Source organism: Eumetopias jubatus, unplaced genomic scaffold (genome assembly GCF_037043125.1).
Source record: "Eumetopias jubatus isolate StellerSeaLion01/CBP00866 unplaced genomic scaffold, mEumJub1_p1.0 scaffold_3, whole genome shotgun sequence".
Classification (NCBI taxonomy): domain Eukaryota; kingdom Metazoa; phylum Chordata; class Mammalia; order Carnivora; family Otariidae; genus Eumetopias; species Eumetopias jubatus.
In genome coordinates, this window is record NW_028274809.1 from 43,269,932 (window position 1) to 43,342,020 (window position 72,089).

Genomic DNA, 72,089 nt, shown 5'->3' on the forward strand with positions numbered 1-72,089 from the left:
CTGTGATATCATTTTCTTCTTCTGTAACATGATTATAATAACGTTGTCTATGGTGCTATGTGCCAGGCACTGTTCTCAGCACTTTATTTGTAGCGCCTTATTAAATCTTACAACAATTCTGTGAGGCACAGACTGGTCCTCTCCCGATTTTATAACTGAAGCCCAGAGAAGTTAAGTAAACTGAGGCAGGCTCAAGAGCCATGTGCTGGCTACGACAGGCCTTCTCTGCTTCATAGATAGGGAGGTGATCCAGGGAAAGAGAAAGCACAGTGCTTACACAGAAATGCTAACCTGCATTATTATTATTCATCTTCTTTATATACTTAATAAATTTATAGAATTGTCTTCATATAGGTCATGCATATTTCTTGTTAAGGCTACTCGTAAATATTTTATGCCCTTTCATACTTTTGTGCAGGGGATATCCCTTTTTTCTGTATGTTTTCTCTTTGGTTATTCTGAAATGTAGTGAAAGCTACTGACTCCTTTCTACTGTGTAGCTAAAAGAACCCTAGCAGCACATCAGCACAATTTAAAATATACCTCCAAAAAGTAATTTTAATTATGTTTAGTGCCCTTTTAATATCAAATGAAGTTAGTAGATAAGTAATGAAAAAAATTAGAGATCAGAAATAACATTTCAGATGCTTTTTCCTTTGGTTAAAGAGAAAAAAAAGAGGGGGAAATGTAGAGAAAAATAATACAGTCAGGTGAGAAGAGTACATAAGAAGCCATAGCATATTATCCCCACCCCCTCCAAAAAACCCACTTTATTCTCAAGCTCCTTTTTAATGTAATACTTCAGAACAATATTTATAGTTTAAATTGACTAAATTTTTGTTCAGTTTTATTGAGATACAATTGACATATAGCACTGTGCAACGTTAAGGCATACAGCAAAATGATAGTCAATTGTTTAATGTCTTTTCACCATTTGGAGAAGAGCAAACACTTCCTCTTACCTACATGTTGGCATTTTATGGTTCTTGTTAATCTAATCAGAAGGGGGGCTATTTCTTCTGAAAAATTGATTTCTCTTGAATATATAGCCAAGCATTGTACTTGTTGGAGGAGGGGTGTACGAAGATTTCCTCTTGGGCAAAACATTCAAAAGTTTTGACTTTTGTATAGTAAATATATTTAAAAGTGACCATGTCAGCTCTTTTGAGAACATTTTAGTGCCAGTGAAGATATTCCTGTGTCAATGTAACATGACTGATAGACTACCAGTCAGGAAGCCAAAGGGTAAAGACACTACAAAGAAGAACAAAAAGAATATTAACCAAAGGACTTTTTGCAAAAGGTGTGAGCAGGTAGAGGAACTTAATAAAGAAAGATAATTTGTTTGATCACTATTGGGAAATTCAGGAGTGCAGGTGGCTTCATATGCAGCTGGATCCAGGGACTCAATGGCAATTCTCTGTGGATGCGCAAACATGAGAAGAACACTTAAATCCGTCTCCTCATTTATTTTTCCCAATGGCAGAAGTGATCTGGGTCTGCAGGCCCAAGGGGATAAGTGGAGGTTAAAATCTAGCCGAAACTCATGTCACCAAACCATAAGCCATGGCCTGGGGAATTGGGAAAAGGATCTGGCATGTGGGCATGATTCAGCTCTTCCGGGGCCCTTCATTTTGTCTGATCAGATTATCTGTCTCCCAGGCTGCTCTCCTACCTTGTGCTAAGCAGTGTGCAGTGACGAGCAAAGTCTAAAGATTCCAGCCATGCCAGTGACTGGTTGTAAATCAAATTAACTAAGGAGTAGAGTGTTCGAAAGTTCTTTTGGGCGGCAATCCAAAGGCATGAGCTCAGTCGGCTGCTCAGTAAATGAACCCATTTCATCTCTATTTACCTGATCTCTGCATCTATTTCTCAATTGATTCTGAATTTAGGCAAAGAGGGATATTATATTTTGGACCCCTAAAATTTCCATCAGCAGCATTATCAGGATACTCTCTCTTTCCATCTCTCAACTGCACTTTCCTCTGTACGCTTCATTCTCAGGCAGATTTTCTTCATTTTGGAGCAGAGATGGCAAAGTTCAAGGTTTACACTGATCTTGCAGGTCACAAATTCTGTGAAAGGAAAATAACTCTTTCATGACCTCTAGCAAATGTTATGGGGAAATTTTTCATCGGTTCAGCTTGGGTCATGTGTCTATCTCTAGCTAGGAATGGAGCCCCCTGATTGGCCACACCAGTTGCTGGGGCATCAGTCAGCCTCACCTAAACCATACAAGGCAAGAGTGGGGAACGAGATTACCCTCATGTGCAGACTGAACGGACAGTAACTGATTTATTCTCAGTAAATTGCTAAGGACTTTGAAATGCTTTAAAAAATCATTTTTTTCAGGGCACCTGGGTGGCTCAGTTGGTTAAGCAACTGCCTTTGGCTCAGGTCATGATCCCGGAGTGCCAGGATCGGATCCTGTATCAGGCTCCCTGCTTGGCGGGGAATCTGCTTCTCCCTCTGACCCTACCCCGTCCTGTGTGCTCTCACTCTCTCTCTCTCGAAAATAAATAAATAAAATCTTTAAAAAATAATAATTTAAAAAATCATTCTTTCTTATTATTACTGGTTGTAAACTTTGGCTATACATTGGAACCATCTGGAGAACACACAATCCCAAGCCAATTAAATCAAAGTTTCTTGGGGTTAGGACCCTGACATCAGCATTTTTATAGCTCTCAAGGTCCTGCTGATGTGCAGCCAGGGCTGACAAACATCGTAGGCAAAGCATTGTTTCTCCGTTGGGGCCAAGTAAGAATGGCATTGATCTGTAGCCAGCTTTACCCTGTTATTCAAAATGGGAAGCCTGCAAGTGGATGGAGGTTCTGGAAAGATGCGAGTAACAGTGACATAGTTTTTGAATCTTTCTGTATTTCTACATAGAAACAGAACAACTAAATAGAAAAACCAAAAACCCATGAATGATGTATGCAAGCAAACTGTGTACAAGAGATTTCCACAGACCACAAAGTAAAAGAAGGTGAAGGCAAACCACAGACAGCGTCTGCATGAAAAGATACAAAGAAGCGACTGGGGATCTGAAAGAGTGAGACAAGGAGATCCACAAAACAGTGGGATAGGGCCCCACCCAGAGAAGTTCCTGGAAGGGGAATCAAATTGAACAGAACAGGGTTGATAAAAAATGAAGGAAAGATGGGCGCCTGGGTGGCTCAGTCGTTAGGCGTCTGCCTTCAGCTCAGGTCATGATCCCAGGGTCCTGGGATTAAGCCCCGCATCGGGCTCCCTGCTCAGTGGGGAGTCTGCCTCTCCTTCTACTCCTCCCCTGCTGCTCATGATCTCTCTCTCTCATTCTCTCTCCCAAATAAGTAAATAAATAAATTACTAAATTTTTTTAAAAAATGAAGGAAAGAGAAGGTTCCCCCCCCCAACATGGGGGAGACAGAGTCAAGAACTCTTCCAAACAAAATAGTCAACTCCAAAACAGGGAAGACAAAACACTAAACTTTAAGAAACAATTATATTCAGTGATAAAACTTCTGAAATTTTGCACTTCAGCTTCCTATGCTTCTAGTTTTTTGTTTGTTTTTTTTTAAGACTTATTTATTTTTATTTGAGAGAGAGAGAAAGAGGGGTGGGGAGGGTGAGGGGCAGAGAGAGTCTTAAATAGATTCCCCGCTGAGCATGGAACCCAATGTTGGCTTGATCTCAAGACTGAGATTACGACCTGAGCCGAAACCAAGAGTTTCGGCGCCCCTCTGCTTCTTGTTATTTAATACTTCTTTCCCCTGAGCATGTACTGCTGGAATAGCAAGCATGTGTTTTGTAATGTATATATGTTACCCAAGTCATATGCATATATATTTAAATTAATATGGAGAAATAGTACTCTAAAATATAAGCACCTGAACTAGCTTATATATCCCAAAGGCAGTGCAGGTGGGATCCACCTGGAGATCACAAATGAAACCTGGTATCTTGTTCACCTTGTGAACCCAAACTACGTAATCAAGACTGAAAGCAGGACACTCCGAGATTGACTGTATGAAGATTGACTGCATGAAGATTGATTGTATGAAGATTGACTGTTATGAAGATTGACGGTATGAAGACCAGCCTCTGGTGTCATAACTTTCCACAGCAGCCGTGGTATTGTTTAGACATTATGAAAGCAATAAATGCTAACCAAATGAATGAGTTTAAAATAAGAATGAATGTAGATGTAAGAAAAACTTTAAATCAGTTTTTTTAATGAACTTTAAAAATCAAGTAAGTATTTAAGGAAAATTATTTAATTTATTGAAAATTATTTAGAATGTGGAACTGGAGAACACTACCTTTGGACTCAATCACATATTGATGACCCTAAAGTCACGTCTCAGTCTTTTCTCTGCTGTGACAAATATATGAGACACTTCATGAGCATACATAATTTCTCACCATTGTCCGCATATTAACCATGATTCTAGCCTCCTCTCACCTTTAAAGCCACATACTAGAATGCAAGTGAGAGATTCTAGAGTCCCCTTTATTTAGGAAAAAAAAAAAAACTAGGGAAAATCTTGGAAAATTTCAGTACAACTATCGTCAATAACTACATAGTGGCTTAGGGCTTTGGCACTGGAACAGACTTATGTTTGACTGGTATTCCAACCACTGCCTCAGGCTATGTCTCTAGGTAAATGACCTTACAGCTCTAAGCCTCATTTTCTCCACCTGTAAAATGGGTTTAATAATGGTATGCTTGCTGTTGATAATAAGATGAAACCACAACTGTAAAGCATTTAGCACAATCCCAAAATGTTGGCTAATAATAATGATGATGATGATGATAATTTCCTGTAACAATCTCAGTATGAATGGCAATGCAGTAGGAAGAGGGAAAAAATACCTCTGGAAACCAATTAATCTAAATAGTCTGTTTCGTTCTTAATAAAATTCTTTCATTCTTTATGTATTTCTGTCACATAGTACTCAGGTTGATAAATCACTTATTATTAATTTTTAAAAATTATAAGTACCTTCTCTGTATAAGCCGCGTGGATATTTGATGGTAATTAGAAAATGTAGTATGAGGTTTTCTCCTACCTTATTTAGCTTATATTTGCATATTATTTAAGTTTCTGGGTACTCCTCAAACAAAGGATAATTTTCAAGCCCAAGTAACACCCTGAGGGGCAGAGGCTCATAGAGACAGCACATCTGCTTCAGAGCAGGACAGGGGCAGGCAAATGGGGAGCAAGGCTAAGCCCGCAGCTCCACAGCATGGGGCTCCTCTCCCAGTCCAGGAGTTGGGAGGGGTGTGGGGCCACAGATTCGCGAGCTGGTTGCCGAGAAGCCCTGGGCTCATCTTAACACTTGTGTTCTGAGTTGTCCAGGCCCCGGGGAACTGGGGAAACAAGCCACCATCAATTTTAGACCCTGGAGTCAGAGTAGTATGGCAACCAGCTGGTTTCCCGTACACACGGTTGCAAATGACTTATTTTGAGTTATTTCTCACCGAGACAACTAAATCAACTGGTGGGCTTAGCATTTGGGCAAAGACTTAGAACCTGTTTGGCGTGGTGTAATGTTAGTGTTTGTGATCTTTCCAGTCATTTTTGTCTACAAGCGGTTGGCCCAGAGAATTATTTACATTTTAATTACAAGTGCTCAACCCCCTCTAGGAGGAGAGTCAAGCAGCTTATTTACTTCCTATTGGCCGGTCTCTAAGGAAACAGCCAGGCTCGCTGAGCCACTGAACCAAAATGAAGTAACTTGTAGAAGAGCGGCACCAGGTCCTTATGGACCAGCTTTGCTTCTCCTCTGTGAGGCTTCTCATGGGGACCCAATGAGCTGCTCTGTGCAGCAATCAAAATACTGCCCCATTTTTCACCCTCCCTTTTCTCTGGATGAAACAAACTTCTAACAGATTCTATTTGCATATATGTATAGCGCTCATTAGTTGAGCACAGCAAGGGAATGAGTTTGTTCTCTGTGTGCCTTTTCAGATAAGCTTATCCCTTTAATCATTTAACCTTTTCCTTGTTTATGAAGAAATATTTAGGAATATTAATCAGCCTCATCCCCCATCTAAAACAGAATACACTGAACAGAAAGCAAACTTCCCTTGATGACACGTGGTCATCATTACCGATTAGTCACTGAGATGTACTCTGACTTCCACATGAGCTGGGAGGTGGGAGGGCTTGTTTGCCCCAACATTAAATAATCCCACTGCTCCATCTGAGCTTCCGGTTTCTACCTTTCTGTCTCTTCCTTCCCTGTCTGGCTGCCTGCTTCTAACAGCCCCTTTCTCCACTTCTAACATGCAATTTCTAATCTGCCATGACCTGGGAAATCAGATAAGCCTGTTTCCTAGAACTAAATGCCTGACATAATGTTCTGTGAACAGAGTACATAAACTTCAGTGCATACTTGCCTGTTAGTTAGGATGCTTTTGGCTGCAAATAATTGAAAATCCCGAGTCATCGTGGCTAAAGCAGTAAGGCAATATACTGTGTCATAGAATAAAGAGGTTCCAAGGAGGATAGAGTCCAGGCACAACACTTCAGGCCCCGTCTTACTCCTGGATAATTCTACCTGATCTGCTTTCTTCCACACTTGGCTTCATCCTCCAGCTGGTGGCAATGTGGCTGGAGTGGTCCCAGAGGCACATCCCAGACACAGCAATGTTCCAAGAAAGAGAAGAGAACATCTCCTTCTGTGTCTCTTTTAGGGAAAGGAAACCTTTTCCAGACCTACCCCACCTCCTAGTTCAGCCAACTTCCCCCTCAGGGCCCAGAATTGCCTTGCCCAAACCAACCTCTGACTAGGGGGCTAGAACTCACAGGATTGATGGGCTAACTAGCATTCACCCTCGACCAAATTCCAAGAGAATTCTTAGGAGAAAGAAGAGAAAAAAGTAGACTTTGGGAAGCGAACCAACAATGTATGCTAGAAATTGAAATGATTTGTCTGCTTATGATTTTTAAACTTTTTTTTGTAAATTTGCACCTGGGTCTATAATTACTTCAGATTTGGAGCAGATCATTTCTAGAAAAGTGAGGTATTGTTTAAATTAAAGTCAAATGGTAACCAGAGATATCTAGTGAACAACTAACTTTCGGGCTACATGTACCCATAAATGAAGACAAAGTTTGATGATTGCTTCTCTGTGAATATTATAACACTTGAATGACTCCACCTAGAGAAAAAAGACTACACAGCTTATTACAAAGAAGTGTTCAGAGGAAGGAGCTGTTGGGAGAAGGAAGGGGAGCTGCTATAGAGGTGACTGGCATGGCATGAAGACCAGGTACCCCTAAAATGACTGCAGGTAAATAAGTGATAGGAAGATCCTGGGAGCCAACATTTTCTTGGTGAAGCACATTAAGAAGGAAGTCTTCAGATCTAGACCATTCTTTAGGGTGTAAGCAGTCATGGATAAATTAGGCAAATTTATTTATATCTTCTGTTTCTTTTGTTGCAGCTCTAGAAAGCTTCTCCCTATATGAGGAGCGCAAATGAGTAGCTCTTCAATTAACATTAAGAATACCTAGAACTGTTCTTATAGATCGACTAAAGGACCCCTCTCATTTTATAGAGTTCAAGCTTCCAGAAGACATCAGCTCTTCCAAGTGGTCCCCAACCCCCCTCCCCACCTCCAAGTGGGATCTGGTGTTATTTGCCTTGGCTATCTTAGCACTCTGTGCACACTTCCAATGCCATACTTACCACACTGCATTATAACCTTTGATTTTTGTCTTTTTCCCTAAATTCCAAGGATCTTGATAAAGGAACCAAGTTCTACTTATTTTTGTCTCCACAGGGTCCTGGTGCTTAATGATTATCTCTCAGAAGGATGGATGACTAGATGGATAGAGAAAACTAAGGAACAAAGCCATCAATGACTTGTCCCATCCTACTCAGGAATTTTGCTGCAGAGTTAGGATAGGACCCTAGATTCCAGGGCTATTTTCCAATCCACAGATCTGCTAGGTCTACACAGATGGGTTTTGTTTTGTTGTTGTTGTTGTTGATTTTGCTTTTAAATAGCTCTAAAACTATGCCGGGGCAGGTAGAGTGTTTTGATACTAGAGGCAAAAGGACCTCGAAATCCCGGCATCAGGATGCACAGGGTTTTAAGAATAGCGCTATGGCTCAAAAAGACTTTTTATGAACAACAAAAAGACTCCAATTATCTTCTCCAAGTCACCTTTGCATACCAACCATTTAGGAAACTAAACTCTAAGCCTATCCCTTAACCTCCTTCTCAAAGGGCAAGCTGCTGTGAACATGAGCATTACATCCACTAGAAGTCTCCATCATTCATTTAGCTTTGTGACAACTTCCCCGGAAACTCAACATCTTGAAGGATGAAGTTTTTTTTATTGCAAAGTTTTAGTGTCACTTCAGACTTCAATGAGATCGTAGCACACTTTTCCTGCATTAGAACCAGGTAGAAAGTCTTAAGTCAGTTATAGCCAGAGCAGCCTCAAGGCTCATTATGGGCTAACTGGTCACCTTAAGTGATGGAAAAGGGGAATAGCTTATTCTTGTTCTAGTTTCTATTTGCCCAACATTCCATCAGAGCCACATACCTGTTGGAGAATGTATACTCCTCACTGCAGAATGTAACTCTTGCTTGTCTCTGAAATATTGGAACAAGCCATTACATTGAGTGGTGGGCATATTCCAGAAGGTAGACTGAACTGGCTTTCAGAACGGACAAAAGCTTCCTCTTTGCTTCAGAGTCCAGTACTTTTGTGAATTATCAGCATATCAAGCCCTGACTGGAAATGCTAAGACGTTTCAATTTTCACAAACTGCAGCAGATAATTTGACTGAAAACAATTTGGCTAAATGAAATTTCACCAAATACAAATTGACCAAATATAAAATGTGCTTAGGTATTTAGTTTCAAAGTAATTTGGTCAGTAGGCAAATTGGTAAAATAATATTTATATGAAAATGAGTAAGCCACAATGACTCTTTCCTTTAGGGTTGGGGATCTTGGTATGTATACCACGAGGTGACTTTGTAGCTCTCTGTGCAACCTAAGCATTTTTAGCTGGTTGTTATAAGTGGTCCTTTTTTAAAAAAAAGCTAATTACTTATGTTCTTTATTTCTTACAATACTGAAAAGTTGGGGGGAAAAGACTGAGAACAATGGAATGATGTGAATGGCCAACAAAAGTAGATTAGGTTAAAACAACGAAATTTCTCTTAATAGGAAAATTCAGTGAGACAGAATTTTCACATATTTTCTTCCATGCTTTAGTTTATTATTTAAGTTCTTTTGTTAATTTTCTCTCAGTATAAAAGCAGTGTTATATTACTCAACACCCACAAAAATTACAAAATGTAGACATGCAAAAAGAGACGTTATGAACACTCAAATTCACCTGTTCAGTTGAAACTTTGAAACCTAGAGTTATTTCCTTCCAGGACACACACACACACACACACACACACACACACACACACACACACAGAGATAGGTAGTGATGAGACCAATCTGAAAATTGGTCCACAAGAGATATGTTGCGGGGTTTGACACAATTACTCTACTTGAGCTGTGCCAAAGTGAAAAAGAAATGTGATTGTTATAAGAATCACATTATCATCTATAAAAATGTACTAGTTAAAAAGAAGTAAAAAGATTCCTGTGCTTAGGTCTAAGGGAAATTCTACTGCAGGTTTTTTCAAAGTGGGGATCCAGTGATGTAGGGGTTAACATTCTCAACAACATCCTGACTCTAAATAAAACAGTGTCCTCTACGGACTAGGATCTGGATTGGTAGGGAGGACAAAGCAGTAAGATTTCTTTAACAGTCATTTGAGATATTAGATATAGACTTTAAAGAATTTTTTTCTTTAATAGAAAAGAAGCCTAATTGTGGGGATGGGTAAAGAATGTTTCAGGAAATATTAGCATACCTGCCTTGCCAGGAAGGTTTAAAAATAAATTAAATCTGAGACAAGACTAACAGGCATGATGGACAGGTCAAGATTGTACAACTATTAGCCAAGGCTGACAAGTTTGAAGAAGAAATGGAGCAGCACAATGTTCTCTTAACATACACCCCAGGCTGCCAAATGTCACGGGCACTGCCTTTTTGTTTCCTTTTTATTTTAGTCTGTTAAAAAGTAGAGGAAAGGCCCAGCCCTTCCTGAGCAAAATCAGAAAGTTGCATAAGTTGTGTCTCCCATTTGCTTCCTTCTTGTAACTCTTTCCTCCTCCAACTTAAAAGAATGTTGCATCTAGACTGAAAGGAAGGAGTGGAAGCATTTAGTCCTGCATTCCTGATGCCCAACCTTGCTAGAGGGAGTCAGGACATAATCCTGAAGCCTGGAGACCCTTGGAAATGAGTCCAGGAGCAGAGCCAAACCCTCCAGGTGGCAGAATCCCATGGAGCAGAGGTGGGCTTACAGGAGCTCCTACTGGCAAAGAGAAAGAAGATCCTATGTGCTTACTTTATTCACAGGATCTTTCTCTGCCAAGCAAAGGGTAGAGAGGGGGTCTGTTCACACTTTAGATTCACAGTGTTCTCATGCCCTTTCACCCCAAGAGATCTAATCCTTTCTTGGTATTTACTTACCCTATAATATAAAGGAGGTTTTAAACGAGAACTGGCCCTTAATGAGGCTGCTAAGAGTCTCTCCTGGCATTTATGGATTTGGGGAGGGAGGGTGTATTGTCTAAGGACCCAAGCCTCCTAGTGACAACTCTAAGACTTGGAGCCCCACCAACCTGAGCACAGCTCTCCCAGCCCAACTGTTTCCCTCTGTCCTCACCCCCTTGTCTACTCTCTCCCTCTGCCCCAAGCTGCTGAGCCTATAGGACCCATTCTTCCTGTGACTTCTCCTGCCTGTGCCCATGTCTCCTCACCTCCTGGCCCCTCCCTGCGGCCGAAGCCAAGCATGGTATCATAGTCTTCCTGTCAGGGCTGGTCGTCACTCAGCCTCCAGACATTTGATCCTGGTTCTTTTAAAAGTGGTTGGGCACAATTGTAAATGGGATCGACTCCTTAATTTCTCTTTCTTCTGTCTTGTTGTTGGTGTATAGGAATGCCACTGATTTCTGTGCATTGATCCTAAAATTTGTATGGAACCAGAAAAGACCCCAACCAGAATAGCCAGAGGAATGTTGAAAAAGAAAAGCAAAGCTGGTGGCATCACAATTCCGGACTTCGAGCTCTATTACAAAGCTGTAATCATCAAGACAGATGGTACTGGCACAAAAACAGACACATAGATCAATGGAACAGAATAGAGAGCCCAGAAATGGACCCTCAACTCTATGGTCAACTCATCTTTGACAAAGCAGGAAAAAATATCCAGTGGAAAAAAGAAGTCTCTTCAACAAATGGTGTCGGGAAAATTGGACAGCCACATGCAGAAGAATGAAACTGGACCATTTCCTTACACCACACACAAAAACAGACTCCAAATGGTTGAAAGACCTAAATGTGAGACAGGAGTCCATCAAAATCCTAAAGGAGAACACAGGCAGCAACCTCTTCGACCTCAGCCGCAGGAACTTCTTCCTAGAAACATCACCAAAGGCAAGGGAAGCAAGGGCAAAAATGAATTATTGGGATTTCATCAAGATAAAAAGCTTTTGCACAGCAAAGGAAACAGTCAACAAAACCAAAAGACAACCGACAGAATGGGAGAAAATATTTGCAAATGACATATCAGATAAAGGGCTAGTACCCAAAATCTATAAAGAACTTATCAAACTCAACGCCCAAAGAACAAATGATCCAATCAAGAAATGGGCAGAAGACATGAACAGACATTTTTCCAAAGAAGACATCCAAATGGGCAACAGACACATGAAAAAGTGCTCAACATCGCTCAGCATCAGGGAAATCCAAATCAAAACCTCAATGAGATACCACCTCACACCCGTCAGAATGGCTAAAATTAACAAGTCAGGAAATGACAGATATTGGTGGGGATGTGGAGAAAGGGGAGCCCTCCTACACTGTTGGTGGGAATGCAAGGTGGTGCAGCCACTCTGGAAAACAGTATGGAGGTTCCTCAAAAAGTTGAAAATAGAGCTGCCCTATGACCCAGCAATTGCACTATGGGGTATTTACCCCAAAGATACAAATGTATTGACCCGAAGGGGTATGTGCACCCCGATGTTTATAGCAGCAATGTCCACAATAGCCAAACTATGGAAAGAGCCAAGATGTCCATCGACAGATGAATGGATAAAGAAGATGTGGTGTGTATACACACACACACACACACACACACACACACACACACACACACAGAGGAATATTATGCAGCCATCAAAAGGAATGAAATCTTGCCATTTGCAATGACATGGATGGAACTGGAGGGTATTATGCTGAGCGAAATATGTCAATCAGAGAAAGACATGTATCATATGACCTCACTGATATGAGGAATTCGTAATCTCAGGAAACAAACTGAGGGTTGCTGGAGTGGTGGGGGGTGGGAGGGATGGGGTGGCTGGGTGACAGATATTGGGGAGGGTATGTACTATGGTGAGTGCTGTGAATTGTGTAAGACTGATGAATCACAGATCTGTGCCTCTGAAACAAATAATACATTAATTGTTAAAAAAAAAAAAAGAAGATAGTAGGAAGGGAAAAATGAAGGAGGGGGAATCGGAGGGGGAGACGAACCATGAGAGACAATGAACTCTGAGAAACAGACTGAGGGTTCTAGAGGGGAGGGGGGTGGGGGGATGGGTTAGCCTGGTGATGGGTATTAAAGAGGGCACGTTCTGCGTGGAGCACTGGGTGTTATACGCAAACAATGAATCATGGAACACTACATCAAAAACTAATGATGTAAGGTATGGTGATTAACATAACATAATAAAATAATTTAAAAAAAGTGGTTGGGCGCAGCAGCGTGGAGGGAAAAAAGGAGCGAACCAAAGAGCCTCAGCCATGGGCCTCGCAAATGAGGAGGGAACAGGAAATCCTAGGACCTGCTGACGGCAAATCATGATGTCCACTTCCCTCATAATTCAGATTCAGATAAGGAGGCTGATATCTTAGATGACTGTTCCAGATTACACATTTGTTTATTGCCAAAGTCAGGATTAGAATCCAGCTTACATAAATATCCCCCACTTGATGTGGCTGCCTCCATCATGCCACGTAGAGACAGAAGGAAAACCATGATCTTTCCAGAAATGCTCACGCTGATAGGAGTCTGGGCAAATATTGAGAGAACTTTACACTGAAACTATTTACAGATACTATGAAACTAACAAAAGTCCAGATGGACACTGGGGAGGGTATGTGCTGTGGTGAGCGCTGTGAATTGTGTAAGGCCGATGAATCACAGACCTGTACCCCTGAAACAAATAATGCAATCTATGTTAATAAAATAATAATAATAATAATAAAAGAAAGTCCAGATTGATTTTTTTAAGCTTGCCTTGTTCATATAAAATATTAATTGGGGGTATATCCGTACAGGGCAAAACAGTTTATAAATATCATTCACTAGTGTGAAACATTAATTCTATATTTTTATAGTAACAGTCAAAGAGATGGAACTTCATCCTAGTTTTCCTTGCCTTCCTTCCTGAAATTAGGCACTGTTTTGATAAACCTGCTCAACTGAAAATATTCCTTCTATATCTGTCTATATATCTGAGTTGATAAAGGTTTTCTGGGAAAAAAACCTTGCTTTTCTGTTTTAAAATTGAATCACAGCAAGTATGCACAGACACCAATTTCTAGAAAGGGAGCTGTTTTTAAGTAGTACAGGGGGTCCATAAGCCACTTCACTGGTGGTCTTCCGTGCCTAAAAAAGTAATCTGACACTAACCAAATGATTTCAGTAGTCAGGCCAATTGAAGAAATGTTTTTAGTACTGAAGTGTCGGTTTTTATGTGGGACACAGGGATGTTGCTGTCTCGGAGCTTGCCATAGAGAAGACCGGATGAGGTAGGCGCAGGGAGCTGTCTAAGGAGACGAAGGTGGAATGGAGTAGGGTGACTGGCAAGAAGAGTGAAAAGTGCTTGGAGGATTCAAAGCAAGGAGGGAACACAAATATTGGTTGGAAAAAAAAAAAGTGCTACAATGAGTGAGAGATTTGGGAAAGGCAACCATGGAGGTAGATGCTTGAGATGAGCCGTGAAGGATGGGTGGGATTGGAAAAACAAAACAAAACAAAACAAACATTCCTGGGCTTTGCTCGGGAGCACGAACATTCAGAAAATGCGAATATTTAAGATAATGGTTTTTAGAAGATTGTGCAAAATATTTTCATTGAGCTTCTTCTAAAAACAATTTTTTTTTTTCCATTGTGGTGAACTTCTCTAAGTCCCTAGGTCCCAGCCATTTTTGGCAGCCTTCTAATATGAAACCAGAGGGAATCCCACCAGCCTGGGGACCTTTGTGCCCTTGTATCATAGACACTAACTCCCCACTCACCCCCTTCCTCCTCCACAGCTCACACTGAATCTTCATTTGTGTGTGTCCTGAAGATGTGCTACTTACAACTCAATCCACTGATTCGACAAATATTTATTGAACATCTGCTGTGTTCTAGGCATTGCCAGGCGCTAGTAATAGAAGACCAAATACAAATCATCAGGGAAATGCAAAATAAAACCACAGTGAGATATCACCTCACACCTGGTAGGATGGCCAGCATCAAGAAAACAGAAGATAAGGACTGTTGACAAGGATATAGGGAGAGAGCCTTTGTTCGCGGCTCGCGGGGAAGTAAAATGCTACGGCTGCTGTGGAAAACAGTGTGGCGCTTCCTTAGAAAAATGACAAACAGAATTACCATATGACCCAGCAATCCCACTTCTGGGTGTTTGTCCAAAATAAATGAAATCAGGGGCTCAAAGAGATATCTGTCCTCCCATGTTCATTGCAGCATTATTCATAACATCCAAAGATATGGAAACAACCTAAATGTCAATGACAGATGAATGAAGAAAATGTGGCATAAACATATTATGGAATATTATTTCATCTTTATTTTTTTTAAGATTTTAAGATTTTATTTATTTATTTGACAGAGAGAGACAGAGGGAGCACAAGCAGGGGGAGTGGGAGAGGGAGAAGCAGGCTTCCCGCCGAGCAGGGAGCCCATTCTGGGACTCGATCCCAGGACCCCGGGATCATGACCTGAGCCGAAGGCAGACGCTTAAGGACGCTTAACGGCTGAGCCACCCAGGCACCCCTATTTCGTCTTTAAAAACAAGGAAATTCTGCTTCATGCGACAACATGGATAAACTTGGGGGACATCATGCTAAGTGAAATAAGCCAGACACAGATGGACAAATACTGCATGATTCTATTTCTATGAGGTGTCTAAAATAGTCAAATTTGTAGAAACAGAGAATAGAAAGGTGGTTGCCAGGGTCTGGTGGGGGGGGCGGGGGAGTTGTTCAACTGATACTAAGTTTCAGGTACGTAAGCTGAAAAAATTCTAGACATCTGCTGTAAAACAACATGCCTGTACTTAACAATACTGAATTGTAAATTTAAAAAACTTACCAGAAGGGTAGATCTCATGTTAAGTGTTCTTATCACAATAAAAAAAAAAAAAATGAAAGCGTTCTTATTGTTTTTATTTTATTTATTTTGAAAGATTTTATTTATTCAATGGACAAAGAGAGAGAGAGCACAAGCAGGGAGAGTGGCGGGCGAGGGACAAGCAGACCTCCCACTGAGCCGGGAGCCTGATGCACAGCTCCATCCCAGCACCCTGGGATCACGACCTGAGCCGAAGGCAGATGCTTAACCGACTGAGCCACCTAGGAGCCCCCGGTGTTATTTTTAAAGGGCAAATACACCTTTAAAAAAATCAGGTACACACAAGAGAATCAAAGGACATGAAAATGAAATAGTAGCTGGGGCCATAGGGCACAGGAATGAGCCCACCAGGGCAAAACTTTCCCCTTAGGGGTATGGCTGGAAGCAAATTAAGCCACCCAGACTATACTCTCAGGCCCATTATTTTCTAAGTACTCCAAATTAGAACACTGTGTACTTTCTCATTTTCTAGTTTGCCACTTTGAAAGGCAAAAAATAGTTTATTTTTTTTCCCCTGGGGCTGGAACAATATCACAGACTCCTTGCCTAAGTTCCTGCTCTCCCAACTCCTGGCGGGTCTCCTTATGGGATCTGCCACCTTATATTTGGCTGTTTTGGAGCAAGCTCCAGGATATTTCTTCAAAGGCAACATCAAAAGCCCAAGTTAAAACCAGAAGATTCCCAATGGGCTTTCTGCTCTGTTATGGCCTGAAGACAGGACAGTTGATAAGAAAGAGATTAGTGGTCAGAGAAACTATCTCATTCTTTAGGTAGACTAGCTCCATTTAACAAGGAGTGTTTCTGTTTCCTGGAATCAAGATAGTGCAATATTCTACATTCAGAATAGTTCCCCCAGCACACAGATGACAACAGAGGCACATACTCCCCCAGAGACACGTCATTCCCTCCCAGGGCCAACCATATGAAAGGAAGGGTGGTAACTCAATGAACAAGCTATGTCCTTCCCTGCAGACTATGTAACTAGCATGCCTGCCGCCGAAAAAAAAAATCTGTCAATGCATCTGACAATGGGTTTGTCAGGCCTGATCCGGCCCCTGCCTCCTCCAGCACATATTTATCCACTCTCCTCAACTACTAATGACAAGAAGTGACTGGGTGACACCTAGCTGCACTGGGATCTGTAAACAGGCAGGGGAAACCAAAAGCTACATAGAATTAGCAGAGACTTTTATTTGTTGTGTTGCTTATATGCCTTAAATTCACCCACTTTGAAGCATACAATTTCATGATTCTTAGAAATTTACAGTTGTACAAAATGTGAAACTTTCCATCACTCCAAAAGGAACCCTTGTGTCCATTTGTAGTCACTCCCGGTTTCTAACCCCTGCCCCCAAACAACCACTGTTCTGCTATCTCTCATAAATTGGCCTTTCCCAGAAAAATCACATAAATGTTGTGTCTGGCTTCTTCTGCTTAGTACAACATCACTGGGACCTTCAGCCTTGTAGCATGTGTCATACCCCTTTACTACTTATCGCTGCAGAATATTTTAGTGTATGGACATACCACATTTTGTGTCTACAGTCACCAGTTGATAGACATTTGGATTTTTTCCAGTTCGGGACTATTATGAATAAACCTGCTGTGAACATTCTCATACATGTTTTTATATGGACATATCTTTTCCTTTCTCTTGGGTAGGTACCTAAGAGTAGGTTTGCGAGGTCATAGGGCAAGTTTGTGTTTAACGTCTTAGAAACTGCCCAACTATTGTCCAAAGCGTCTGTACAATTTCACATTCCCATCTACAACTCATGAGGCATCCAGTTTCCCTCCATCCTCACTAGTCGTTGTTACTGTCTGTCTTTTTCACTATAGTGTTTTTTTTTTTTAAGATTTTATTTATTTATTTGACAGGGAGAGCAAGAGAGCACAAGCAGAGGGAGCAGTAGAAGGAGAGCAAGAAGCAGGCTCCCTGCCAAGCAGGGAGCCCGATGCGGGCCTCGATCCCACTCGATCCCAGGACCCCGGGATCATGACCTGAGCCAAAGGCAGATGCTTAACTGACTGAGCCACCCAGGTACCTGATTTATTTGTTTTTAAGATTCAGGTTTTTCTCACTCCTTAAGTCCCAGAAACCAGCACAGCTAGGCATAAGATCTGGGCCATAACTGGCGAAGGCTTTAGAACTGTAGCAATTTAGGGAAGAGTTTGTAGGGGATGAACAACCACATGCTCGTGATTATAACAAAGAAGGGCTAGAGTGAGGCCAGACACCTCCTTTGTCCAACATATATTGTCCAAGCAGGAAAACTAGTTTTTCTCAAGACAAAAACTTTCCTCTATATTAGAAATGCTCTGAACGTGTTTGTGCAAGAATTAATGAACATTTTTATGAGCACCTGTGGTAGGAAAAAATGTATTCCTCACACAGTACATGGAATGAGAGTTAAATATTTTTTGACTATCTGTTGAGAACAGAACATCATATTGGAAGATAGAAGAGTAGCCCCAAATTCCTGATTAAAGAAGTTCAAAATCTACTCCCTCCTGTATATGGAAGAGCGAGAAAGGAGGTACGATGGGGAAGGGATAGCACCATTACCTCTCATTGATGAAAACTGCTGAGTCATGGACACCTTAGCACGTGTCTACTAAGTGTGTGCGTGCAAGGGGGTAGGGAATTGAGCAAATGCTTGAAAAAGAAATATTTTGGAGAGTTAATGACTGTAATCCCAAAGTCAGCCTGTGTGTACACATCACTAATTCCGAGAATTTTGAACTGTCTTCACATTAGTGACCCTTAAAACTTCTGAGTAGATCCATTTTATGACTCATTGCTTGTGACTTTAAAGCTATTTCAGGGTTTGTCAAGATCTTGTGCAATTAGTGAGGAAGGGCTGAGAGGAGGCAAAACTGGAGGTGAGACAGTCTAATGAATATGTGCCACAGGCTTGCCTTGTGCAGGTGGAGAAGCCATTCAGCGGGCTTTTCCATTCTTTACAAAATAATGTAACCTTGGGTTGTGAGCCAGACAGGTGCTGGAAACTTCTGAAGTCTGACTGACTAGCAAGAGCCAACTGTGTGCATCTCCTGACTCCACATTCAGGGAGGTCTAGAACTCGCAAACATGAAGGGTCAGGCATCCCCCCTCACCAATATTGAACACAAGCAGTTGTCCACTATTTGCCAGCATTGAGCAGTGAGCTGTACAAACTCTCTAGCAAAGCGTTCTGGGTGATCTTCCTTTGATCATAAGGAAGTCCTGAGGGTTACCATGGAAGGTGTGTGCAACAAACACTACAGAGGTCCCAAGTGGTTTAACAAGTAGAAAACAAAGACTAGGTACATTACATTTACTGTGGGAGGGATGGCTGCTGGGAATTAAGCCCACAGTCCTGTAAGACAGATGAAACAGCTTCATTAAGAACTATGACAGGAGGTAGAGCGTGGCCAGAGACCTAAGGTACAAACCGGAGGAGATGATTCAGAAAGGGGTGAGGATGAGCACAGAGCACATTCTGGTGCAGGGCCTTTCAGAGCTCAGACATACCTGGTCACTCCCACTTTTGAGGCTTCTGGTATACCAAAACATGAAGAAATGCCAAAGCAGGGTTATAAAAACTATAGTACAGTTTTAATGTTTCCACTAAATGTATCACTATGTTTAACACACGTATACTACAAAATCCAATGCCACGTAATTGCACTATTCATAAAAGCATTATAGAAGTTATTAAAATATTAATCCACTGCACATGTCAGGGGGTATGTCTTAAGTTAAAGTTGTCAGATGAACATCCTCTTTGAAACCTGTTAGTGAATCTCGGTGACTGTTAAGCCTCACTGGGAGGTTAAGTCTCAACCCGAGGACCACTGGGATAGGAAAGCCCCCAGAGCTTTTTTTCACACGCTCATGTTCAGGAATATAGCAAAATCTTCATGAATTCCAAGCAGGACCTTGTCTGCCATCTATAGAAAGAAGCATTTACCCAGTAGAACCGGGAAATTTTCATTTCGCATAGGTGAATTACTCTAACAACCAAAGTTCATCTCCTTCCAATGCCCGATTTTTACTATACCTAATGGGAAAATTTCCACGGGCTTCTACTCTAGGTCTTTGAGAGTCATGTTACCTACTCCTGATAATTCAGAGGCATTGTTATTATCTGCTCTCGGTGTACCACGTGGCAAGTGACAATACAGTTTTGCCCTTTTAAGGTTCTGCTGCTGCCTCATCAGGGCTCGAGCCACTTCCTGCTGCGGTTGGCACATCTGCCCCTCGCAGCATGGCTTTTTTTCTGGTTGGTGGTTACTCTGCTGGTCTGCTGGTGCTTAGGGAATCAGATATGCAGCTTGTTTACGATTGTTACGAAGAGTCTGTAAAGTCAGAGAGGGGCCTGACGCTTCTGACCCTCCTGGTGCTCCACAGGCTGACTTTTGCAGACTTTGAGGGTTTGGGGCTATGTTTTGGAGGTCATTGTTGTTGCGGGGAATCTGGCTTCTACCTGAGGGGTTGATAATATACTGTTAGGGGCTGAATTGTATCCCTGCCCCCAAATTTATATACTGAAACCCTAATCTCCAGTATCTCAGAGCTTGATTATATTTGGAGATAGGGGCTTTAGAGAGATCATTAAATTAACATGAGTTACTAGAGTGGGCCCTCATGCAATGACTGGTGTCTTTATAAAAAGAGGTCAGAGCACAGATGAACATAGAGGAGATGGTGTGAAAACACAGGGAGAGGAGAGCCATCTACAAGCTACAGAAAGAGGCCTCGAAAGAAATCAACCCTGGGGCGCCTGGGTGGCTCAGTTGTTAAGCGACTGCCTTCGGCTCAGGTCATGATCCCAGGGTCCTGGGATCGAGCCCCGCATTGGGCTCCCTGCTTGGCGGGAAGCCTGCTTCTCCCTCTGCCTGCTGCTCCCCCTGCCTGTGCTCTCTCTCTGACAAATAAATAAAGGAAATCTTTAAAAAGAAAGAAAGAAACCAACCCTGGTGACACCTTGATCTTGGACTTCTAGCCTCCAGAATTGATAGGAAATAAATTTATTTTGTTTAAGCCACACAGTCAATGGTACTTTGTATGTCAGCCCTAGCAAACTGACACTAACCCAGCAGCTTTTGCCCCCACGGTGTAGCATCCCGGTGTTAACACCTGGACTGGATAACATTAGAAGCTACCCTTGCCAAGCACATGTCTTAGGACAACGCTTTTATTTAAACTGTTGGTATATTATTCATAACAATAGTTTTCCGGGTAGTACAGTGTCAACTCATGGAAGAGATGATTGGACACTGCAAGCAGAAAGTGGAATGAGCTTCCCTGTATGCAAGAATAATTAAGAATTTTAGAGGAAAAATGTTTCACCTACAGGAAGATAACTTCTGAGCTATCAGTTAAAATTTAAGAAGAGCACCAGGAGTCATCGTCACCTGTTTCCTAAATCAATGTATTAGATCAAAAAAAAGCCATAAACTGGGAATTTTTATACACAAAACATTTTTTAAAAAGCATAAAGGTAAATTGTTAGGGTACCCTCAGACAAAAACCGCTTAATCTCAGGAAACAAACTGAGGGTTGCTGGAGTGATGGGGGTGGGAGGGATGGGGTGGCTGGGTGATAGACACTGGGGAGGGGATGTGCTGTGAATTGTGTAAGACTGATGAATCATAGACCTGTACCCCTGAAACAAATAATACATTATATGTTAATAAAAAAAAGAATATATCGAAACTTGTCAAATTAAAAAAAAAAAACACAATGAAAGATGAAAATATAAGTGAAATTCTGATTTCAATAATTTAAGGAAGGCATCAGTGAAAGAGAGAAGGCCCAGAGGAAGGCAATGAAAATGTAAAGGGGAAAAAAGGGACTAAGAAATGAGGAGATATGATCCCAGGCAAAGGAGAGTGAGAAGGAGTAGAACTATAGTTTTCGAAACTACACACATGAAATCTGGGTAGAAGGGGCGGGTTCTCCACACCCCAGAGTTTCAGACCTAATGAAGGCCATTGGATTTTGAAAAGGGTTGTTATAGGATAAATAAAAGGCAATCGCTCTTTGTCTAATAAGACAATATTGTCCCTTCTCCTGAATGTTGGGACAAAATAAATCACATAGATTTGGGGCAGATTTACATCAACATATGTGTGGATAGATAATATTAATGGAAACTGTGGGTGTTTGGGAAATTAGGTCATCATTAATCCCAGAGCCCCCAGCCTGAGGAAGAACTGCCTCATCCTCAGGGGGCACAAAGGCTCACCGGAAGTCTGAGTGGGGTAGGGAAAACACAGGGCAAGGAAGTTCCAAGTCTTCACATATCTTCAAGGAGACTTTATTTCTTTTTCCCTTACCAGCCCTAAAATTTGTAGGTCCTCTTAAAAGCAGTGGTTTCTAAGAATACATAAATAGCAAAAATACATTTTGTAACTGTTTCTAGATATTAAAGTAGAAAAAACTTAAACCAACGTGGGGCCATTTGCAGTCAATTATCTCTTACTGAAAAGTACTGTCTTTGTTTGCACATCATGCCTGCCAGGTGCTCACATAGAGCCTACTTGGCTCCAGGACTGTTATCCATGGGCTCAGAGATGTCCCTTACAGACTCACTCCAAAAAAAAAAAAAAAAAAAAGGCAAACAGGTCCAGACTTGGCGTGGTTGAGCCCTGGGGCAATGAGCTGACATTAACACATTAGCTCCAAACCTGAGTATCTGCAAGCCAGGGAGCAGGGGTCTGGCAGAGCTGCTAACAAGTCAGATTCCAAAAAACCTGACAGACTGGAAAAGCCATTACAGGTGAGCATGACCAGGTGTCCACAGAGCGACCACTTAGCCTCACCTGATTTTACTTCTCTGGTGACCAGAATGGCAGGAACTTTAGCCATGTAACTCTGAGCTCTAATTAAGGTTTGCTAAGAGCTTCATGATCTGACCACACAGTTAGCCTGGGAATGCAAAAGCACCTCGGTCACAGTGCCTCTGTTATCATTTTCTTGTTGTTAGTATTATTCCTGCTTTATAATAATGATTCAGAGCATAATTGATTCTGAGGGTTCTGTGTTTGTTTGTGTTCGTTTGAGGGGGATTGATGAGTTTATTTGTAATGTGTCCTCCTTCCTTCCTGACAATGGTGCCGACCATGGATGCGGCAGGTAAGAGAGCCATGCACTAAACACCCATCTCCTCTCCCCCGACCTCCTCTTCTCAGCAGAACTGGATAGGAGGTGACTCGTTGGGGGGGAGGGTCGAGGTGCTATCTCTGGGCCACTCCTGATATGTTCACCACATACACACATTGGTTAGTATGGGAATCAAACCCAGGCATCAATTCAGAAACCTCTTTAGTTCAGATTCTATGGCTTGAGATTTAGGTGCTAGAACAAAACAACTGGCTAGGGGTTGAAGCTAGACATTTAACTTTCAGATGCATTTAATTCAGAACTGAAAAGAAACATACCCATAGGGTGCCTGGGTGGCTCTGACTCAGTGTCAGACTCTTGATTTTTGGCTCAGGTCATGATCTCAGGGTTGTGAGATTGGGCTCCCTACTGGGCATGAAGCCTGCTTAAGGTTCTCTCTCTCCCTCTATCCCTCTCAAAAAACGAAACAAAACAAAACAAAACAAAAAACTGTCAAGAAACATACCCCCACCCATACCCATCCACTCCGTTCAAACATGGCACCGTTGTTCGGCTGTCAGACAATTCATTCTACAAACAGCTAGGGGGTGAAGATTACAAAAAGTCAAACTCTGACCTATTCACTTCTCAAATTTAAGAGCCAAGTAAACACAAAATCTTTGCATTTGGGGAATCTTTGAGGTATATCAAGTCCAGATTTCAACACAACATACTGAACTCCCTCAATCACATTACCAATCAGTGGTGATGCACCCTTTGAATCTCAAGGCAGGAGGTAGATTTATTTACCTTGAAATTAATGAAGCGTCAAGTCAGGGCCTCTCAATTGCAAGGGCCTCTTCCAAACCCTGTACTTAATTCTGTATCCAACATTTGTATTATTTGTCTTAAAGAGGGCCCCCCAAAAGTATAAGTTTCAAGCTCCACAAAACCTAAGGTGGGGACAACAATACTGCAAAGTGCAATCCAAAGTACATTTACAGCAAAATAAAATCTGTTTCCCTACAGATATCCCCAAAATATCAGAAATGTGTTTTTGGTCATATAGTGATATTTCAGACATTGAGTGTATTCATTGAGTAAGTAGAGCATTTAAGAGGGTCATCTGGAAGTCCTGCATTTAGATTTAACACCAATTGCTCTTTTTTGCCCCAGTACCTTTGACAAGGCTGTTCCCTCTTTCTGGAAGCTCTCACCCCTTTAGTCAGATTATCTCCTACTTGGCTTTTGGATCTCAACTCATACTCCCTCAAGACTGTCCTCCCTAACTTCCCTGATCAGGTCAATGCTCGTCTATACAGTGTCATCGCATCTCACTCCTTTGTGGCACACATCACACCGTAATTTTGCCCATATTTGCACAGTTGCTTATTACATTCCCACTTCTGCCATCAAACTAAAAGATGCATGAGACCAAGATATTACCTTCCTTTTCTCACCCCTGCAAGCCCAAGCTCAGCACAGAGCCTAGCATAAGACATATCTGTAGACTGAATCAAAAATGCATAATGAGGGCTAAAAGGAGTTGATAAGAAAAGGTCCTCTGGATACAGGTTAAACACAAATTCAGGAAAAACTAAAAAGTCGTTGTTACAAAGAATTACATTTTAGCTCATTATAACATACATTGTCTGAAAATTACTTGCTATCCAACAATGAAATAGGCTATCTTAAAAGGTGGAATGTGTCCTTCAGAAGGATATGTTTACTACCAAGGATGTTGAAGAAGGAAATTCCAGAGTTGGACCCAGATCAGCTAGATCATTTAAGATTTGTCCCAACTAGAAACCTGGTAGGTCTAGGGTCACTGACATACAACTTTTATTGATGGCTTTATGATGATTTGCATGTGTGTGGATACAGTTCCATGTTTAACAATAAAGACATTAACAGAACTAAATAGTTAGAAATTTATGTTCAATATAGGTAGAGACCAACCCATAGGAGTAAGTGTATGTACGCAAATAAAAACACAAGCACTGATAATAACTTAATTCAAGAATGAATGAAGATTCTTCCCAAGATGGAGTAGCAAAGGCTGAATTTAACCTCCATCTGAATCAGGTAGAGAAGAAAACATACGAAACAATGGTTTTCAAGAAATTGAAAAATAAGAAGCACAGCCTGTGATCCTTGAGAGGAGAGGAATAAAGGAGGTGACTCCTGAGATTGAGCCAGCTTATTTCTAGAGGCCATATCCAGGCTGTGACATGGGGAAAGGAAAACCCAGACAGAGCCCACGGTCTTACTGAGTGGGAAAGAGAGAGATCAGAGGTCAGAGAGGCCATGGTGCCAGGGGTGGGAAAAGAACCAGGAGAATGAGTAAGCAGAAAAGTTTTTGGAACTCATACAGGGCTGGGAATACTTCATGTTCTAGAGTGGAATGCAAAGGCTATTAGATGAGGCAGGGTTGGCAAACTATAGCCCACAGTCCAAATCCAGCCCACAGATGATTTTTGAAAACTTGCATACTAAGAATTGTTATTATATTTTTTAAAAAGTTGCAAAATGCACACAAAGAAAAATAGTCAACAGAGATTATATATGGCAAATAAACCCTAAAATATTACATATGGCCCCTTACCAAAAGCGTTTGCCAATCTCTGAAAGAGTGTTGAGAAAGTTATTGGTTTAGTAGCGGAGATAAATTAGCCCTAAGCTAAAGGCTGCTTGGCACTCACCCTAACAAACTTAAAAACAATCCTCAAAAAGATTCTACAAACTCATAGTAACTTAGCTAACAATGAACTAAATCTAACACTATGTAATGAAACACAACAAAATCCAGTGCCCTGAAACATAAAATTCACATTGGGCATCCAATAAAAATTGGCCAGATTTGTCAGGCTCCCTGCTCAATGGGAAGTCTGCTTTTCCCTCTCCCGCTGCCCCTCCCCCTGCTTGTGTTCTGGCTCTCTCTCAAATAAATAAATAAAATCCTTTTTTAAAAATGCCAGATTTGCAAATAAACAAGAAAATATTACCCTGTATTATTTACCTATTGCTGCATAATGCACTACCTCCAAAACTTGGTGGCTTCAAACAATAATCATTTATTACTTCTTATCATTTTTGTGAATCAGGAATTCTGCCAGATCACAGTGGGGAATGCTTGTTTCTGCTTCACAGTTTTGGGGGCCTAAGTTGGAAGATTTGAAGTCTAGGGGCTGGAATGTTCTGAAGGCTCATTCGTCTATATATTTGGCAGTTGATGCTAACTGGCAGCCACCTCTAGTGAGGAAAGGGTTAATAACACAGATCTGGTTGTTTATTCCTTGCCTATCTCCAGAAGAATCTTGAACCATGGATGACCGTTGGCCAACCACTAGGAATAGGGCCCTTAGATGTCAGTCAGATGATGATTTTGTTTGTGTACACCGGGAACAATGGGCTGGGCTGGACTAGCCTGTCAAGTTACTTTGCACAAATATCCAAATTAATGATGTGCACCTAGTTTCATTGTTGAGGTCCTGAGTTTCAGTTGCCATGGCTGGTTGCAGAGCAAGATATGCTCATGTGACCAGCACACCAAAAAAGCCTTGGACCCTAACACTCCAGCAGGATTCCCTGTGTAGACACATTCCATACATACTCTTACCAGTTGCTGTTGGAGAGAAAGCACATCATGTGTGGCCTCTGTTGAAAGGCTCTGAAGCCTAAACTGAATATGTCTGAACTCTGCCCAGTGAAAATATCTTCCTTGCTGCTTGACTCAGATATCTCTTACTATAGTCAATGTTAGCTGTGAATATAACCTTCTCTTGAGTCTTGTGAGTCCTTTTGGCCAATCATCAAACTTGGGGTGGTTCTTGAGACCCTCAAAAACACCATGGAAATACAAATCAAAGGAAAGCTAAGTGTGTAAGTTGTACATTGCTGTGTGACAAATTGCCCCAAATGTAACTGTTTTAAACAACAAACATTTATTATCTCATAGTTTTGTGTATTAGGAATCTGTGGGTGGCTTAGCTGGGTGTTCTTGTTCGTGGTCTCTCCCAGTCTAGGGGTCAGGCTTGGCTGGGTGTGGAGAATCTGCCTCCAAACCCACTTACCCAGTGGTTGGCAGAAGGCTTCAGCTCCTTGCTGCTTGGATTCTCCATAGGGCTGCTCATGACATGACTTCCCTCAGAGGAAGTGTTCTGAGAAAGAAAGAGAGAAGGCCATGACAGAAGTCACAGACTTTTATCATCTAATCCCAGAAGGGAAATAACTTTACTTTTATCATATTTTATTAGCCACACAGACCCATTTTAGTAACTGGTACAATGGGAGAGAGGGCTACACAAGAGGGTCTATACCAGGGGGTGGGAATCATCGGGGACCATCTTGGAGGCTACTAGAACAGCTATTTAACAGGAGACAAGGTAGATTCCACAAGAAGGAATATTGTCAGGAATAAAGAGGGACATTTTATCAGAGTAAAGGGGTCAAATCCTCAAGGAAATGAAAAATCCTATACTGAGCTTCATGCCTAATTCTAAGACCCAAATAGAGGTTTTCTCCATGTTTGTTTGTTGTTATAAACATCTTCTGTAGGGGATATTTAGCACGTTTCTAATTACATCTGCGTTCCATCATCACCTTCATTGTAGTTGTCCTCGTTGAAATCAAGGGAATCCAAAATCCAATATTTTCTCTTTTAGTAAAATAATTACAGAGATGCTATAAAAAAAAAAACAAAAGCTCATTTGTAAATAGTTCCGCTTTGAATAAAAAAAAGCTCAGTGGGAAAAAAGTCCCCTAGGTGTTAAGAAAGGGTGTGCAAATTTCAAGAAGTCACAGTTCAGCAGAGCAAGCAGGAAATCATAACCACAAACAAGAAACAAGGCCAAGACATCAGAGCTGATGGGTATTTTTTAATGATTGATAGGCCAGCCAAATCTTACACGGATGTCTGGGAAGTGGAGAGATGGTACTGGAAATTCATTAACCAGGCCATGAGCATGTGAGGGTCAGACTGTCTTGTTCATTACTGACATCTTGGTGCCTAGCACATGAGTAAATTAATGTAAAATGTTTATCTCTTTATGGAAAAAAGAAACAGTCTGTAATGGGAGGGCCTGCCAAAATGCACCAACAGTTTTAAAGACATCGTTTGAATAAATCTTCCAGAATATAGACTTTTATGCTTTAAGACTAGTGTATCTGGTCTCTTCCTAAATTCTAATAGCTCGTGATAAGAAGAAAAGAAGAATCTGGAAGTAAATTACATACAAGGTTTCAAATTTCCCCTGGCATTCAAGACTCCCCATGATCTGGTTTCCATTTATTTTTCCAGATTTTTCCATCAGTTTTACCTTCTGGAAATCTGCCATTCCAGTCAAATTAACCAAATACTATATTTTCTTGATTTAATTTGTACATTTATCCCACTTTTTAAAATCTCTGAAATCAGGAAGTGTTTTACAATCAGTGCATCTGGATTACAGCCCTCTTTTACATATATCCTGTATTTTCTTCTCTCAGGGATTAGGTGAAAGGTATTTTTTTCTGCCTCTTTTACATCAGTTGAAATCCAACCAATCTTTTCAGATGCAATTTGAATCCAAAATCTCCTAAAAAAACCTTCCTGACCAGCCCTTCCAAAAGTTACTTTCTTCTGACCTACAGGGTAACCAAAATCTAAATTTACAAATTCTGTACTACTTAATATGTAGTTACATGTGTCCCCGCCTTATTTCTCCTCCCAGATTATAAGCATCCAGGGGACCAAAACTGTATCTCTTAGGACCTTGTATTTCACATAGCAGGCACCACATATTTTCCTCATTTCCATAATAAGTAAATATTACTTCAGTAATATTTTAGGAATGTGTTAATAACAATACACAATTATATTTATTTTTTTATTATTTATTTATTTATTTGAGAGAGAGAGAATGAGAGAGAGAGAGCACGAGAGGGAAGAGGGTCAGAGGGAGAAGCAGACTCCCTGCCGAGCAGGGAGCCCGATGCGGGACTCGATCCCGGGACTCCAGGATCATGACCTGAGCCGAAGGCAGTGGCTTAACCAACTGAGCCACCCAGGCGCCCTACACAATTATATTTAAAAGAATGGAACAATAACAATAGGAGAGGATGCCCATGGTTAAACAGGAAAAAAAGCAAGCAGCAGAACAGTACGTACAGAAGGGCATTTTTGCCAAATCAACAGCAAATTCCTCCCTGGCATAGAGGATAATGAATGTTGTATTTTATACACAGAACGTTGTTTGGAAGAACACAATCCTAATGGTTAGCATCAATTATCCCTGGAAAGTAGGATGGAGTAGTTGAAATTAGGAAAGTTCACAAGAGATTTTCCTCCTTTAGTTGTTTACTTCACACACGTACACACACAACAAAAGTCAACAAAGTATACGAATTGGTTTTGCAGTGAAAATTCAGGGGGAAAAAGAGGAAAGGTCGGCTCTCTCGCAGGTATGTAGCTTTGCGGGGAAGGGGAAAGAGAAAGCCCAAAATTCAATACATAGAAAGTTGTGAGTTATGAGATATGACAACCAAGAAATAAGATTAATTCAGAAAACTATAGAAGAAAAATAAATAGTCTTCTGAACTCAGTTGTAACAGAATTCTGGGGCCTAATAACGCTGGTTGCTTTAAAACCATGATCACACAAAAGAAAGTGGAAAGGTCAGGGCAGTGGGTCAGAGTAGGGAAGTCAGTTCCTTTAACAACAAAAACCCCCTCTTGCTTATGTTAAAGTATAACTGAAGCAAGATTCCTATTCAAGAAACATCTCTCAAATGTGTTTTTCTCATCAGAGTGGCCCCATCAGAGGTGTCTTGCAGGCAGAAAACACTGTGTATTTACATGGAATCCCATGACACCATTGATGTTAATTAGATTCGCTGGATGAGTGAGATATTTATATCTTTACCTTTAGTAACAAACAGTTAACTTTTTTATTTTATTTTATTTTTTATTGCTAACCATGCACTGGGCACTGTGCTAAGTACTTTACAGGTTTTATTTGATTGGTGACTCCTAACAACTCTGTGACATTATTCTCCCCATTTCACAGATGGGGACAGGGAGACATGGGTTAAGCAAGTAATAGTATCAAGTTTGAACTCAGGACGTCTGTTCATTGATGCAGAATTCCTTATTCTTCGCCTCTCCACAAACATGCCTGTCACATAACCATTCCTATCATTGCTACACATCCCATTGTTCTCAATTTCACTTTCTTACTGCACGATTGCCCTCCTTTGTGCCAACCTAACACAAGACTCACCATCACACAGCTAAGTTCTTCCAACCTCTAAGCTTCCTGTTTTTATTAGAAACATAAAGAACATTCTGCTGGAAAGCAGATGTTCCCAAATATCACTATTTCCCTTTGCTAACTTGTAGCTCTACCACTCCTTAATTCACCTATTGTCTCTTCTGGACAGTACATGCTTTCAGCTTTACTCCGTGTAGAGACAGAGAAGTATGCTAGTCACTGCATAAAGCATACAGAGTAATAATCCCTTCTACACCAATTTTTAAGTCCAAAGAGGTTTGATAAATGAAAGACTTTTTATAACTCATTTGATATCAAATCCTGGCCAGACCTAACCTCACTTAGCAACAAAACCTGCCCTGAACTGACTCGAGGCTATTTTTGATCTTCATTGATCACAGTCAGTGTGAATTTTCATACATTTCACTGCTGAAATATCAATTTGCTTTATCACAGGGTGCTGCCCAGATCTCACTCAGGGTTTTATGTATGATATGGTATATTTACCTTTTTACCCACCCAAGAGCCAAAAAAATCCTAAATTACAAAATACTTCTGGACCCTGAAGGTTTCAGATACGTGATTTCAGATGTGTATTTCCTTTCTCTTAACACTCCCCCTTTTTTTAAAGAGGTAAGTTAAGTGTTTTCCCAAGTCTAACAGTTAGATTTGGTGAATATATATAGATTTGTCTACGCCATGTTATACAAATACTTTGTAACTTTAGGAAACTCAGCTGTTATGGAGGAAAACTTTGTTTTCCCCTTCAGACCATGTCTCAATGTGGGAGACTGCTTTGTTAGACCACTGGTTGGTTGTTTTACTAACTCTTTTGGAATATATAAATCAGTTTATAATTCCATGTGGGATCAGATTAACCATAAAGTAATTAAAATTAAGGTAACCCAGGGGCACCTGGGTGGCTCAGTCAGTTAAGCGTCCAACTCTTGATTTCAGCTCAGGTCATGATCTCAGGGTCAGAGATAGAGCCCCACAGTGGGCTCCACACTGAGGTGGAGCCTGCTTAAGATTCTCTCTCTCCCTCTCCGCCTCCCACATGTGTGCCCTCTCCCTCTCTCCTTCTCTCTCTCTCAAAATAAATTAAATTAAATTAAGGAATCCAGATAAGCCTTAAATTTCTGACTGATCTGGGTTCTTTTTTAAATCTGAATTTTCTGGATACATTTACACAGACTCACAGGGTTGGTTTTCCCATTCCTCTGTCATGATTTTCTGGTATTCTGGTTGGCGTGCTCTCCCAACCTCTAGCGCTAAACCATAGCATCTGAAGATCCATTAAATCTGGCCCTTCAGAAATTTTAAAAACTGCCACAGAATTATCATTCATTAGCTGAAATTTTCCATGATAGATATCTGAGTCACAAAATTTAATTCTAAGAGCCAAGGAAAAATTCCCAAATTAAGGAGACGGAAACGCACTTCTGACTTAAGGCACTTTCTTGCTTTTCTGTGGTAAATCAGTTGCTATGACAGTAGACTCACTCAGAGAACATGCAACTAACTGCTTAAAATAGCCAAGGAGCACTTTTCCCTAAGGAAGCAGATTCTGCAAGAAATTACTAAGTCTTACAGTATTTATATGAGCACTGTTTCAGCCGTCAATAACTAGAGTTACAGAGTAGGCTTGAAAACATCTGTTGTTTAGGGTTTTTAAATTTCAGCAGAGAAAAAAGGGAAATTCCTTAGTATTTAAAACAGATATATGCCTGTTGTTGGAAATGCCTTCCATTTGGTTCAAGTTGAAATCATTTTGATTTCAAGCCCACACTTTAAAAGCACTAATTAATCTTTATAACATCTGGGTGGCATAAAGAAATGTCATTGTGCCTGTTTTACAGGGCACTGATTAAAGATGCCAAGTATATTTCCACCTTAAAGTAAACTTTTCATTCAGAAATACCACTGAAGACCTCAGACTCTGCTCCCTGAGTAATTTTATGTGATAGGACTGCTTTTCTCCATGCACTGTTATTCTTGGTGATGCTAAAGGTCTGCCCTTTCTCTTCACAGAATATTTGTTGAGCAAGCAATGGGGTTGAGGACCTAAGGGATGCAGGAGGAGAGCAATGGGCTCCCCTCCATTTTCTGGGGGAGGGAGCATGCCAGAAGTTTTCCCGTGGCTTAGCAATAGCTCTCTCGGTTGCCATCCTCCTTAGCAAGCATCCAGAGCTCCTGATCCCTTACCTCCTCTTTCACAAGGAGGCCAGGCTGCTCTTCTCCAAATTCTTCTGTGGAGTTTCCCTCATTGGCCATTCTTGCTCACAGACCTCACTCTGCTGCCAAAAGCAATAAACGGCCTGTCAGACTTGATGTGCGTGGGGCTATTACCAAATGGAAACTGAAAGCCAGAGAATTTCATCTCCATGTGGTACCAGGGCTATTTGAGAAAGCAGAAGTGCCAGATTCATCCTTTGGTGATGGTACTCACAGGGTAATTGGAGAGTACAGAGAAAAACCCTCAAGAAAATCTGAAGTAATATATTGCAGTTGGGGAATTCTGAAAAGAGAAAACATGCTACAGACTTTTCTACTTCTCTCTTTTTAAACAGCTGCCTACCTTGTTTATGTGCTAAGCACATATTTCCCTAAATGGAGAACTCACTCAGGTTGTCTTATCCTATAATATTTATTTTCTTTATTCTGCTTCTACTTAAAATTTTTCTCTTTCCCTCTTCTTTTTTTTTTCCGGTAAATACACTTCTAAGGATACAGGAAATCCATTAGCGCTTATTATTTGTTGAGTGAGCATGGTGCTTACCCAGCATGAGAAGCCAGTGAACGCAAATGCTCCAGGCTTGGCCTGCCCTCGGGGAGCTTACCTTCTGGGGACCTAAAAGAGCCTGAGGAGCAAAGCTGTTATAAACAAGTCACATGTGTGGTGCTGCTTTGCGGGTTGGGCATTTGTTGGAAACTAAGAGGATACGTCGATCTACATCTGATATTCAGGATCAAGTATCAAAATGAAATCCTATAGCAGGCTTTGGCATAACACCGAATTTGAATTCCAGGGGATATTCTGGGCATTATACTGGAGTTTGGGGGAAGAAAAGTGCTATAAAATGAGATTCTAAGGCATGGCCTAAAATAATACTAAAACCACTGGTTGAAAATTAAAACATTTTAAAGTTTATAATAAAAAGATACATTGGTATATCTCTGTATTCTTTGAATGGAATTTAGCCAAAGATAGGTGTTAAAAATTAGTCATTACAGTCAAGTGATTTTACCAGTTGCTCATTTATGCAGTGAATACATGAGGGTTGCAAGTAGGGATTGCATTTGTCTGTCTTCTGGGGCCTAATTTTTATTGGTAGTCCTCATCTCCTTCCTGCCACACCCCCCCCCCCCCCAATTCCTGGAAGCTACAGATCTCACTTCTAGGTCCATCTACATTCACACTGTGTCTGAGGAGATGCCATAGCCTCTCCCGGTCAGCCTCTGCTTGACTAACTTCACCCTTAGGAGATACTCTCCTACTAGGTTTGTTTCAAATATGTAGATTTTCTTACTCTCTCCTCAGAAGTTACTACTATACACCCTTCAGGCTCCATGACAAGAAACCTCTTTGTCTAGAGCCAGCCCACACTCTGCCAAAGAAGGATTCCCTCATTTGGGAAATCAGACCCACTCAACAAACTGGCTCTGCTTTTAATGCTCTTGTGAGTACAGGTTAAATGCTTTTGCTAATATAGTTGTCAAGGAATTGTGTTTGGGACCTGGGTTGAGAAACAGATGTCAAGATCTCCAGCTGCAGCCCTGTACCTGCAGAGACCAAGGTTAGCAGGGCCAAAGAACAGGACGTCCAATCAAGAGTTTGCCAGTTTTGCAGTTCCTAAATGAGGCTGAGAAAGAGAAAGAGATTTGGAAAAGTGCCTGGACACTACTCTTGAATAACCACATCAGGCCCCTTTTAATTATTTATAGCAAATAGACATAAATCTAAATGAATCTCAAGCTAGCAAGGGACATTATCTAAGTTCACTGGAAAGTGCTCAAGCCGTGGAGTTACTGAGGGATCCTGGGCCAGAGATGGACAGCCATGGGAAGCCAGGGAGCAAGCCAGGCCAGCAGAGCCATCTGACCCCAGCAGGGCAGTAGACAGACTCTAAGGGGATAGTAAAGAGTTGCCCTCTTTCAGCATATCCTCTTCCAAGGACAGTGGCCAAACACATTTGCTTGAGCAGTTCAGTGGAGGATCTCAGTACAAAAAAGCAGATCCACAGGGCGCCTGGGTGGTTCAGTCGGTTAAGTGTCTGCCTTGGGTTCAGGTCATGATCTCAGGGTTCTGGGATCGAGCCCCACATTGGGCTCTCTGCTCAGTGGGGAGTCTGCTTCTCCCTCTGCCTCTCCCCACTGCTCACATGTGCTCTCTTTCTCAAATAAATAAATAAAATCTTTAAATTTAAAAAAAGCAGATCGAGTAGAGGATCTCAGTACAAAATCTTGTAATCTTTATTAATATACCTCTGTAGCGTTTCCTTTTGGACTTGGGATTACTAATATGTTTGCATGTCTCCCTGCTAGCTTCCACCTAGAAGTTATCTCCTGAGTTTTAACCAGTTATTCCAAATGTTATCTCAAATCATAACTATTTATTCTAGCAAAAACCTCAAGATACTTATTCCATTTTTTTTTTAACCTAGCACAATAAATAACACCAGATTTGCATACATAGCTATCTACAACAATGACATGCAGCAGGCAGGGCCCGGCCCCTGCCTAATTCTGGGAGTTTGATCACCTTATGGTCCAGGAGGCACAGAGGCCTTAACAAAAGCATCCACTGGTATGATGTTTTGTATATGTCCTTCCCATGTTCCTCCATGTACATATATTTATATATGCATGGCACTGTTACCTATAAAGTAAAAAACTGGAAGCAACCTAAATGTCCAAAACTGGGGAAATTTTTATCGACATTGTATTATATCTAGAACATTCTGCAGCTATTTCAGTGATCTGTATAATATTATGTAGCAATACGGGAAAAGAATTTACGGGACTGTTTAAGTGAAAAGGTCAGGATACAAAATTATTTGGATGGCTTGACATAACCTGTATAAAAATAAATGCGCATGGCAGGATGGAGGAGTACTGGAAAGACATGTGCAAACGCGGATAATAGTTGACATTTTGGGGTGTATGATTATATGCCACTTCCTTCTCATTTTTCAAAATTTTCACAATGTTACTACATTGTTTTTACACAAAATTGAGCATATTATACATACATACATACATACATGCATGCCTTGTCCAAGACAGTTTAAGACTGTGCTAGGCCGTGGATTTTAATATTATTAGTTATAAATAGAAGTAATAAAAGGTCTTATTCAAACTGGTTTAACCTAGGGTATTTATTGGAATTTGTCATTAAAAAGTTCAGAAGATGGGGCACCTGGGTGGCTCAGTCGGTTAAGCATCTGCCTTTGGCTCAGGTCATGATCCTGGGGTCCTGCGATCGGGCCCCGCATTGGGCTCCCTGCTCAGCGGGGAGCCTGCCTCTCCCTCACCCTCTGCTTGCCTCTCTTCCTACTTGTGCTCTCCCTCTCTCTGTCTTTGTAAAACAAACCAAAAAAAAAAAAAGTTCAGAAGATAGTCCAGCCACAGGGTGAACTGTTCCAGAGATGCATAGAATCCTTGGTGCTGGGGCCCCGTTACTCTTGACTCTGCCTTCCTGCATGTATCAGCCTTTTTGTCATACTTCCCCCCTTGTGGCAGAAAAATGGCTGCAACAGCTCCATTTTAAAGAAAGAGGAAGGTCAACTTTTCCCCCAGTTATCCAACAACAATCTTTGCTTCACTCTGATTGGACCAGTATGGACCAGTTGCAGAGCCCAGGTGACTGCTACACAGGCTTACAGTTAAATTATGCCAGCCACGCACCCATCTGTGGTAGGCTGATTGCTTCACAGAGATTTGCTGTCTCTCCGTGTGGGAGGATTATACTTCCCCACCTCACTGACATCGGGTTGAACCATAACTGCACTGGCTATTGAAATGTAAAATGCCAATGTTCAATACCAAGACGTGACATAGTTGTTGAACTCTACAGTTGGCTTCACTGAAGCCATTTTGTTCCTTCTGTCAGGTAGAAGCGTTTCAGAGTCAGGGTGTGGTTTGCCATGCTCCCTTTCCCCTCTGCTGCAATCTCTGGCAATATGCCAAAAAGAGGCTTCAATGTCAGCTTGGGTTCAAGAATAAAGATGAAACTGAATCGAGCCACAGACAACCCAGACTGCGCATGTAGCATGAGCACCACCTTTGTTAACATCCGCTGCTGAGATTTGGGGGTTGCTTGTTACTGAACATAACCTAGCCTACCTTGACTTGGCTTGAGTCTTAGCTTAGCCATTTCCCAGCTACATGAAGTTGGATAAGTCATTTCACTTCTCTGCACTTATTCTCTTTATTTGCAAAACGGAGTTGATATGTAAAACTCCTCATACATGCAGTAGTCCCCCCTTAACCCCAGGCATGCATTCCAAGGCCCCCAGTGGATACCTGAAATGAAGGATAGAACCAAACCCTATATATACTAGGTTTTTTCCTATACATACTTACTTATACATACATACTTATGATAAAGTTCACTTTCTAAATGGTACACAGTAAGATATTAACAATGATAACTAATAAAGTAGGACAATTATAACAATATACTGTAATAAAAGTTATGTGCATGTGGTCTCTCTCTTAAAATATCTTTTTGTACTGTACTCACCCTTCTTGGGATGATGTGAGATGATAAAATGCCTACATGATAAGATGAAGCGAGGGGAACGATGTAGGTGCTGTGACGCTGCGTCAGGCTACCACCGACCTCATGACATGTCAGAAAGAGGACTGTCTGCTTCTGGGCTGAGGTTGACTGTGGGGAGCTGAAACCACAGAAAACCTGTGGAAAAGGAGAGACTGCTATACTCAAAAATGATAACTATTATTATTTGTTGATAATAAGAATGATAATTCTTACTCCCATGAGGGATTTTCTTGGAATTTATCTGAGCGATTTTCAGGGAGGAAGAAAGACCATCTGAAAGAGGAGGTACATTGTATTCCTTTTTACCAAGACAAAGTTACCTAAAGTTTCAGTATATATACTAATTATCTGTAGATAGAACAAGAAATTCTTCCTCAAGATATAAATGTTAGTTCCTTGGAATGTTCTTTCTTTTTTAAGAACTAAAAAAAGATTAATCCAAAATTTCATATGGGAAAAATGCTTTCTCACGTTCAATACCAAAATGTGATAAAGCTATTCAACAGTAGAGTTGGCTTCACTGAAGTAATTTTGTTCCTTCTCTGAGTTATCTATTATTGAAGATAGCCAAGCAATGGATATTGAAATAGATGATTTTTCTATTCCATTGTGAAAACTCCTGTGTTCCCCAAACCCCTTCCAATAAAGTGATGTATTCTTGTGTGTGTGTGTGTGTGTGTGTGTGTGTGTGTGTGTGAGAGAGAGAGAGAGAGAGAGAGATTATAGTCAGAGGAATGCAACTTAAAAGTAAAATTTCCACTTTATTCCTTGAGAATGTAATTATATCTAGACATGAATCTAAGTTGACTTGATTTTGTAATCAATAATTATTTTACATTATGGAACACATTTTCTACCTTAGACATTTATCTCTGACATCTGATATCTAGCATGTTTTTTCAGATTATGGGTTTTATCTTGCTTAGGCTTCTGGTATCCAGTAATTAAGGTATAAGGCAATTATTTATTCCTTTAGATAAAAAAACATGCTTTGAAAAATGTAGTATAAACTAAATCATGGTTTAAATGCAATAGGGCAGTAGCCCCTACACACTGCTATGCAACAGAATTACCTGAAAGCTTACACACACACACACACACACACACACACACACACACTTGTGACTTACAGTCTCCGGAAGTAGGGCTCAAATTTTTTTTTATTTAAAAAGCTTCTCAGGAAGTGACATCACCAAGATGGCAATGTAGGTTGTTCCTGACTTCTCTCCCCCTCACAAGAACAACTAACTAACTAACATCTGTTCAAGTATTAAGACACCACTGAGAGAATCCTAAAATATGAGGGTGAGGACAAAGCACCCCCTTGCACCTCAGAGACCAAGACAGATTACATTAGAAAGGAGTTTGTTTCTGAGAGTACTGAGCTAGGAACATCCTTGCACACATCTCATGGAGCACATAAGAAATAATTTCCCTTGAGTAGATACCTTTCAGTTATATTGCTAGCAAGAAGAATACGAGTAAGTTCATAATTATGAGACCATGTCAAAGTGTTGCATTAAACTTTTTCAAGTAGATACATCATTTTCATTCCCACTAGGATTGATCTCTGTAGATCTTTATCCTCTTCAACAGTTGTTATGGTCAGATTTATTTTTCATTATAATTTTTATTTTTTTGCCAATAAAATGGACACACAATATTTAGAAAAATTTCTCAAACACCTAGATTTTTATTTCTAAATATCATTCCCCACTAAGAGAAACCAAGGATCCTTGGTGAAAGGACTGATCCCAGGGCTGGGGTAGGGAAAATATAAGATGAATTCAGAACTTTTTCTTGTGCCAGAAAGTAGAAAATTGCCCAAAGAACGATGGAGGTCATGTCAAAGAATGCAGAACTCTGCTTGACAGGTCTCTTGCTGGCCACATCTGGGAAAATTTGAATATGAAAATAAAACAATAATAATAGATTATAATCCATTGAATAAAATAAGTCTATATTGACATATTCAGAGGAGAGAGTAAGGAAGGAGGAAGAAGGAAGGAAAAGCTCTTATAAAAGAATGTCAACTAATAAATGTGGAAGGAATAATGAAATTATAAAATCAATAGATGAAATTATAAAATCAATAATGAAATTAGAATAATCAATAGATGCTAAACCAATAGGTAAGAGTTTGATGAGGAATAAAAAGAATAGTTACATCATCTCAAAGTATCCCCCCATAAATTACATCCTAATGATAAAGGGAAAAGAATAAATTTACAGTGAAAAGTCTGGCAGGAACCACCTGTACTGGCTTGAGTGGTGGCCCCTAAAAGATATGTTTATGTCCCAACCCCCAGGATCTGTGAATGTGACCTTATTTGGAAAAAGGGTCTTTGCAGATATCAAGTTGAAGATTTAATGAAATCATCCTGAATTACTTGGGTCTTAATCCAATGACAAGTGCCCTTACAAGAGACAGAAGAGAAGGCAGTGGACAGAGAGAAGGAGCAGAAGGCCATGTGAAGCCAGAGGCAGAGAAGCTATGAGAAATGCCAACAGCTACCAGAAGCCAGAAGATGCAAGGAAGGATTATACCTTAGACTCTCCAGAGGGAGTACAGTCCTGACAAACATCTTGATTTTGGACTCTGGCCTCCTCACTGTGAGAGAAAACTTTCTGTTTTGAGCCACACAATTTGCAGGATTTGTTATGGTAGCCCCCTAGGAAAAAATATACCACCTTAACCAAATGATCAGTGTTAATATCACCAATAAAAGACTTAACCTACATCATGTGGTTCTTGATGAGATGCACTGAGAAGCTCACAGCATCACTCACATAATGTTCCTGCCAAAACTGCACAACCTGAATCCAACTATAAGGAAATAGTGGTCACATCCAAATTGAGAGCCATTCTCCAAAAAAAGTCATCTGTACTCTTGAAAAATGTTGGGGTTATAAAAAACCAATGAAAGGCTGAGGAACTGCTCTAGATTAAAGGAGACTAAAGAAATATGACAACAAAATACAATAAGTGTCCTTCACTGGAAACTGGTCTGTGAAAAAATAGTCATTGGGGGGATAACTGGCAAAGCTTGAATATTAGACTGTGGATTGGATAATAATATTGTATTAATCTTAAAGTTCCCAATTTTGTTACTCAAACCATTATTATGTGAAAGAATATCCTTGTTTCTAGGAAATAAACACTGAATATTAAGGGGTACGGGATCATACTGTCTGCAACTTATTCCCAAATGATCCAGAAAAAAAGTACCTATGCATACAGGTAGAAAAAGAATGAAAAAGTACATCTGGAAAATATTATATTATACTCCATATATAATATTTTATATTATAAACAAATGGTACAAAAGAGTTCTTTGTACTATTATTGAATTTTTCAGTAATTTTAAAATTATTTCAAAATAAGATATTTTTTAAAAGCTTACTAGATTATTCTAATGTGTAACCAGGTATGAAAACCATTAAAATTCACTTGTTAAAGGCAGTCGTTCTCATCTGGATGATTTTGCCTCCCAGAAAACATACAGAAATGTCGGAAGACATTTTTGATTGTCCATAACTGCAGATGGTGGCGGGCAGGGACGCAGGGATCTGGTGTGTTACTCTTAGCGTCTAGTGTGTCTAAAGGCCAGGGAGGCCGCCAAAACAGTAAAATACACAGGACGGCTGCCCACAAGTAATCATCTGGCCCAAAATGTCAAAAGTGCCATTGTTAAGAACCTTGCTTTAAGGAAATGATACACCTTCACTAATAGAACCAGATTCTAAGTACTTACGGAAAATGGAACCGAGTGTATAATAGGTGTAGAATACTCACCACAGCAACATTTTACATCAACAAAAGATTCCCATTTTATAGGTAAAAATATATTTGCATTTCAAGACTTGGAAATCACATACAGAAATGCATACAATCGCATGTGACACCATAGGTCAGACGAGAATAGTAAAGGAAGCGAGAAGCATAGAAGTCTGGCTCATTCATTTTAACATCAACCAAGTAGCTTTCACAATATTAGAAATAAGTCCACCGCAAATGTGATTTCAAGGCATTTGAACAGCTCAGTGAGAAAGATAAATAGACTCCTCTCAAATTTATGACTATCCTCATAAAGCAGTATAAATATATTATATTTACTGGTTACCTAGGGTAATCCATATCACTTCTTTCTACATCTAATGAGATTTCCTGTTTCTGTATTTTTAGCATAGGAGAGCTACACAAACATCACCATAACTAATGAGTAATGAATCAGACAGTATTAGTCAGATTTTCACATCACAAGCAAGCCACAAACCTCAATGACTCTCAGCAGCAAACATTCATTTCTTATTCATTGGTCTGTGCACTGGCCGAGTTGACTGCTTCAAGTTCAGGTCTGCTCTTCATGTCCCTCACTCTGGGACCAGTAATCAACTGGACAGATGGCTGCTACCTCATGGCACATCACAGATGCTCCAAAAGCCAGGCCAAACTCTGCAAGCACATTTAAAACCTTACTCACATCACATCTGCTAATATCCTGAACATCTTGCCATGTCAATATAGTTTTATCTCATTTTAACTGTTGCATAGTATTCTGTAGCATAGGAATGCCATTATTTATTAAGTCTCTTATTAATGTGCCTTTGGATTATTTCCAATTTTCTCCTATTATATGTGATACAGTGACAAACATCCTTGTGGCTAAATTTTTATCTGAATTAACCATTCATTGTTAAGGAAAAAAAAAAACACCTAAAAGTCGAATTTCTGGGTCAAAGCACAGAAACAATTATTTTCAGAAGGTTTTTCTTCTCAATGTTATCTGGCATTAAAAATCAAAGTGTCAGGGGTAGGCGGTTGGTTGGGGATATGAGGATTTGATATAGTGACCACATATACATGGGTGGGTAGCCATGAGAGGGCACAAGAAGAGAAGAGGGGGAAAGAGAAGAAGGGAGGAGAAATTGAATGTGAGAACCATTCAAATCCAATATAGAAGGATACCAAACACTATATAAGAATTACTGGTTGTGGTAGGAAACCCCTCTGAATAGCCAGTTGTACCCTTGTTGATTTGTAAATGAAATAAAAAACCAAACCACTCAAATCAGAACATATCTAAAGGTTGCAAAAATTTAGTGATTTTTATAAGACATACAAATATACAGCTAGTAAATTATTGGATCTAAGAATTTTTAACTACAATCTACTACCTTGATCTCCTTTTCCCAGTGAATCATTAAGAGCAGTGGTTCTCAACAGGGGTAGGTGGGTGTTATAGTTATCTATTGCTGTGTAACAAATCACTCCAAAACACAGCGGCTTAAAACAACAATTTGTTATCATCACTGATGCTTCTGTGGGTCGGCTGGGCTCAGGTGAGCAGCTCTCTCATGGTGCTTCTCCTGTAGGCACCAAGTAACTTTCACAATATTAGACAGTAAGTCCACTGCAAATGTGATTTCAAGACATTCAAACAGCTCAGTGAGAAAGATAAATAGACTCAGATATTAGCTGAGGCTGAATCTTCTGAGAGTTCAACTGGGTTGAGTGTCCAAGATGGCTCCCTCACAGGATCGGCAGTTGGTGTAGTTGTTGGTTATGAGCCCAGCTGAATGTGTCAAACTGAGTGGCCAAATGTGGTCTCTCCTTATACTTTGTGACCCCCACAGCATGGTGGTTACACTCACAGATGGAGTGTCCTGAGAGGGTGTATCCCAAGAGGGAGTGTTCCAAAGTCCTAGGTGGTAGCTGTAAGGCTCTTATGATCTAATCTCAGAAGTTCCAGAATATTTCTTCTTCATTCTTTTGTTTCAGCAAATCACTCAGGCCTTCCCAGAAGCAAGTGGAGAAGAATCAGATGCTGACCTCTTGATTAGGGAGCAGCAAGTCACATTGCAGAGAAGCACGTGGGATGGAAACTATTATTGTGGCCATCTTTGGAAGATGAAATCTGCCACTGTGGGGGAGTCCAGGAGAATCCTCTGAAATTGCTGACTAGTTTTTCATGTTTATGTCTTTCTCTGAAGGGAATCCTAAATATTAAGAAGCTTCTCAAAGAAATCTGCGAACAAAATAAATAGATAAATAATGGAAACCATCACTAATCTAGGTAGACTATGGTGTGTTACATAATTAAGTTTATTTTATACCCTAATATTCCTTTTTAAAGATATTTAGTCTCTGCCACTAACTTAGAATTGTTCAGCATCTAGCTGTGATTCACTAAGAAATTCACCCAATTAAAATTGTTAAAAAGATGTCAGATAATTCTGTCAGTGTGAATGACTACAAGTTAAATAAAACCAGATACACATAAACCCACACACACTCATGTACATGTACATAAACATGTTCTGAATTTTAAACAGAGGAACCTGATTAAATGGGGTTTGTATTTTGGACCACTGTTGGCGTTAGAGCTACCTATATTTGATACTTAAGAGAGCTCTAACAGACTATTGATATTCTACACACAGTTCAGGGAACATTTCTTTTTAGATGCCCACAGCACAGTCCTGCACAATGCACAATGATTTCTACCATGCAGCCTGAGATTTGGCTACTTTTATCTCAGCATATGTAACTATAACTGTTATTATTGGTCACAAAATTATCTGGTTTTTATTACAGCATTGGACTCTGCGACCCCCGCAGAATCCTTGACTGCCTCAGATATGCTCCATTTTTAGTAAGAACTCTTTCTGTCTGTTTATGCCCCTCTACTTGCTATTAGTTTCATGAACTTATGTCCTCTGGATTTCAGTGGTAGAGGGAAGGGGAGGGCAGAGAATTTGGGAAGGGATGCAGGAATCCCCAGCCAGCGACATCCTCCACAAGAGGTTGGAAGAAGCCCTACATCAGTCAACAGGCCAACCACAGTCCTGTGCCAAAATACATGTGAAAATTCAAGATATACAACGAACTAACGGGGGAATTTTGTTGCTGCTGCTGTTGAGATTGATATGTCTTTCATGACTCTTTTTATGTGCATGTTAATCTCCACTCTCACCCTCTTCTCAAGCATTGCCTTCTTAAGGAGACTGGGTCACTTATTCCATAACATTCTGGACTCTGATGATTTTTTCAACATGGTTCCCATCTCCAGTGTTTCTGTAACCCGGAAGTTAGATATACAGGCTTGATTAGATTCAGGGCTAACATTTTTGCCATGGCTATCTCACAGGTACTCCTCTGCACTTCTTATGACATCACACCAGGAAATACATAGTATCTATTTGCCCTGCCTTTAATGATGCTGATTGATCAGTAGATCCAGAAGATGACTGCCTGATTCCTAGTCGTAAAGTTGTGGAGTGACATTTTGGCTCTCATGGAATAATATCCAGTTCCTCAGTAATATTTTGCTTCTTAGTTTTAGCTTCCATGAATGTTTATTACTTGAATCGGTTATTTCATTAGGTGTAAAATGGTGAATTTTTCTAATTTTATCATTTCTTCTACATTTACTAGCTAGAATACTTGTGTAAGAACACTTTCCCTCATTAACTAGGGCTATATTTTAACATTTTTAAAATAGAGTTTTCACATGAAAAGCAGATCAAGACTTATTTTTCCCATTAATTACTAATTTTCGGAGGACAAGTTAATAGACTACCTCCAATAGTGATAAATGAATTATGTTTGTTACTTCGCCTTTCTCTTTTGAGTATCATTATAAATTCAGGCATATTTATTTAGTTATATTGTTTCAATAAACTGCCATCACTTTTCTTGTTGATAGTAAAATTGTCCACCTTTAGCCAGCATAACAAAATGATCTCGTTCGGTTGGTCATTTGCCACTCCAAACCTGGAACCAGATCTCTCCAAGAATCCCTGGTTCCTTTAGTGGGGAATGGCAGTCAGAGACCACTGTTTGGTGCTAACATTCTCTTTATTACTGGGTTGTCATTGCTACTGGGGCTTTTCTGTGGTCAGAACTGAGGTATTTTAACATTTTAAATTTTAACAAATTCATATTCACGGTTCAAATATATTTGAATATTAGATATATCAAATTCAAATTTCAAATATTCAAGTAGTTTAAACTTAATCAAAATAACCTACCGGTAATTGTCGAATCATTATATCATACACCTAAAACTAATACAACACTGTGTGTTGATTGTACTTGAATTTAAAAAATAAATAAATAAAATTTTTGGAAATTTGGGGGGTTTTTTTAGTTTTATATTTATAGCTTCCTTCTCTTAGTGAAAATGATGGTTCTGACCAACATTATTAACATCATTACAGTGTTAACATACTTATTTATAAGTATACTATAATAACTTTAAGATATCAATATAATATAGTATAATGAAATATAGTAATATTATTACTAACAATCAGGCACCAAATGAAGGTGAAGATTTCTTTGTCTTTTTGTGAGACGATATTCCAGTAACGATAGGAAATATACCTTATGTTCCAAAATACCCAACGGACCTAAGTATAGGCCAAAGCTTCTCATTCGAGGAAAAGGAAAGGTCTAGGAGGTTAATGGTCAGACCGGCTTCAGTTACCCTGTCTCCCCTCCAGCCCCGCCCTAAGAAGAGAGGAGTAAAGGCCCAAGAAGAGTAGAGTGGGGATGCATTGGCCTGTTGATAGAGCGGAGCCAGAGACCTTCGGTCTGAGCCCCGCCCTCCGGGACTGCTGGGTGACGTCAGCCGGGGAGATAGGCCCCCAGGCTCTCGGAGCCAAGACTGGTGAAATGCGAGGCTCCCGTTTATCGGTGCGCAGTGTCTTGTCAGCAACTGCAAGCCTGAGACTGCCGGACACTTCACCGCAGCGATGGGAGGGTTTCGTAGCCGTTAGGCACTTGAAAAGAATAAATCGTATAAATGAAAAGTATATTCTCCCTCCCAGCCCTGAGATCATTCAGAACATTCCATTGGACAGCATGTGGCACCAGCCTGACATTTTTGAGTGCATCACAGGTCTTGTTGCTATTATTTATCTCGTTCTTACCACGTTGGTATTTAAGCGCCTTATCGCTTTCCAGGAGAGAAAAGGTCCTCTTTCTTCCGGCTGTGTCTTTCAACCTATGATTCGGGAGTCCTGATAAGCTTGCTTTTTGAGCTGTACTCACATTTCTGCTGGGAGGCAACCACAAGGAAAACAAAGGTGAGGCGGGCAGCCCTCGGGGAGGCAGCATGTGGGAGGAGAATGATCAGGTTTTAAAAGCAAAGAAGGGGTTTTGGTTCTTCAGGTTAACTGAAATCTGTTTTCTCTCCCTTTGAGACACCACAAACTAACAGTCTCGCTTTCTTCCCTTCTCCTTTTCCTCTTCTGTTTTGCCCAAATCTGTCCTTTCCTGCTCAGAAAAGGAGAGGTAAGCTGCTCCGGTCCAGTTCTCCAGCTCCTATAGCTCCTGTCTAATTAATTAGGCCTGGCCCCCAGGACTCCTGCTCCTGGCGCCTCACCTGTCTGCAGCCCGAGGTTTTCTTGGAAATATGGCACGCAATCCATCAACATGAATTACTGGGAACAATTTGGCCACTCTGTTTCCTATTTTTCTAGCCCTTTCCTTAACCCCTTATGTTCACAGAATATTTGCTTAAAGCAATAATGTCAATCACTAATGTAATCACCATTCCAGAGCTAGCTAGAAATACTAGGTCCTCTACCCTGTATTTAAATTCGGATCTAATACAGTCAAATGATAGTGGGGCCCTAGTGATACTGATAAAGGAAGTCCAAGGCTTGCACTTCAAGGAGAAGTGGTTTCAACGTGGGAGGAGTGGAGGAAATAAAGGCTAGTCCTCAGATCCTGTCCGTGATGCCCATGCCTCATACAATGAGTACTACTCAGCAAGAGAAAGGAAGTAACTGCTTATACACATATGTTAGGGGCGAATCTCAAAAGCACTGACGGTGCCTGAGTGAAAGAAGCCAGACACCAAAAGAGTGAATAGACAGAAATCAGATCAGTGATTATTTGTGGGAGGGAGAGAGATTGATTGGGAAGGCATTTGGGGGGAACCTCTTGGTGATGAAAACGTCTGTAACTTGCTCATCAAGGGTGTGTACAGGAATGTATGCCTCTGTCAAAATCTATCCAATTGCACATTTATAATCTGTGCTTTTCATTGTATGCAAATTATATCTTAAAATTTCTAACTCGAATATACCTACTTTGGGTGATGATAAAAAATATTTTTACCAATTTTTTTTGCCAACTTGTATCTCTTAAAGGTATGCAAAAGGCAAAAAAAAAAAAAAAAAAAACCCTTGCAAGATAGAAAATGAGGGGCGCCTGGGTGGCTCAGTCGTTAAGTGTCTGCCTTGGGCTCAGGTCATGATCTCAGGGTCCTGGGATCAAGCCCTGCATCGGACTCCCTGCTCAGCAGGAAAGCCTGCTTCTCCGTCTCCCACTCCCTCTCCCACCCCCCCTGCTTGTGTTCCTGCTCTCGCTGTGTCTTTCTCTGTCAAAAAAAAAAAAAAGATAGAAAGTGATTTAACAGAGTGCTGAAAATATGGTACGCACTCAATAAAAATGTACTGACACCTAACAGCCACGCAAGGGTACTTCATTGCATAAGTTTGTTTACAAGATGCCTCCTTTCAGCCCAACATTATGGTCAAATTCAGCCGTATCTACAAGATTAAAATTTCCCAGCCTTATAAAAATATTTTTAGTAATCCTCCATTCCATCAATCCAGTTATACAGCCTTTTCATGAGAGTACAATAAATAAAATCAATACCTTTTATTACTTCACCACCAAAAACTTACTACACCCAGATTCAAAGGCATAAGCCTGCCTGCAAGGCTGCTGCACCCTTCAAGGAGTGTTTTATGAGGAAAGCATACTGTTATAATTTGGTATGAATAAGGAAAGCTACCTTTAAATCATAAGAAGTATTTCTTAGGTTGAAGACGTATATATAAGGGCTATCAATCCCCTATGTCTGATTTCTAGCTGGATAAATACAGAGGGAAAAGTCAGCTTTCTTCTGAAGAAATAAAATTTCCTGAAAAACATATACTGGATGAATTTTATGTTTCTATAATAAAAAGTATACGCTGCGAGGTCTCAGTGTATACTTGCAGATTGGACAAATGGCTCAGTAAGACTTATCTTTCTTAACTGTCTTGTGTTTCTAATGGGAACTGGTCTCATAATGTGTATGTGACTATTTTCCTTTATGTTTTCACCCCCTTTGAGAACTATGACAAAAAAAAAAAATCAAAGAACCAACCAAGCAAAAATGCAAATCAAACGAAAGTTTCAGGCTAAAAGATAATTTACAGCTAGATTATGTATCCACAATGCTGAAGATACCAGTTTAAAAACATTCTTTACCAATAGGAAGTCCCCTAAATATTTTCAATTGTTTTGTCACTAGAGAATTCACATATAGAAAAGAAATAAACAATAAAACATTATAGGACAGCTATTACTGGGGAAATATGATTTTCTTTTTCAATTTCTAGAGGATAAAAATTTTTAAGGGAAAAAATAGAAATAATGAAAAAAGGACAATTCAAAAACTGGGAAGTTTTAAATCTCTCAACCACATATAAAAATTTTCATTTTGTTATAAAAGAATTAGAACTTTAACAATTCAAACTCTATATATTCCAATGATCTCCAAGTGTGATTCCCCCAGCCAGATGCACCAGCTTCATCTGGGGTCTTGTTTTAAATGCACATTCTGAGGCCCAACCCAAGCCTACTGAGTCAGAAGCTCTGGGGGCAGAGCTCAGCCATCCGTGTTTTAACAAGCCCTCCAGGTGATTGTGACACAGGGTAGAGTCTGAGAACCACTGATTTATTCCAAAAACATTTATGAGGTACCCATTGTGTGCCAGGCTCTGAGAAAGCCATCAGGGACACAAAATAAGGAATTAACACGATCCATCATTTAATCAGTCACAAAGAAAAAGAATATTAGTGAGGAAAATCATTTTTTTAATATAGGAAAATAGGAGATATCCTGGATAGAGCCAGATCAAGTAGAACTTCCAAGAACACTGAGGAATTCTTCTGAGGCTGGGCAATTGTGATCAGTCAGAATTACCTAGAAGGCCTTCTCCAGACCTTTGGGATCATAAGCTCCTGGAATGGGGCTCAGGAAAACTGTATTTTTCACATTTCCTCGCAGTAATTCTACTGTTTACTGGAGTACTTAATGATGCTGCTGTCGGAAGGGTCTCAGGCTCTGAGCTCTCACCACCTCCCCCCTGGCCGTCTCTCCAGGTGTGGTCTGTGGATCACCTGCCCCCAATACCTCTGGGAAGGGGAGATGTGAGTGCGCTGACATGTAGAATGCAGATCCCCAAACTAAACTACTGAGTCAGAATCTTTGGGGACAGGGCTCAGGAACATGCACTTTTTACAGATTTTCGAGTGATTTTTAAGCACACAAGTTCTCCTCAAGAAGCTACTTTTCAACTCTCCACCGGTCTAGTCTCCAAAGGTCTCCTATCAGAAAATGTTCCCCCCCTTCTTCTGTCTCTTGATATGTATGGTGGATAAATAATGGCCCCTCCAAAACGCCCACATGCTAATCCCCAGAATCTGTGACTCTTGCATGGCAAGAAGGACTTTACAGATAGGAAGATGCTTGAGATGGTGATTCTCCTGGATTATCTGGATGAGTTCAGGGTCATGACAGAGCTCCTCTCAAGAGGGAGGCTCAGGGATCAGAAAGGAGATGTGACAGAAGAAAGAGAGGATCCAAATCCAAGAGAGCTTTACAGGTGCTACACTGCTGACCTTGAAGATGGGGGAGGGAGCCACAAGCCAAGAGAGGCTGTTGGTCGTTAGGAGCTAAAAAAAAGGCAAGGACACAGATTCTCCCCACGAGTTTCTGACTCAGGAGGCCTGGAATGGAGCTTCCCACTCTGCTGCCTGACAGGATCATACTTTGAAGATTGCTGACTAGAGCAATGGGTTGCAATATCGCCCACACATTAACATCACATGGGGACTTCGAGTCCCCGTGCCCCACCTCAGGCCACTTACAACTGACTTGCTGGTGATGAGGCCAGCTAACAAAATTTTCAACCTCTGCGGGTGATTACAGTGTGCAGCCAAAGTTTTGAACCTCTGCCCTCAAAGCCAAAATAACAGTGAAGAAGCGGTGTGAGTAAATGTTGGGGAGAAGGGGCAGTAATGGTGATCTGCAGATGTCCAACCCTTTGGCTGCCCCTGGACTCTAGGATCTCCTCGTAAGAAAATGTGTCTCCTGTCTAAAAGTTGAAGCTCAAAAATGGCATCTGATCTAAAGAAATAAGAATATGATGCCACAACATACTGTCCAGTCCAAAGATAGGACAATCCCATTCGATGTTTGTGCTAGGGGCAAATGGTAACCTGTTGGAAACGATGATACAATTCTAAATACTGTCTGTCTGTTTAAAAATGCATGATAGTTTCAGAGTAAATTGCAAGACAAGCCCTTAATCTTCCTTTTTACAGAAAGATTCAAGGAATGGTAGTTTCTTATATTAAGTAAAACAAAAGGTTCAGTACCTTATCTCTCAAGTAGCCCCGGTGTTTTCTGTTTTTAGGCACTTAATGTTCCGTGCTTCATATCCAAATATTTCTCTGTTCCTCACATCTACATACCCTATTTTTATTGTCAGGAATATTCATTGTTTCCAAACAATGTCTAATTACTCATCTGTCAGACACTACTCAATTCAGGTTATATTATTTTAAACCACAGTTTTCTTTTGAGACCTACATGACCAGGAACTTAGATTACCTACCGATATACTATTTTTGTTCCTTTTTGAAATAAACTGCAAAGCACTACTACTTTCTAACACACAGCCTGAGCCCTACTGCTTAATGTCAGAGGAGCTCTGAAAATAATTGCCTTGTAAGAGGATGATTTTTTTTTCTTTTATATGCCCCCAATAGTGACTTTAATCTGTTCAGAAAACTCTGATACACAACCTGATATATTTACTCATTTTCATGCTAGATTTGATTGATATATGTACAGAAAGATACTTTACTTTGGATCGTAGCACCTGTCAACAAATATAAATCTCTTAAGCAAATGTTTTTGTAACATACTGTAAGAAAGAGCTATTCAAGTCACATTTACTTCTTCCAGGCTATTTGATGTAAAAATTCCTTAAATATTTACTTCTGCATTTAAAGGAAATTTACAGGTTCTTTCTGCCTTTACCTGCTGGTAGGAATCTAACCTCTAAACACTTTCTTTTCAGTTTGTTTTCAGGTAATTGTGAAGGGTAAGACCTGAAGCAGTGACCCCTACTCCAAACCACATCTGACTATTTTAGCTTGTTTCGTTAAAAGACCCTAAGAACCCATATATTGTATCACAGAGTCAAATCTCCAGAATACATACCAGATTTGATTTATGGTATTACTTATTAATTAAAATCAGTCCACAGAAAAAATTAAATGAAGGTGAATTATAAAATTTACTTCATCAGTGTCAAAGAAATTAAAATATAAAAATATATGTCAAATGGGTTACTTAAAAGCAAATGAGTTACACACATGAACATAAATTTAACTATTTTCCAACTGGAGGGGTATATCTCTGCATTTAATCAAATTAAGGCCACTCATACAAACATATCAAAGACATGAAATTTTAATCTGATTTTTATTTCAATTTAACATGACAGATTATTTCCAAGATGTACATGTCTTTGTTGCTATTGTCTTGATAATATATGGTGGCTGAAAAAAATTCACATATTTTAAGGAAAAGTGAAGGTTGGTATATTCCACCCTTATACTCCCATGTTTTTATAAACATAAATGGGCCCATATTTTACCCATAAACACCATACTTTAACTTCATGTTTGTTGTTGTTGGATAGTTTTCCACATAAATACATTAAGATTTCCATGGTAAGATCACACTTATAGGCCATTTCAATGTTTGGATATAGCCTAATGTATTTAACCTATCCCCTATTGATAGACATTTAAATTATTTCAATCATTCAATATTGTAAGCAATTGCAAGAAACAACCTTGTAGCATGTATTCAGTTATTTAATTAGAGTAAATTCCTAGGAGTAGAATTGCCCGGTAGGAGTATACAAACACTTCAAATTCTTATATCTGTTACTAGATGTATCCAAAAAGGTTAAGCAGAATTTCACTCTATGGTGTGAAAGTGCTTGTTTTCCTCTGTGTTCACCAGCAGGTTTAAAAACAAACAAAAAAATTTATTGAAATATATTTACATATCATAAAATTTACTTGTTTTAAGTACGCAATTCTGTTAATTTTTTTACTAAATTAACAGAGTTGTATAACCTTCTACCACAATCCAGCTTTAGAATATTTCCAGCACTCCCCAAAGGCCCCTCATGCACATTTGTAACCATTCCTCACTCCCAACCCAGTACCAGGCAACCACTAATCTACTTTTTGCCTCAGTAGATACGTCTTTTTTCCATTTGTCATATAAATGGAATTAAACAATATGTGGTCTTTTGTCTCTGGTTTCTTTTGCTTAGCATAACGTGTTTATAGTTCATCCATCTTGTCGCATGTATCCATTCTTCATTCCTTTTTGTTGCCAAACAGCATTTTTTATAATTACCCCCTCACACCAAAAAACAAAAACAAAAACAAAACAAAACAAAACAAAAAAACCAACTTTTATTCAAAAAAGGGAAGATTCTGGACAAAGGAGTCATTAGTCTATAGCAGTTGTGCTAGGCAAGAATTCTGAAAACTCCCACCTTTAGGGTGAAGTGCTTTGCCTTGACCTTGATTCTGCTTTCTGTTAAGAAGCCTGCATCCGTGGTTGTTGGTTTTGCCCTCTGGGAGGTTTTTCCTGGTCCATCTCCATCTTGGTCATATTTACAGTGGGAATGGAGACTTTCTCCAGGGGAACCAAACCGTTTTTTCAGCTCATTGGTTGCCCGTGCAGGCTTGGGGGTCCAAGCTGATTTTAAGGCTTAAGCATTCAAAGACATTTTTAGTCCAGGCTTATGATTTCTTTGGCAATATGTTTTTACTTAGTAGGCTTCTAATCCATTTGCTTCCGCTCAGTTCCACATGCCAGGAACCCCACCCAAAATTCTTTCCTAATTATAGTTATCAATCCTGATTCCTTTCCTTGCTTCCTCACTTTCATGCCTTTCTCACATACTTACACAACTTAAGGCCAGCATCCTTGAGATCATATGGGAGTCCGGAGAAAGAAGACTATGCCCTTAATCTGGTCTTGGGCCATCACTTAAAGGCCTTTTCAATCATAGTTCCTCTTGTTTGGGATTTAGAAACAGTTAGCTTTCCAACTTTTTGATGCCCCAAATTTCTTCTCTCCAAATTTCTTTTTATTTCTACCTGAAAATCATCTAGCTATTGACAGACTGATGTTTTTCTTCTAACATCCTCCTGGTAGAAACCAGTAAAAACCAACACAGTACAAAATTCTGTTTTCCAGTCTCTTCCCCTAGAGCTACAGGTACAGTGAGTGCTTGATCTACCCTCGAGCTATTGCCAGCAACAGACTTAATACATATTTTATCGCTATATTACATGGGTCTATACCATCCCATCTTCTGATATGGGTACCTCACCCCCCAATGCCAATTGCACATATTTTAGGGTTTTATTAGAGAGTTGTACCTTGTACCTCCAATGCCAACATCCCCATCAGTTAAGATTATGCTAACACTAAAATGAATATACCCCCCAAATATTGGTCACTTAATATAATAGATTTTATTCTCACATACAGTATCAATTAGAGGCAGTGGAAATCAAGGGTATTCTGTCCCCCAGTCCTTCAGAAAGAGTCTGACAGATGCTCTGCTCTCCCAACTGCCTTTCAGACTCACCTTGCATTGACATACAGCCGGGAGAAGAGGGGAGAGAGGCTTGAGCATTGTGTGAGAGGTGATCCCGGACCACACTGGGAATGTACATCATTCCATCATTTCTGCCCATATTCCCGTGGAAAGAATTTCTTCTTGAGTTCGCACTAAATGCAAGGGAGGCTGAGAAATGTATTCGCTCTTTGTGCCCAGGAGGAAAATCAAACAAGTCTGGCAAACAGAGAGCCAATGTCTGCCCTAGCATCACATAAAACATTTAGCTTTAGACTCAGGAATTCCAGTGCTAAAGATCTTTGCTAAGAAAATATCCCAAAATACAAGATGTTTATTCTGAAGTCACTTCATGGCCCCAAATAAGTATATAAATAAATAGAACATGAAAGGTACAGCTCATTTATGGAATGGAATATTACACAGCAACTAAAAATGTTTTTATTAAAAAATTTAATTATATAGGAACATCTTTCTGATATGATATTAAGAAAAATAGAACATAAATTTGTACACATGATATGTGTGTATATATATATGTTATTTTTTTAAAGAGATAGGCATAATAACTGGAAGTAAATGTGTAAAAATCATAACACCCATAATCTGTATGATAGGATTATAGATTCATCAACTTTTTCTTTTTATGATTCTTCTTATCCAAATTGCCCATTACAATCAGAAATAAAATATACATTTTTCTATAATGTAATAAATTCATAACCATAATTAGGTCGTCTAGTCCTCTAAACACCTCAGATGTCACTATCTTTAATAATGAATTCAGGAAAGTAGTATTTTAATAACATAACATATCCTTTTCCTTTATAAAGTGTAAGAAATTAATATTATCATTATTTAATTACATATTCCAGAAAAATACCTTGCTATGAATAAGGTGAATAAGGTTAAATAATTTCTTCAGAGATCACCTACTGTAGGAATGCAATTTTTAACTTATACCTCCTTACCTACAGTGCCTTCTGTTTTTTGTTTTTTAAATTTCTTTTGCAAAATGTCCACATCCATTTCCAAAAAGAATATCTTCCCTCTCTCTCTCTCTCTGTCTCCATTCCTGCAAAATATATCCATAAAAGCACATTCAACTGAGCATTGGCAATGGTGTCTTATCACTCATCAAGGTTTTCAGTTATTTTCAGCTTATTTTGTGTATGTCCACCTGCTTCTGTGTTGGAGGTAGACAGACAAAAAGGCACCCGAATCACTAGGTTTATCATCACACTGTTGGTTTCTTAGAGTATAGAATGGATGGTAGCCACATTTCATGAACAGTTTCTATCAACACCTGGCCCATTTCAGATTCTTCGTAATCAGATATTCCCAAATCTGAGATAATTGCCTGAAATGAAGCTCTAATTCTCACCTATATGTCCTGTATGTAGCACTGCATCTATCGATTATCGTCAAGTTAAGGGCTGTTGATTTTTCTGTTCACACTGAGGGTTATTTTTGTTAGAATGAATAATGCCCATCTTTCTCAGCCATTGCGGAGCTGAGACTACTAGTCTGAAGTTTTGGTTAATTAACCTACCTGACTCACTATCTGTCTTCCCATCCAAATGTGCTCCCATGGGAATTTGTCAACATATGCACAAGATACTGTGAAAATAAATCAAGAGGTAGTATAAAACATGGTGTTTTCATGCTTTCTTAATAGAAAAATACTTTGCACTTATTTTTTTTTTAACTTAGAACTGAATTCATAGCATTCTGTCTCCTCACTCCCACTCTGGTGTTTATATGGATTATTTTCTTTTTAAAGTTGTAATTTATTTTTTTACTATTTCAGAAAGAGGAAGACAAAACTTTAAAATCCAGATATCTTATTAATACCTTTATGATTAGTCCCATCTATGAATATATTTTATCTGTTTTCTTACAATGCTTAATGTACAGTGCGTAACTGTGATTGGTAAAAGTCTTATAGAGGTACTAACACAATTCTGGAATCTAATCTTTAATATTTTTGCCAGGGATTATGCAGAAACTTATAATTATGTTTTACTTTGGATTTACCTCATCTTTACTTTATCTCGTATTAAAGTGTAATCAAAATCAGCCTGTTTCCATTTGGTCGCAAATCCCCTTCTTAAAGCACCTATTCAAAAGTCTCCCTAATTTTCATTTTCTCTGTCTTTTCTTATTATATTAAATCCTGATATCTGAAAATTGAACCATATAGTAACATTACCATGTTCTTTTAAAAATACAGATCATATCTATTCTTCCTGCACTTTTACATTATAACTGTGTTTTTTTAAATCCTTGGCAGGTTGCAATTAGATTTTTAGTACACCATTGTATTAGAGTAAATACCATTATTACATTAGAAATAATTTACCTTGCTTAGTGTACTGTTCAGATAGTCTGCTGAGATGCCTCTGATAGCAAATGTCATTCCCATTCTTTAATTATAATTTTTAATCTTTCCTGGTTTACCATTCTTTCAGTAGATTAATTATTTTTATTCTAAAATTCAGAAATCATCTGGGTTTAATAATGTTTATTAACAAGAATTATAATATCCCATTGCGCGCTTTTTTTTTCCCCTCCCTGTAGAACAGTAGGAGTAAATTTATTTTTCTCAAACTCGCTGACCCATACCGTGGAAGACAGCTCTGTGGAGCAACAACTCATGTTTATCATTAGTAGATGGACAGACACATTCATGAGATTAGTTGTTACTTGGATTCCAACTAGTTAGTGGTCACTGCATTAAGAGTAACCCGGTTTAATACAGGGAGCTTCCTTTGTCTAGAGTTTGTTTATACACACACTGTAGAATGAGGCCATAATCCTTACACCACAAACAAAACTTGAAGCATGTGTTTAACAAACAAATCTATATTAAGATAAGAGCGTGGACCCTGTGAGGGCAGGGACAGCACTGATCATGCTTCTCATTAAATCTCCACAATGCACTGGTACATAGCAGATACTCATTAAACATACACTGAATGAGTGAATGTGCATATGAATGACCCTCCCTGGGTCAAGGGTTCAGTTTTTGTCCCTCTGCTGTGCATGGATACAGCTTTAGTTCAGGTTTAATTCAATCTAAGCAAGTCCGTAAGCGTGAGCCGTGAAAGGTGGGAGAGGAGGATGGACTCTAATCCCCTTCTGTTCCTCCTCTGTGATTCGGGCCAAGTTGCTTTATTTCTCTTGGCTGTGATCGTTTTATGTATACAATGGGAAAAATAAGGCCTAGCTCCAGATTTGTTATGAAAATCAAATGAAGCAATATTTGTAAAGTGCCTACTACCTAATCCAATTTGGGCATTCATGATTATTAGGTTTGGGGAGTAAATATTGGTAGCCTCACATCCCAGTCAACAATTGCCACATAATAGCCACAGTATCTCAGTGGCACTCAACAATAAACACTTACATCTCTCTGTGGGTCCACTACCATGGCCCTGCTGTTGGCTGGCCGAGTCTGTGTGGTGGGTTGGGTCCAGGTCTGGTCCCTGTTTCTCAGATTCCTTGTCCCAGAGCACCACCTAAGGCATGTTCTTCTCATGGTCTTGGCCAAGATGAGTGAGGGCAAGCCTCCTGCCCAGGCATATTTTAAGCCCCTGCTTTTGTCATGAACATTAATATCACATTGTTACAGGATGCTTTTCTCTGTCGGTGCCCATGGTTCTTGGTCACATCGCTTCAATAAGTGAAGAGGTAGACCAGACAGAGTGGTGGGCAGCAAAGCAAGGTTTATTGAGTGACAGCAAAGTGATAATACAAAGATCCCAAGGAGAAAGGGGACCCGAGAGGAGTGCTACTGGAGTTTCCAAGTCTAGGGGTTTTTATGGGCTTGTGGGCGGGCTGTTTGAATCTGATTAACCCTCCCTGCACCTGTCATCCAATAAGGCTTTTGTCACCTACCTATCCTGTGTGAAAGGGTGGAAGGTTCCTTCCAGGGAGATGCAAAATCCTTTTAAGGGTGGTTTCCTCTTAGGGCGGGGGCCTCTTGTCTCTGCCTGCCTGCCTTCCAACTACCCTTCATCAACATTAGCTAAAGCATGGCCTATGACCGTCCCAAGGTCAAAGCATGGGCGAGTATACATCTTACATGAGGGTAGGGGAGGTAGGGGGCAGAGGAGAGAGGGAATGATTTTGAACAAAATTCCAATCTCACATCTTCAATAACTAGAGCTGGGTGAGGGCCATCTTTTCTCCCACATCCTTGCTACCAGGTAGGATGATAACAATGTAAGTCAGTCTCAGATGGAATTCTGCCACACGTGTAGGCAAATGGGCACAAAAGCAGTCAAAGAAACTGTTCTGTAAGCTTGACAAAGTCCCAGATCTCTATCCTTTTAGGTACTCTGAGGGCTCCTTGAATGAAAGGTTCATTTATAGTGGCAGGATTTATCTAACTTTTGAATAGGAGTCAACGGACCAAAATCTTCCAAATCTGAGCCCACTGAGTCACTCAGAAGTCAGGAGTGCCTTTCTGAAGGCTATAGTTACAGGGATTGCAAGATTCTTCTACCCCGGGGAATGCGAGACCAGGAATGCCTGCACGACATTTTCAGCAAATCCACATTTCTTTATCATTGCTAGTTTTACCGATACATAAATCATTTCTAATAAGCATAAACATATTTCTAGTATTATCACTATGAAAAAGTCTTTGGTGTTGATTAAAAATTAAGAAAAAACTAGCTAAAGGCTTAAGTAGCTCCTCTGAGAATGTAGATCTCTGACTCGCATCTCCCCGGTGTTGGATAACTCTTCCCGTAGTATATTCCTAAACAGTAACTAGCCATCTCTTGCATGTACTCTGAAACTGCTCCTGTACACTGAAACGAAATCATCGTCTATACGAAAGTGTATTAAAGTACATTACAGACAACACAGCACCACCAGATGCCCAAAAGAATGTTGATTAGGTGATTTCTCTATCCCCCAGTTTGCACTCAAATTGCAAGTCCTTGTTAGGCTGTGGCTCTGAGATTTAAAAAAAAAAAAAAGAAGCACATATAAAATAATCATTTGTCATTTGGTCTAAGCATTGCCAAAACATCATGTTAATCTTTTTTTTTTTTGCACTGAATTCATTCTTTCTGCATCATAAAACCAAGGACAATAACATTGTGCTAATAATAAATGAAAATAGCAATTTAAAAATCATATCTCAATTCATGACTCCCAGACTTTATTCAGCTTTCACTTAAGAATAAAACATTCAAAATAGCATGAGAATTCTTTTTCTTAAGTGTTTTCTTAAGTCAAACTGGAGATGAGGACAAATAAATCCATCGTAGGGACTCTTCTATAGGCTGTCACATCGCTTCCCCTACATCTCTCCCAGAATGTCCCTGCCATCCAAACCTCAGACATGTATAACAAACTGTCCTTGATGATCCATTTATTTTAAGACAAGGCAGGGAGATGGCAGCTGTCTTTCTTTGAGTCTTTGAAGGGTTGTCAGGCCAAAGAGGGAGGAGAGTTATTTCCTGTATTCCGGAGGACAGAACCAAAACCCATCAAACCTAAAAAGAGGTAGGGAGTTGGACTCAACACGAGAGAAAGCAGTGTGAACTGTAAATACTGCCTTACATGGAGGGGGGCCAGGGTGACCACTGTCTGCCATATGATCGAGGGGACAGAATTAGATGACCTCTAAGGGAGCTCTGCTGCTAAGATCCTATGAGTCCATGATTACAAGAAAAGAATCAAGGTTTCTTACTAGGTCAATATCCTACCTTTCCCTTGTTTCCTTTTCTTTATCTGCCTTCCCCTCCTCTTCTCATCAGAGTAAGATTCCTGGCCAACAGCCTCTCGCATTGTTCAGTTTCGGACCTAAGACTTGGGTAGCTATGTGACACTCAATGGCTCTACTTTAAGAGGCGTCTCAATTCCAAATGATTACTCTTGGGTTTTTGCATATGTTTCTTTAGAAAATAATTCCAATAAAAAGTCTCAGCTTTTTGTCTCCTGTTCCTTCCCAGTCTTTAATTCCTTCACCAAAAATAGTGAGAAAATAAAATACAGCTCGAAGTTATAAGTAAGTAGCTAGTATTTCACATTCTTCACTTGCATTCTTCCCTAAAACTGACACGAAGCCATTTTCTTTTTCATATGCAAAATTTACTCTCAGAAACATAAAATGTTTTAGAGAAATTTACCCTTAATATACATTTATAACACTTCCATGCTCTCTCTTCAACAATTTCCTTCTGTTGGTTGCACTTACGGACACTCCTTCAGGAGTATAAACCTGGTGGTGAATTTCTGATATACAGAAACAACAGTATTGTTAAATTACTAGAACTGTTCCTTTTTGTAATTTCTAAATTGTTAACTCCTTCGAATCACATGGGTTTATTGAAATTTTGAAAGCTATTATTTTTCTAGTAATAACTATTATTTGAATCATCAAGAACATTATCCTTTTATAGAGGCAAATATCTGATAGCAATCATTCATTTGTCCTCCAATTTTGAAGCATTAGTTATAAACCACTAGGTTTATAACTATTTGGGTGTGTGTGGGGGGGGTATGTGTGTGTAGTATGTATACATATGGAAGATCTTACTAAAGCCAAAGAATCCCTGAAATGGGTGCACCACTCTATTTGTGAATGCAAGTAGATTAATGCACATATATGTGTATGTATGTATACATATTAATAAAAGTAGAACATATACTATATTACACATGTACATTATACATTACATATGTATATATTATATATTACATGTGTATATATTACATATGTATATATATATGCTATACACACACACACACAACACTGAGCCTGCTGTACACATAGTACTCCACTATTAGTACATTTTTAATTCTGTGAACTCTCAGAGGATCCAAATTCTCCAATCAGAGAAATCACTGAGTTCCATGTTTTATGCAGTGACTATACAACACCTATTTTCAGACAGACCACTGTCATCAGATTATGAATGAAGAAATCACCTAGCCCAGCTTTTTATCCATGTCTGTAGGTACACTTTCTGTTTTTGGACACCTGAAGAGTGTATTGTCAATAGTCCTTGCAGGGCTTTGGGCTCAAAGACCTAGGGATTCTGTTGCAAAGTTATCCAAGCTAATGTGTTCATTCAACAAATGCTGGAGCCTTTTGGTAAATAGAACTTTTAGTCTATAGCCTCTGGGGATTAGAACTAGATGAGTCTACCTCAACTTCCCCATATCCTCCTTGACAAGTGGTGGGCTAGGATGAAAGTTAGTCTTAAGCTAAATTCTGCCAATTTCTCCAACATTTATTAGCAAGTAGACACAAAAATAGTCAACCTCAACTGATAAGTTTGGGGAAGTTCTTCTCTTTGTCTTCAGATACACCCACAGACATTTTGCATGAAAGGTTTACTCCAAGGTCAATGCCATGCTGTTCTAATGGTGAGAATGGCAGTGTTCACCTCTCACATAATATTGATTAGGCAACAGTGCTCTGTGAAGTGGGGGACCCAGGACTAAGTGAGCTCAACACTTGAGGGCTTCTCCAAAGGTATTGGGTAGCTGGGCTTGCCAGATTCCCATAAATTTTCATGCAAGAGTGGTTGGACTTGAGGGTCAAATATATGTTGAATATTACCCATTTCAGCAGTGAAAAATTATTTCTCTAGTTTCTTATGCTAATTAGCAGATCCTCATGTGCAGATTTCCACTGCAATAATTGAAGAGCTTGGTAGTCATGACTGGAGAATTGATTGCTGATCAGGAGACTTCAAATGCTAACTAACTACTGCTAGGATATAAATGAAAAATTAATTTCACTCATATATCATACTACTTATCCTGAAGTATTTTTAAAGTAAAGTTTCACAAGGATGATATAATAATCTAATGCCCAATTCTGGAATGCTATAGTCTTTTATCTACTCTCACGACAGCTAATTGAATAACATTGAAATCTCAAGACTGCGCCAATATGAGGCAAAATGGTGAGGTTAAGTGTCCACTTTCTCCATCTCCTACTTTAAACTCAGTGTCCAAAACTAAATGACAAAAAGAGCATCTGTTCTGATGTTTTCTCCCTAGGTATTTGCCACCACAATCTTCCCATCTGTCCAGACCAGGTACTTGGAATTCATCCTCACTGGCACCTTCTCAATCAAACTAACGTATTCAGGTGGTCACTGTGGTGTGTTGAATGGTGACCTCCAAAAAGATATGTCCATGTCCTAATCCCCAAACATGTGAATGTGGCCTTTTTGAGAAAAGGGTCTTTGCAGATATAATTAAGTTAAAGAACTTGAGATGAGTTCATCCTGGATTATCTGTGTGGTCCCTAAATTCAACGACAAGTGACCTTATAAGAGAGAGGCAGAAAGAGATGTGACAAGGAAGATTGGGAAAGAGGAGGAGGCCACGTGAAGACAGGACAGAGATTGGAGTGACAAAGCCACAAGTCAAGGAATGCCTAGAGTCACCAGAAGCTGAGAGGCCAGGAAGGATTCTTGCCTAAAGCCTTTGGGGGGAAGGCAGTCTTGCCAACAACTTGATTTCAGACTTCTGGTCTCCAGATCTATGAGAGAATAAATTTCTCTAGTCTTAAGCCACCAAACTCATGGCAGCAGCCCAGGAAACCAATACAGTCACCAAATCCTCTTGAGACTACTTTTTTAATATCCTTGAATCTATCTTTTTACCTCTTTCACATGTCACTGATATAATTCAAACTGTCAGTAATTTCCACAAAAATTTTGATTGATAGGTAATAGCAAAGACAACCTTCTAGTCTCAGTTTAATGGGGCCTTGTCTTACAAACCCTACGCTATGTACCCACTATCCGCCCAAACTGAGCACTTCTGGATACCTGAATGCCATCATCAACAAACTTCCTTAACACACCTGGCAGTCAGTTAAGCTGTGCAGCAGAAACATTCCTAGTCTGCCTTTACCTGAGTTTGAGAAACTACACAGATTTTTCATCTATCTTCTGAAGAAGGAAAACAATTTGCTTCCTTTTTTCACATATGTCTGATATCGCTTCAGTACGCTGGAAAACACAGACCTCTCATGAAGCTAAACATTTCCCCTTTCACCTGGGACCGAGGAAAAGCTACAGCAGGAAAGGGACCCCAGAGCTCAGCGGTATTAACCGGATTAGAGCGTGAGCTGACTGATTGGAAGGAGACTTCAGCAAAAGCTTCGGGGCAGGGAGAGCAATGATGCCAACCGTAATATTGATAAATGGTTGTTCGGCACCTGGAGAGCTGTTTTCTGAATTCTTCAGAGTTCTAAAGCCTGCAAAAAAAAAAAAAAAAAAAAAGATCTTTCCACTAAGGTGGATGCCCATGGGCATATGTTCTAGCAACTGTACTGCTCTACTAAGTCTAGAAAACCCAGTCTCCTGAGGCTAATTAGGTTATTGATTTCCAAGAACCATTTGGCTTCAGGCAAGCTACCTACTCCGGAGATGAAATCTGTTCTATGTTGAATATTGCAGTATGTTTTCCCACTGGTTTAATGCAATTTCCATAGTCTTTATCTATAATGTAGGTATTTAACTAATACCATTTCAATAAGTTACTAATTTCTGATTATAGGCAATGGCGCCAAGAACGAATTCTTGAAACCTTCTCCATGCTTTAGGACACTTCTTCAGGATTTCTCCTGTTGACAGCTGTTTACTCATTTTTAGATTCCAGCACTTCATCTCTTCTTTCTCAACATCTCCAGCCAGACACTGTAATAAATAAGAGTAAAAACATCACAGCATATCAAATTTGGAGGGAGGCGGTGAGAAAATCTGGGGGAAATTTCCACTTCAAGCCTCTTCTGTTAATGTCTATCACAGCTTCTCATTACCCGAGAACAGAAATCACAGTGAATGCTTCTGTCATAACACATGTAAGAAATAACTAACTGGATTGTAAAGAGACAGTTTTTATTGTATTTATTTTGGGTTGAATATAGAAATAAGCCATCGAGGAGCATGCATATGTGCATAAACACAGATACACATTTTGGCAAAATAAAATTGTACCATCAGAAAAGTGTGACCATAAAGTAACGAGATTTATTTCTTTGTCAGACTCGTGGAAATCACTTGTCATCCTGTATATACATGTATTCATAATCGTGTTTCAAATACAGCAACATTGAAATAGCTAAGCTCACAAGTATGCTGGAGTCCCTTCTCCATTCAACACTCACCCAGTTAGCTTTACAACTCTCACAACTGCTCTAAAGACTCAAGCTCCATGATTACGATGACCATGTAGACAGATTAGGTGGATATACAGCGGGAGTAGTACATAGAGCCACCCTGAGTAAGTGACTGTTGCTCTCCATTCTGGTAATCCAGTTTCAGTTGTTCTTAAAAGGTCGACTTGTCAAGAGGAAAAGAAACGTCCAAAAGTTCTCATGCCCTGCACGGCTGACACTTGTATGTCTGATATTCCTTTAATCACCATTTATGGACCAGGCATTATATATATTATCTCTAATCCCTACAGCCACTGACAAATGGGCAGATTATGATCATCATTACCATTTTACAGTTAAGGAAACAGGCTTATAAAGGTTAAATGACCTGCCTAGACGCTCACAAGTGATAGATGAGCACATATTAGAACTTCTGTCTAATTACCAATCTTCTGTCTTATTACCAAGACTTGTGGCTCAAAGACAGAGCCCTTTATGCCCACAAATAATATTAAAAGATAAATGTAGATAGCACAGATAGTGAAGATGGGGTATAGCTCACACTAAGGATCAATAAGGAAAACAATGGAATACCTGTACCTGGCAAAGATGGGGCAAGAAAAGATTCTAGAAGAGGAGGAAAGGCCTCTGGGGGGGCCTGGGAACACTGTGTGCCTTCTCACAGTTCTGCCCCAGGAAGCTTCTGAGTTCTCAAAGCCCTTTCTTATTTCATCTCATTGACTCAGGATAAAGCTCGCTCTCACTCTAGGGCTTCAAAAGTAGCAAGCAAATTTGAATTACCCAATTCATCATGAAAGTATTGTTAGGAAAATGCCAACGCTATCAAAAATGAATTAAATTTTTCTGACAGATTGAGTACGACTTGTGCTCCCCTTTTCTTTCAACTGATATATTATTGCTTGGCTTTTCACAATCTTGATATCTTTGCTTCGCCAGCTTTGTGCTATAGAAGCAACATTTCCAGCCACCAGGGATCAAGTCAGGGTTCAGTCTTTTCTGTCTAAGTTCAAATTTTCAGAGTTTGGAGGAAGACTGCTCAAAAGTCACTGAAATTAGAATAACCCAAGTGAAAAATACACCAAGGGAGACTTTATGGCTTATTCCCTAACATGACCAAGAGAAAGAGGTAGGGAATAAGATTGCTTCCATGACATTTTTTGTTGTGGTTGTTGTTTCTAAGGTCAAAGTTTCTTCAGCTCTGGTTAAATTTTCAGCATCTTTGACTCTGCAGGTGCTACTCAGCCCCATGTATCACTATGGCTTGGGGACTGTCACTCAGAAAAAGTGCTGAGTCACAAAACGAGACACCAGAAGCAAATAAGTAAAAACACCTATGGGCAAAGTTGTATTCAAACGTAATGAAATCCAGAAATTTCTCTAGGGGCCTTGTCTTTTTATTGAAGTAAAATAATTTTCCATACCACAGTTGTCCGTCTTCACTGCTTTTTATATTTGCAAATTTGATGACAAGAAAAAAAAAGGAAGAAAGAAAGGGGGAGGGAGAGAGAGTCGAAAGAAAGAAAGAAAGAAAGAAAGAAAGAAAGAAAGAAAGAAAGAAAGAAAGAAAGAAAGAAAGAAAGAAAAAGAAAGAGAGAGAGAGGGAGGGAGGGAGGGAGGGAGGGAGGGAGAGAGAAAGAAAGAAAGAAAGAAAGAAAGAAAGAAAGAAAGAAAGAAAGAAAGAAAGAGAGAAAGAAAGAAAGAAAGAAGAAAGAAAGAAAGAAAGAAAGAAAGAAAGAAAGAAAGAAAAAAAGAGAGAGGGAGGGAGGGAGAGGAAGGAAGGGAAAGAAAGGAAGGAAGAAAAGAAAGAAGAAAGAAAGAAAGAAAAGAAAGAAACCCCCCCCGAATAGAAAGGATTTGTTATCCATGCCCTCTTCTGGAAATAGATGAGAATAGCTCAGAATCCCAGGGCTGCGGCATTCTCTTTCATTAGAAAGCAAAATGAATCATGCTAACAGTGTCAGGCTTCTGAGTGTCAGATGTTATTTGGTGTTGGCATGATATAGTGGGAAGAGGCTGGAACTTAAAAAACTAAAAACTGTGAATTTAAATCCAGGCTTTGGTCCTAACCTTCTATGACCTTGAACAAATTATTTAAATCATTTGGTTCAGTGTCTTAAGTATAGTAGACCACACATTTGGATTAGAATCACCAGAGGATACTGTTAGAATCTTGGGTCCAACCCACCACTGGAATTGAATGGCAGGAAGAGGCATGAATCTGAATTTTAAATGATCTCCAAAGAAATCCTTAAGTACTGTTCTGGCTTCAATGATCTAATCTGTGTGATGATTTTCTTAGATTAAGTGAACTGTAAAGCCCTTCACAGCTCTAACACTTTATGATTTTATAAAAAGGGATGATTGCCCAATAGATTAACAAATTGTGATATGCCCATATGATGGATTACTACTCAGCAATAAAAAGAAATGAATTATTGACACATGCAACAACATGGAAGAATCTCAAAAAGTTACCAAAAGAAATAAACTAGACAAATAATAATAATAATAATTCCACATACCTAAAATCCAAAAATGCAAAGTAGTCTATAGTCACAGTGATTGTCTAGAAATGGGGACAAAAAAGGGATTACCAAGGAGTACTATGAAACTTTTAGGGCAAAGTATATGTTCATCATCTTGATTAAGGTGACACCATCCCAGGTAAATACACATGTAAACATTTATGAAATTGTATACTTTAAATTTGAAATTTGTGCCTCAATAGGTTGTTTAAAGAAGAAGAAAGAAAGAAAGAAAGAAAGAAAGAAAGAAAGAAAAAGAAAGAAAGAAAGAAAGAAAGAAAGAAGAAAGAAAGAAAGAAAGAAAGAAAGAAAGAAAGAAAGAAAGAAAGAAAGAAAGAAAGAAAGAAAGAAAGAAAGAAAGAAAGAAAGGAAAAAAAAAAAAGGAAGGAAGGAAAGAAAGAAAAGGAACGGAATAGACTAGGAGCTTGGGGAAGCTTTAATATCCCCAAAGATTTCCTGTCCAAGCATAGAAGATGACTGTCAGAGGGCAGGAAGAGGGAGTGTCCCTGGACAGAGAGCAAGGGGCATTCATTAAACACGGAGGGATTCACAGGCCTCCTAAATTGCTCCACTTCAAAGGCCAGAGGAGTCATCTGGAAGCTATAAAAGCCGATGCTGTGGGTTGCACAGGTTGGGTACCAGAAGACTGCCTGCTGCCGATCCATTGCCAATGATCTGCCTGCCGTGGACCCCAGCTGCTGAAGCCACTATGGATACTCCCCACGCACCTCCTGGTCCTGCCGCAGGGTGGGTAGTGCCCGGCCCTGTCCACAGGATCAGGGCTTCTGAGACTCTTAACGCTGGGGAAGGGAGCGTGCATTTAGAATGACCTCGCTAGCACAAAGGAGGCTCAAACTAGAGTCATGTTGAGCACTTGCTCCAAGCTCTTCCAAAAGAAGGTTCCGGGCTCCCACTGTCACTAGACTGACAGCAGTATCACAGTCTATGTCTACACATTCCCTTCTCTTACCTTCCCAACTAACTGCCCCCACCCCTCCCACAAGGGGGATTCGTAAAAACAAATGGCCTCACTGGGGGAAGGACTGGCATAGGGAATGCAAGGGGACTGCCTCTGCCCTGAGCTCTGAGCTCTGAGCTCCACTTTCTGTCGGCGTGAAAGAACTTTACTGGAAGCTCTGGCAGAAAGTTCAATTGAATAAAGATCAAAGCTGATAAAATTCCTGGTAAACCCACAGATGGTCCGCTTTAAAGGCAACAGTCCTAGTCACTTCTGATTAAAATGGAAATTGTCTGTAAGGCACCTCCTTGGAACAAAGTTGAATGATGGGACTAGATTAAGAGAGAAGTTCATTACCCTTAAGTGAAAAATGCACAAAGCCATCATTCAGAGGCAGTAATGGAGTCGTGATGGCAAAGAGATAATTAAAAGGACAACTTAAACTTAGCTGAACAATTTTGGAGATCCTCAGGGCACCAAAAATAGAACAAAGTCCCCCCAAATACACACGATCCTGGCTACCAAGATGATCAGATTGGTTTCACATCTTATATGTCGGTCCAATTACCTTTGAGTATTACAACACAAATATTAGAAACGAGTTCTGCCCCTGGCCTCTAGTCTGTTTTTTCTGGTTTGCCGGATGGCATTTACTTCATTTCCTCAGCACCTATATTTATCCCAAGGAGCCCATGCCTGCTGTTCCTGACCAATCATGGGGAGCTACACATTTGCATAATCGCTCTTCTTCCCCACCCCCATTACCACCACAACCCATGTCCCAGCTCCAGGAGCAATCAACGTGGTAGAATCTTATCACCTTTACTAAAAAATAGGAATTTGCTGCCAATTACACAGAAATCAGTGGCGACACTACACGCTAGATCAACACGGTCCCTCCCCTCTCCTTCCCTCTGCCTTCCATTTTGATAGCGTATGGAGCCTCATTTACAGCAGACTCTTTTTTTTTTTTAATTTTTTATTGTTATGTTAATCACCATATATTACATTACAGCAGACTCTTAGGAAAAGTAGAAACGATAACATTCTAAATTCTAAATGTTAGCCGCAGATTGTTCTACAAATCTTGGCGGGTCCTTTTGTTTAGCAAAGAGCATGAGAATCTCAAAGAATGATTGGAAGTTTGTGGACCAATTATGAGTCCAGCTCTCCTGTACTCTCTGCATTTTCGAGATAAGAAGTACTAACTGTGGGGTGGAGTATTTTCTATATTTATACGGACACAAACTGTATGTACACAGAGCATTTCCCACTCATGGAGGCCAGGGCCAGTTGAACCTATATGATGTCAGGTGACAGGTTTAGGTTTAGATGTTATGGTCAAAGTTCATCTTAACTAAGCAACCAGGCCGCTCAAAACTCCAAATGCAAATCCCAATTGCTGGTGACTCAGAATGACCTGGAGATGAGTTACCTAACTCTATTTTCTTCTAACACTCACCACCAAATTCCTCTAGGGATAGTGAAAAATGATTAACAAGAAACACTTTGGCTTCCCCAGATGAAAAGGAATCCAGATGAAAACAAGGTATTCTGATCCTTAATCATTGAGATTTCTCATGGCTGGCAGGTGTAATGCAATAGTCATCAGCAAACAAACTGGAGGGTGGGAATTGAGTGCAATGCATCATATTGGACACAGTTAACCAGAAGGTTCACCTGAGGAATGAAACTAGTAGACGCTCAAGCTTTAAAGTGCCCCCTAAGAATCAGGCAGTAATTACACAATAGGATTCATGGAGAGCACTTTTAAATCACAGGGAAGAGCTCATTTCTGAAACCATTGGTTAAGTTATTGCTTCTGACTATTGCCAGAGCTACGATTCCTTTTACGGAGCCAAAAGAGAAACTAATTTTAGCTACAGCTTCTTTAACCTCTTACCTTTCCTGGGAAAGAATTTTCTTCGGAGAATCCAAAGGTTGAATCTTCCCCTAATAAACACTTTAGAAGATAGGAAGAAAAATCTCAGTTGAGAAACTTTTCACAAACTAACTCCAGAGGGTTATTAAAACCAAGTGCAAAGAAATGCCATGCCGGCCACAGCTGTGGCTGCCTGCTCTGAAAAGGAGGAATGTGGCAAAAAGAGATTTTTTTTGTGCAAAAGTTAGTATTACTGTCGATGCCAGACAAGCTGGTGCTATGCCTGGGTCTGAGAGAAATCCCCCGCCTGTCTTTGACAGCCTAAAACCCAAGGGAGCATTGATGTGGCTCTCCTGAGGGCTCATCATACACACATCTGGGGACCCACTAACAAAATCATTGCCCATCTGGATTCATGATGTTGCTGTTTCTGTGGGGGAAGCATCTTCATTATTCAGGAATACCGCGAGTGATTTAAACTTAACTTCAGTGCTTGGGAACAAGCAACTTACAATTAACCCCTCACAGATGATTTTTTTTTTTTTTTATCCTACCCAAAGCCACCTACAGACTCAATGCAACCTCTATCAAAATTTCAGTGGCGGGGCGCCTGGGTGGCTCAGTCAGTTAAGCGGCTGCCTTCGGCTCAGGTCATGATCCCAGGGTCCTGGAATCGAGCCCCACATCAGGCTCCCTGGTCAGCAGAGAGCCTGATTCTCCCTTTCCCTCTGCCTGCTGCTCTGCCTACTTGTGCTCTCTATCTCTCTGTCAAATAAATAAATAAAAAATATCTTTAAAAAAAATTTCAGTGGCATTTTTCGCAGAACTAGAACGAATAATTCTAAAATTCGTATGGAACCACCAAAGATCCCAAATAGCTAAAGCAATCTGGAGAAAGAAGGACAAAGCTGGAGGTATTGCACTCCCAAATTTCAAACCAGACTACAAAGCTATAGTGATCGAAGCAATAAAATAGACACACAGATCAATGGAACAGAATTAAGGCCCAGAAATAAACCCACACATATTTGGACAATTAATTTATGTCCAAGGAGTCAAGAACATACAATGGAGAAAGTCTCTTCAATAAACCGTGCTGGAAAAACTGGAGAGCCACATGCAAAAGAAGGAAACTAGACCCTTGTCTTACACCACACACAAAAAGTTATTCCAAATGGATTAAAGACCTGAATGTAAGACCTGAAACCATAAAATTCCTAAAAGAAAACATAGGCAGTGAGTTCCATGACATTGGTCTTAGCATCGTGTTTGTGGACCTGATTCCAAAGGCAAGGGAAACAAAAGCAAAAATAAACAAATGGGACTACATCAAACTTAAAAACTTCTGCATGCCAAAGGAAACCATCATCTAAACAAAGGCAACCTACCGAATCGGAGAGGATATTTGCAAATCATATATTCAATAAGGGGTTAATATCCAAAATATATAAATAATTCATACAACTCAACAATAAAAAAACTAATGACCCAATTTTTTAAATGAGCAGAGGATCTGAATAGATTGGTGGGAATGTAAATTGGTATAGCTGCTATGGAAAATATGGAGATTCCTCAAAAAACTAATAATAAATCTACCATAAATAGATAAATAAATAAATAAATAAAAATTATTTGCCTCACCAAAAAAAAAAAAAAAAAACCAAGAATAAACCTACCATATGATCCAGCTATTCCACTTCTGGATATTTAGACAAAGCATATGAAAACACTAATTTGAAAAGATATATACACACCCCTATGTTTATAGCAGCATTATTCACAATGGGCAAGATATGGAAACAACCTAAGTATCCATCAATAGATGAATGGATAAAGAGGGTGGGGTGTGTGCGTGCGTGTGCATATGTAATTATGTATGCATATTACTGATTATATAATTATACATACTATATAATTATGTGCATATTTTATATATTATATTAATAATTATATAATATATAATATATAAACACACATACATACACATAATGGAATACTACTCAGCCATAAAGAAGAATGAAATCTGGAACCTTGCCATTTGCAACAACAAGGTCCTAGAAGGTATTATGCTAAGTGAAAAAGTCAGACAAAGAAAAATATCACATGATTTCACTTGTATGTAGCATCCACAAAAATAAATAAATAAAACAAATGAACAAACAAAACAATAGAAAAACAAACTCATAGATATAGAGAACAGATTGATGGGGCCAGGTGGGAAGGGGATCAGGAGGTGGGCAAAACGGATGAAGAGGGTCAATTTTATGGTGATGGATGGTAACTGGACTTTTGGTGGGTAACTTTGTAGTGCATACAGATGTCTAATAACAATGTTGTATACCTGTGTGTGTGTATATATATATATGTATGTATATATATATATACACACACACAATGTATATCCCATTACATAATGGTATATACAAATTTTACTTCAATACAAAATAATAGGTATATATCACTCATGTAATTTTTTCATTTTTATTTAAAAGAAAAAAATAAGGCCCTCTACTGTTGGTCTCCAGGGATCTAGAAAAGGTGGTGAAGGAGAGCTGACTTCTTGCGTCTGAGCCTCAGAAACTCAACTTGGGAAGCAATGGGCTCAGTAGTTCAGGCCCGACAAACCCTCAGGGTGAGAAACCTGGCTAGAACATCGGGAGGCTGTAGAAGTGACTGTGCTGCCCCCACGTGGACAAAATGGTTCTCTTTGTGGCTCTGCTCCGTAGACTCTGATGGTCACAGAGTCCAGAAATCTGTGGCCATGGTGAATACTCTGGGATTGCTTTAACGCGCACACCAACACAAGACCGGCTTTGCCATACACGCCTGGACCTGGGGGCGTTCCGCAGGCTTCTTTCGTTCCTCCCTTCACGGACCGTAAGTTTGTTGAGTGCTTGCCACAGGACCGTGAAAAGCTATTGGGATGGTGAAATGCCTGAGAGGCAGTCCTTACTGTGCAAGCAAGCAGATAAGATAACTCTTAAACATCTATGAATGTAACCTGATAAGGCTACAATAAGCAGGAGGAACAAAGTTCTGTGAGCACCCGAGAAAACAGAGGGTGCTTTATTCTTCCTGAGAAGGGCCAAAGAGAGCCTCCAGAAGAGGGAGGCTTTGAGCCAAGTCTTGAAACCCAGGAGGATGTTGCCCTGTGGAGGAATAGGAGAAAAG

The 72,089-nt window shown here is 39.9% G+C and overlaps 1 long non-coding RNA gene across 1 annotated transcript; it reads right to left on the bottom strand.

The window, feature by feature from the left end:
* Positions 1-877: 877 nt before the first annotated feature.
* Positions 878-32,159, bottom strand: LOC148164689 (uncharacterized). The gene is made up of 3 exons (XR_015767929.1): positions 32,052-32,159; positions 26,671-26,757; positions 878-2,075 (listed from the first exon to the last, which is right to left on the bottom strand). It is a non-coding gene; the product is annotated as an uncharacterized LOC148164689 (long non-coding RNA).
* Between the last annotated feature and the right edge of the window lie 39,930 nt (positions 32,160-72,089).